Consider the following 72,089-nt stretch of genomic DNA (forward strand, 5'->3'; position numbering starts at 1 on the left):
ATAGAATCAATTGTATTTTTGTTAGTCTGAAAGCCATACTGCTGTTTATGAATGACCTCGTGTTTGACTAAGTAACCAATTAATCTAGACTTGATTACTTTTTCCATTATTTTTGAGAAACCACTTAACAGGCTGATTGGGCGGTAATTGGTTGGGTCCTTAGGATCCCCCATCTTATGAAGCGGTATAATATTAGCTAACTTTAAACTAACAGGGAAGTGCCCTTCTAAAAAACAACGGTTTATTATTACTGTAATGGTTTAACAATGTGTGGAAGTATAATTTTCAATGTTCTATTGCTTATTTTGTCAATTCCCGGAGCAGAGTTATTGTTGAGAGAGTTAATAATAGCTGATATTTCACTTTCGTTTGTGGGTGATAGGAAAAAGGAGCCATGACCATTTACAGAAGAGTTCATGAACAGATTACCATCAGATGCATTGGGATTATTACTTATCAGCTTTTCAGCGAAAGTTTTACCTACTTCAACAAAATGACGATTTAAGATGTCTGCATCAATTTTAGGAACAACCTTTTTACGGCACTTACCCAATAATTCATTCAACGAGTCCCAAACTCTCCTAATATTGTTTTTATTCTGATCAATCTTGTTTTTATAATAGTCGCATTTACACTGTTTTAATAATTTATTAAGCATATTTCTGTAAGAGATGTATTCGGCTTTTAATATTACATTAGAAGGCTGTTTAGAGAGCTTTTTAAAAAGTTTATCGCGTTTAGCAATTGCCACAATAAGTCCCCTGGTGATCCAAGGCTTCAAAGGTTTTAATCTATGTGGAATATGTACTTTAACTGTAGCCCGTTCTACATGGGATGAAATCTTGTCAGTCAAAAAAAGCATTCGATCATCCAAGTGTAAATTAGGGCTTAACACCTCACTCCAATTTTCTTTTTGAATAGAAGACAATAATTTATCATAATCAACTTTATTGTAATAATTAATTGGTTTGTCAGGCCCATCAATATCAGCCGCAAGATCAACGTGAACACTAGTACAAAAATGATCAGTTATATTAGTTTTCATAATAGAGCTGATAACATTATCAGAATTGAACGAAGAGTTCTTGAAAAAAATGTGATCGATACATGATTCAGTATTGTTATAAATTCTTGTAGGTTTATTTATGTAGGATTTCAAACCATTTAACGATAATATTTCAAAATATTCACTGGCTAAATTAGTATTTCTATTCAAATGAATATTCATGTCACCAGCGAATATTACGTTAGATTTATTCCTTAGATTTAACAAACAGTCATTCAAGCTGTTCAGAAAAATATCAACATTGGATGAAGGCGATCTATAAACAGCGATAACAGTTATCTTTTCGCTAATTCCTGGCACTTGTACATCCAAACAAATAGAGTTGGCTTCATTAATCTCACAATTCAGCTCATCTACAATCAAGTTACTTTTAAAAAATATACAGATTCCGTTACATTTATTGATTTTTCCTATTTTATTAATTACTGAATAACCATTTAGGTTAAAATTGAATTCATCATCATCGACCACCCAAGTTTCACTAAGAATTATAATATGAAAGTCAATTGAACAATTACTAATTACGTAAGAGAACTGATCGAAGTTTTTTTTCAAACTTCTAATATTTAAGTGGATGACATTAAAAAAAGAGTTGCATTCTCTATTACCAAACAACTCAGTTCGACACTGGAAAATATTCTCAATTTCAATAGAAATTTTGAAATTTATCTATTGAATATATAGATGGATTGATACATCATTATCCACGTAACATTAGCGATGACAGAAAGGTATTTCCACACTTTCATCGATTCCTGACATAATGACTATAAACCACTGAAGAAATTGAATTATCAGAGACCATACAATGATTTCTTCTTCTCGACAGAGCAGATTCATTGTTAAACGACAGATAATTTACGATATTCATTGAAAATCGAGCACAATGCCTGCTACCCTAGTTGGCGAGTGTAAATGGTGGCATTAGCTAATGGTTGTCTAGTAAATCAAGCAGACGAGACCATCGGTATTTCAGTCAAAACCAGTCTAGCGTATGAATCAATATGAGAGAAATCGAATAAAGATAGAGAGAGTGAATATGTGTGTAAGAGAGAGAGTGTGTTGTTGGGTGTATGTGTGGGGAGAGAGAGAGTGAATATGTGTGTAAGAGAGAGAGTGTGTGGTAGTGTGTATGTGTGGGGAGAGAGAGAGTGGATTAGAGGGAGAGAGAGTGCAATCCAGAAGGCCACAACGCTTCCCTCTAGCAATGAGGATTGGAAGAAGTATTCTATCTCTGCCTGCACAGATCTTGCTAGTATACAAAAGATGCCCTCACTTGATTCAGATGCACTCATTTGGAATAGTTTCCAGTTCTTGAAAACTTCACCACCGCTGAAAGACAGACGGTAGCTCTTCAAAGTGGGTTATCAGTAATTCAAGACGGACGTCTTTCTTTTCAAGCAGGGTTACAAAGTAGAGACCATTCACATAAATGACCTTCTTTTCAAAGTGAAGGTATGAACTTTTCTTCGGGTTCACTTTACGAGTGACGTGGATAGAGCTCATAAATCCCAGGGAAATTCGAAACTCTGCTGTGCGATTGGCCCAAGTAGTAGAAATTTCTCATTGAAATAAAACTAAACTGAGAGAATAAAATGAGAAGGTAAAAGCAGAATGAATGTGAGGCTGTCAACAAAATGAAACTCGCATCATTCGGTTTTATTCTGAGATGGGAAAGTCCAATTTTTTTCAAGAATAAAGTTTTCTCCCATAATTTTTAATTAAGCCTGCTGCATCTTTGATGAGTCTCATGCCCGGTTTCTCAGTCGTTCCATAAACTCTTTATCCATTCAATAACTTTATTGAATCGATAAACATGAGAACTGCGTTTCTAGAACGCTCCATAAACTTATTGAATCCTTAAATCTCTCGATAAACTGTTATTTAAAATGTTATCCTTTCATGATATTCTATCTATTCTATTCTATTCTATAATTTATATAAGTTTTCATTTATATAAGTGTATATAAGTATAGTAGTGTTTGCTCATCATAATTTGGGTTTGATAAAATTCCAATCAATTTCGTAAGAAAATGTCACTTTATATCACATACAACCCTTGTGGAAGATCAAAGATGGTGACTGGAATCACCGTGATATTTCTTGTTGATAGGCTATACAGTATTTTTTGAGTAATTCATTCTCTTGAAAAGGTATGGGAGCTATAAGAGATATTACCATTAGAAGCATAATTTCATTTTTGACGACTTTCCTCCTAGAATATAATTACAATGAATAATATTTGGTGCAATAATGAAGAACATTTTCTCAGACAATCTATGCAGATCTTTTTTCAGATATCATACACTTGAGCCAACTAGAATGTTTACTAAATTATGAACGTTTTTGCGCCCATCCACCAATATTGGGTGAAAAACGCTATTGGAAGGACTTTCTCATGCCAATGTGCGTATTAGAGGATTCTGATTCTAGGTAATTCTTCAAGATTTTCCAGCATATTTCAATTTTTTTTGTAATAACATCGGTAGATGAAATAATAAGGTAGTCCTTGCGCTAAAATTGAGAGAGAGGACTACTGTAACGACTTCTTAGTGAGGAGTGAGGTAGATTACGGTTGTTCTCCTCACTGATAAACCAAGCTGTATTTGGTAACCTCCTCTCAACAAAGAGGATTTAAAACAATAGATCATAATTACAGGAGAATAATTGAATAATTACAGTATTACTCGATATCAGGTTTTGTTGCAGTGGAAAGTAGAACTTAAGTGGAAGATTTGAAAATTATAACCGTTCAAAACATTTTTTATTAAACATCAAATTGTTGGGAATAGAATAGTTGTGATATTACCGCACCTATCTCATAAAAAATCCAGTCCTAAATGCTCAACTGAAAAACTAGGCCATCATTCAAACGTTTTTTCCATTGAGATAATTTTCCTAATTTCTGATGATCATTATTTCTTAGTCGTATCATTAGCAACCCCATCCAAATAACAGCAAACCTTGTGATTTATCTATGATGGTATGTTATATTTCTCGATAAGTAATTATCCATGAAGCTTTGAGGGGTAAATGGTAAGAGGAACTCAGAAGTGGGCCACTTATCCAGTCAAACAAAACTGAAAGCTCGTGAATAATGCGTCTGAAACAGTTCAGCATCCCTCTCCAGTGCCTTGGGGTGATCTTTCATCTGCGTTACCTTTTTGGGCAATCTTTCCCCCCATGGGATGCACAAAAAATATTTTTTCAGCCCTCTTTCTGACCTATACTTCAGATGGAAGTAAAGAGCTTCGTCTCCATCTGCTGGTTTCGAGTTTTTGCTATTTATTGTCTGCAAGAAAATTATGATTCTTATGAGATATGGACAAGTAAAAATGGTTATATTAGGCCCATGTTATTCATCATAGTAATGTTCCATACAGATAAATACTCTCAAAATAACAATCACTATGCTCCATGGTTTCACAACGCTATAAACAAGTCAAACGAACATGGTTCAAAATATTTTGTTTCTTATTGCCAAAATCACATGCAGATGCTTGAGTATTATCAGAAATATTGTTATTCGAATTCAATCGTATTTCATGTTATTTTGTATTCTTGATCAATCAATAGAATTCAATTGGCTCTATGTCAGGTTGATGAATTATCGCTCAAATAAGTTGAGATTCATTTGTCTGCTTCTATACACCCCTCGGAAGGACGACTACCTACTCACTTGTAAGCCGAATCGTCTGAAAATTATTTATGGGTTTGAAAATCGATTCTCGATGATTCGGAACTCACCTAAAGAGGTGGTAGGTTCACATATCATTCTCATTACCACACATATACCTCATAAGCATCAAAATTACTAACTTAAATAAAAAAATGTCATGTAAACATAGATAAATAGTCATATTTAATCTTTTCTTCCATCATCAAGGCGTATTATTCTCATAAATTAGAAGATATACTATACAATAGAAGCTGATAGAATAATTCCAATTTTTATTATTAGCGTATGGCTTTGAATGGTGGGGAGGCCCAAGGGTAGTTGCACCTCGCCGTATATAGTCCAAAGCTCCCTAATGGGAAACCGGACACTAAGGTTATAGTCAGCACAATACTTTAAATTCACACTTTTCACTTCGGAATAAAGTTCATTTTGATGTTAAAAAGTCCAAACATATACAAAACCGAAAAAAAACACAAAACCAATGAATTCACACAAACACAATAATTCCAATGAACAGCTCATATAAAACAAAATCATTTGGATTCTCACCAAATTCCACTACTCGGACCATAGGAAAGTGAAATATAATTTATATTCTCTTGTAAAACTTGTTCTCTATTCTATAACTTTTATTCTTTTAGCTTCAACTAACTACTCCAAGAGACATCTCGAATAAGATACATCTTCCAAATACCTTATAAAGATCACCTCTCCTATGAATATTTAACTCATCTCCTTTTGGTAGAGAGTTAGTGGGGAGAATATTTTTAATATTCTTTCCGAAGAATGGACATTGATATGTCCAAAGCTCCGCCAATTTATGTAGATGCATAACAATATAATTATTATCTATAGTTATATTACAAATTGCTTTTTCATATCATATACAGTTCAATAATTATTTTCTTAGTCTATATCATGTAAATTCATCTATAATTTTGCTGTATTGTAAGCTATTGTATATAAGTGTATAAGACAGTATATATTGTAATCTACATAAATAAAGTACTCAATCAATCAATCAATCTAAATACAATAAGCTTTTATAACATAATACCTCCGTAGAACCATATCTCATCTTCCTCTACATTACATTATGTACTATGGCTTGTATCTGTGATATACTATCTACTATATTACTGCCCTATCTACTATCTACTACTATTACTACTATATTATTATACATTGAGTATAGTGTGTACTGTGTTGTCTGTAGTGGACAGGACACAAGGCAGGTTTCTGTTTTGGGCAGTTTGGAGGGGTGAGTAAATAGTTTTCGGTGTGCGAGAGGGAGAAACGCGACCCGTGGTGCCCTCTAGCGACAGAAATCGAAACGAAGCCGAGTCGAGACCCAGACAAACGTAGGAATCGAGTTCAGTATTCAGTTGTTTACCGGCTCGATAGCTGGAAGGTTCCAATCGTTATTCGTTTCGTGGTCTCTCTCGTTGTCAAGTTCATTCATGAATCACTGCATGGCAAAAACGTGTTATCAGAACTTCATGACAGTCTTCACGAAAAATTAGCGGCTCTTCAGTCATCACTAGTTCATACTTTAGAATTCGCTTCATAAGTGATAGTGCATTTCCTAACATTCACAATATTTACAAACTAGGACTTGAAGTTTAATCAGTTAGTAGCCTATAAAAATTTTCCAATTTATCAATATTCTATCTGTGTTCTCAAAGAATCTTACATTCAAATCTTTGTCACTAGCTTCTTATAACATTTTGAGAGATTGTTGATGTACAAACAGCTCGAATCTTCCAAACTTGAACATTATCTAGTGTTATCAACTTGTGATTGATGAGCTCCTCTGTGTTAACATAAACAAATTTCTCTTGAACTTGAGAATCAAATTCTTTTAGTATTTGTTGACTATTCGAAAATGGGGCTCAGTGTTGATATCAGTGTGTCCATTTTGGGGGCTTTAATGTCAATGATGTTTTTGGGAACTCTGTCAGAAGAAATAGGATCACCATTGAAAGTGGCACAATGCAGAGCTGCTTGTATTTACTCTGTAAGTGTTTTTTGTATAATTTTCTCTTCAATTATCTTTGACAATATCAGAGTTTTTCCGATTTTAGATTGAAAACTGCATGGTTACTTGGGATTATAGAGTAGGATGTAAGTACTAGTAGCAATACCACTAATGCTGTAAGTTCTAGTAGCAGATGTGGAAATACTAGAAAATGTGAGGTTTTCCTCAATAATGAAACAAAGCATCTGATAGAACTGAGGAGGAAAATCTCAGTGCTCCAGACAGTGAGTGATAAGTGGCTAGTTAACTATCAAATATATGCAATACATTTGTGTTCTTGAACTAAGGAGGCTTATTAGTATCTATTCTTCATGCTATAAATTGTGGATACGAAAGTTGGACTTTGGGAACCAATGAATCTTGAGTAGCCGATATTATGCATTCGCTTGTAGTGCTGTTACTGATAACTTATTAGAACTTGAAGCAATATTGGAATTTCATATCAGTATGCAAAATAGAAGAAGCTCATGATTATGAAAGGATGGTCAATTATTGAGAAATATCATTAGAGGATTTGAGTTTCAAGTCTGTCATATTCATATCTCTGCTTTCTAGAAAAATACGAGGAGTCACATGATCAAATAAAGTGATTATTTGCTACAGTCATGGCCATTCTATAGTTCTATTCTTGTTACATTATAGATTGGCCATTCTGCAGTCTCGAATCTTGTAACCGAAACTATCAAACTATTAACAACTAATCCTCAACCTTTGGACAACATTAACATTTTATCTACATTTTTGGAGAGAAATAGTACAGGCTCAGCCTAATTTTTCCTTAATGTCATAATTATGATTGTGGTATTTTGTACAATAAATGAATAAATTAAATGAAATAAAATAAAATGAATTACTTGAACTTGATTAAACCTTTTAAGTTTTACAATAAATTTGAATTCAATAGTGTCAAAATACAAGACTTGTTTATGACTAGACTTATAATAATTGAACGGTGATTGATGAAACTGAATTACAATATGCCTACCCACCAAGAAATATCACCTTATATCCTGATAATAATTATCACATGTAGGCCTAAAATCAAAGTTTTGTTATAAAATAGAGGCATTCTGTGTACGATATGAAGAATAGTAATGAGAGAAATTTGGAATTTCAATTCTTGAGAAAACTTCCCAAGAACAAGAGATCATGAATATGAATCAGTCTACTATATTTGCATTAGCTTCATATATTAATAATAATGTTCCCGTTAATAGAAAAGTAGGCCTATACTGTTATCGCTTTATAATGAATTAAATGGAATTAGATTGAATATTTTAATATGAGCAAACGAATAATTGTAATTTAAACATTTTTTTTCAATTCGAAGATAGACTTATTGTAATAATTTAAATGAACTGTCATTATCATCATTGATAAAGCTGGAATTGCAAATGAGGATACATTAAAATATGCTAGATGACTGCATAAAAATCAACCAAAACAAATAACAAAATATATAGAAATATACTGTAAAAATAATAAAACTATAAACCTTTGTAGAATTTTATAAATAATTGATAAAAAACGTAATAAGAAAATGAGAAAATATTTGATAGTGCCTCACAATGACAGACATTCTTATCAAAATTGATCGAGTCAATGGGCCATATGAATAAAGTTTAGCATTTGCTTATACTTCTAAAATATGGAGCATTTGCTCCATTTTCTATGAATAAACGAGAGCAAAACCTTTTGCTCATGCTCATCAAAAAAATATTTTGAGCATTATAAAAAAAATATATCAAGCAAAAGTAAAAGCTTATACTCAAAATTTTATGAATAAACTGGAACATTTGCTCAACTTATGAAGCAAAGGCTTTATAAAGGTGAGTCTAGTCTAGAGCAGCTTATCACCTTTTGCTCATAGTAAAATGGCTCAACTAATTCGTATGAGGAAGAGGAAACTATAGACCTACCAGATTCCAGATACGATCACAACCAATAGTTGAGAACTATATAAAACTCTTTTTAGATTCAACCATGATATATATCACCGTTATTCCTACAAAAGAATAAATACAAAAGCTACCTGTTATAATGATAGCCATCACAAAATAGGAAATAGGCATTTAAGAAGATGAGAGTGTAGACGATTATAAGAAGGCTATTGATATTATAAGAATATGCTGAAGATTATTATAGAGATGACATTTTTGCTCGCTATTATTTTAAAATTCTAAACTCAACTAACCTAAAACTCTCTCCATTCATAAATAGAAAACAGAGTTGACGACGCAAACACAAGCGGTGCACCCAACTTGCATATTTAGCGCTTCCGTGAGCTATAAAAACAAAGTAAGGCTACAAAAGTGAATCAGCTGATGAAAAATCTTCAAAATACGTGAGCATTTGCTCGAGAGATCAGTAGCATAGGGTAAGAGTATAAGGTAAAGCTTATTCATATAAAAATGAGCAAATGCTTTTGCTTCTACCTTTTGCTCATGAGCAAAACCTTATGCTCAATGCTTTTGCTCATGAGCATTTGCTCTGGTTTTATTCATATGGGCCAATGATTTTGTACTGCAAAATTCATGAGTCAACTTCCGTCAATGAGCTGTCAGTTTGTCGTTATTTTTAACGGTTATTAAAATCTTGATAAGCTATCAAAATGAATCAACGGAAACAAGTGAAGCTTTTAGAATGTCAGTAATGACTCATAGAACATAGACTACTACCGCAGTCAATTTTCTGCTCTAATTGAAGCAAATAACAGTACTGTTTTCATTTCAAATCACTAATTCACTCCAACCAAATACAGTCTGTCCCATTAATGTCTCTTTGACGCATCAATGTTTGCTGTTTGATAGCAAGCTACTGCTACGCACCACTCAACATAATTTGCACTATTCCAGAAATTAGATGCGCGCGTTTATATTAGCATGCTTTGGTGACTCTGAAGTTTGGCATGTTGTAATACCATCAATTCTCATCAATTGCGCGCGCTGTTTCAACAGAGCACAACTTGTATGCACAAACGATTTTCATTTGCGTTTCAAAGAGAAGAGCTGTTTGTATTATTTATTCGTTCTGTGTTGCGTTGTGTGACTTGATGATTGTGGATTGTCGTTTATGACAACACTTTGCGTCGATAGACCAATCTACAACATAGATTGTATGTGTATCATGCATATTACCCCTAGATGAGGTAGCCTATTTGAAACGCTGCACCACTAACTAGCGGCGTTTGTTGACAAAGGATAGGGATTTAATGGCAACCGCCATATTGGAGAGACCCAAATTGATATGAGCCGTTATATAGCTTACCAGGTACACACCTTTCGAAATTGATTTGAATTGGATTGCTGCAGTTGAAGTGTTGATTCATGCTCATGTGCAAACAAATTAACTTCAATTATTGTTTTCCTATTCTGCACCTTCATTTGTCAATATTATATTCTGCAACAGCATGTTGAGTAAATTGCATAGTTTTCCTCATTAACGTAGAACCGTAATTTTATTAGATCCTGCTACAGAAATTAGTTCTGAATTCGTTGTTCATGATTTCATTTATAGTGTTAGATAAAAAAAAGTACAGAAAAATGAAAATAAATACTCTTCAATGTTTGTTTTCATTACGAACTGCTTGTTAATTTTTGACTACTACCCCTATGTTGTAATTTAATTGTTCAAAAGTGAAAATATTAAATTAAAGTGCATTGGCTAGAAACTAATTCTATTGCAGAGATTTGGCTTCTTCATTTACGTTTCCATTACGAACTGCTTGTTAATTTTTGACTACTATATCGTAATTCAATTGTTCAAAAGTGAAAATATTAAATTAAAGTGCATTGGCTAGAAACTAATTCTATTGCAGAGATTTATTAATAGGCTTCTATCATAGATAGTGTACAAGCAATACCTACTATTACTTAATAGTAATATATAGTAAGTAATAGTAGTAATAGTAATATTAAGTAATAGTAGGTATTGGTACTAGACTATCGTGCTTTGAAGTACGAAGATTTGATAAAGGAATTTCTCAAGGATGATCGTACTATGAGTCCATGGTAATCTATTTTAGTCTATAATACTTTTTTATAGTACTATGACCATTTAAATATGATAGTACGCATTATATATTTTTCTTATTTTATTTAATTCATTTCATTGAAATCATTATTATTATCATTACAATATGTAATATGATTGGGGGAAGACAACAGGCATAGCCCAAAACTGTCTTTTTCCCAAATTCTGATGAATAAAAGTTTCGAAAAAAGAATGAGGTTATGATTAATGGGTTTGTCCAAAGACCTTAAAGAGATATAGACCCACAATGCCTACGCCTTCCCAATAATAGCTCTTACTTGAAATTGAAGGCCGCCATTGGGGTATATTAGCACGAGATATTATATCAATATGTTTGTAATATTATAGACTATAAAGGCATTGGTATGTGATAATCTTATAGGTTGACCCCTCAATGGCCGATTTCAATTCTAAGTACGACACTAGCGCTGCATGTGAGTCTATGCATCTTTAAGGTTTTTGGGTTTTTCAAAATGTTATAGACGCTACGAAGATTTGAGAAAGGAATTTCTAATATTTCACGAGAAAGAGAAATATTCAAAAATCCTAGATCAGAATATTCATGATAAATAGCTCCTCGTTCCACGATGATGAACAACTTGAGACAATACAATTCTCATATAATTTGTGTAACAAGGAATGATAGGCCAGAAAAGGTAGCCTACAATTTATAGACTGTCAGGCTCCAGGCAAGATAAGGTGATGGGTGCCCAGGGCTAATGGTCTACTCGTCTACTAACTGGCGCCTTATTTCTGACAAAATTTCTTTTGAAAATGTTAGAAGGTGTTTTCAGGGAATTCACCCTGAACTGAATACTCAGAGGAACTCCCGTCAGAGAAGTCTACAATCTACGTTGGTAGTCAGTAGTCTACACCTATTGAGGTTCTGAGAATACTGGTTGAATTCTAGATTTCATTTGACGTGTTTTAATGAGATGAAAGTACAGAAATGATGATAAATGAGTTTGTGAGAAGCTTGAATAGAGTATCCAAAGGCTATTCAGAAAAGTGTTGCCTAGAGTATTGAAATCTCAGATGAAATGACAGTAATTGCCTGTCAATTAACAACTCTCCAAGACTGCATCAATTATAATATATTACATTCAATATTTATATTTTTCCATCATATTCAATTTACTTCACATTGTACGCCAGAATTTAAACTTTCAAATTTCATCTTTGTCCACTGAATTATCATAATAATAAATTAGCATTATGGAAGTGTATTACATCATTGCATCGGATCCTATTATCCAATCACAATTATCGTATCAAATAGATTTATTGTATTCTACTGTCTTGAATAGTTAGTTCCTCCCTACAAAAACAGCAATTACGAACCAAGCTTTCGCCTCTCCAATCAGAACAGGCATTAGTTGCCTAGTACTAGCCTACATTATAAAAGCTGTAGCCTACAACATCTTCATAATCACATTTTCCATACTATACTGATAGTCTATCTCTTTTCTGTTTAGGGCTACTTGTAATAAAAATAGAAAACAAAATAAAAATCTCAGTACCCTTTTCGAATTATGACTTGAAAATGACATCAATGTTGAAACATGTTGTGATTAAATAATTCAAAAAGGGTACTGAGATTTTTATACTGATAGTACTCAATTTATCAGATCCATTAAACTCCCAAATTCTCAAATTATCGTGTCAATTTATGAAACCCTCATTATCAAAACCTTATCATCAATTATTTATGAAGCACATCATTCAAACCATTAATCAACACATTTCTCAATACCTCAAACCTCATCATCAATTCTTTATGAAGCACATCATTCAAACCATTAATCAACACATTTCTCAATAACACTACCTCATTACCAAAATTCAAGAATCAGGAGTACCGGAACTCCAGAAGTATTCATTACTATACTCCTATTTCATGGTGAAATCAAGCAGAAACCCACAGGAAACTCACAGCAAAATATTTGCAGTATCATATTATTGTTGTAGCCTTATTCCACGTTCATTATTTCACCTCATTAACCCACGCAAGTGTCACGAGCACATAGGATTCACTCGCTGTTGAATATCAAATAGAATGGAAAATTCCAAAGCAAATTACATGTTGAATGCAAGCCGGCTGAATTGAATTGCCTATTCACCTGTACAAAAATGTCTGCTCGACGACAATTTTTTCCAGTAGAAATTAAATTGGGCACTTGACGCTGGCGTTAAATGGAGCGTGGGCACGTTTAAATAAGGCGAAAATAATGGTCGGAGATTTCGCGGGGATTTTGAATTTGAAGAAGTTGTTGAGCTGCATCGTTCGTCGGCCATTCTTCTGGCAATGTATGGCGGAATTTTATAATAGCGGGAGGATTACAGAGAATGGAAGAAGAGGGAACGGATGAATAGGCAACAAAGATTTGAGAAAGGAATTTCTAATAGTTCACGAGAAAGAGAAATATTCAAAAATCCTAGATCAGAATATTCATGATAAATAGCTCCTCGTTCCACGATGATGAACAACTTGAGACAATACAATTCTCATATAATTTGTGTAACAAGGAATGATAGGCCAGAAAAGGTAGCCTACAATTTATAGACTGTCAGGCTCCAGGCAAGATAAGGTGATGGGTGCCCAGGGCTAATGGTCTACTCGTCTACTAACTGGCGCCTTATTTCTGACAAAATTTCTTTTGAAAATGTTAGAAGGTGTTTTCAGGGAATTCACCCTGAACTGAATACTCAGAGGAACTCCCGTCAAAGAAGTCTACAAGCTACGTTGGTAGTCAGTAGTCTACATCTATTGAGGTTCTGAGAATACTGGTTGAATTCTAGATTTCATTTGACGTGTTTTAATGAGATGAAAGTACAGAAATGATGATAAATAAGTTTGTGAGCTGAGAAACTTGAATAGAGTATCCAAAGGCTATTTTGAAAAGTGTTGCCTAGAGTATTGAAATCTCAGATGAAATGACAGTAATTGCCTGTCAATTAACTATTATTCTAGACTGCACCAATAATAATACATTACATTCAATATTTATATTTTTCCATCATATTCAATTTACTTCTCATTGTACGCCACAATTCAAACTCTCAAATACTATCTTTGTCCACTGAATTATCATAATAATAAATTAGCATTATGGAAGTGTATTACATCATTGCATCTGATCCTATTATCCAATCACAATTATCGTATCAAATAGATTTATTGTATACTAGGCTCACTGTCTTGAATCGTTCGCTTCAAACAAAACAGCAATTATGAACCAAGCTTTCGCCTCTTCAATTAGAACAGGCATTAGTAGCCTAGTACTAGCCTACATTATAAAAGCTATAGTAGCCTACAAAATCTTCATAATCACATTTTCCATACTATACTGATAGTATGTATAGTAGTTAGACATTAGTATAGTAGTATACATTAGTATAGTATAGTATACATTAGTACAGTATAGTATAGTATACATTAGTATAGTATAGTAGTATAGATATTATAGAAGTTGTAGCCTACAACATCTTCATAATCACATTTTCCATAATATACTGATAGTCTATCTCCTTTCTGTATAAGGCCTCTTGTGATAAAAATAGAGAAAAAAATAAAAATCTCAGTATCCTTTTTGAATTATGACTTGAAAATGGCATCAATGTTGAAACATGTTGTGATTAAATAATTCAAAAAGGTTACTGAGATTTTTATTTTTCTTTCAATTTTTATACTGATAGTACTCAATTTATCAGATCCATTAAACTCCCAAATTCTCAAATTATCGTGTCAATTTATGAAACCATCATTATCAAAACCTCATCATCAATTATTTATGAAGCACATCATTCAAACCATTAATCAACACATTTCTCAATAACACCACCTCATTACCAAAATTCAAGAATCAGGAGTACCGGAACTCCAGAAGTATTCATTACTATACTCCTATTTCATGTTGAAATCAAGCAGAAACCCACAGGAAATTCACAGCAAAATATTTCAGTATCATATTATTGTTGTGGCCTCATTCCACGTTCATTATTTCACCTCATTAACCCACGCACAAGTGTCACGAGCACATAGGATTCACTCGCTGTTGAATATCAAATAGAATGGAAAATTCCAAAGCAAATTACATGTTGAATGCAAGCCGGCTGAATTGAATTGCCTATCCACCTGTACAAAAATGTCTGCTCGACGACAATTTTTTCCAGTAGAAATTAAATTGGGCACTTGACGCTGGCGTTAAATGGAGCGTGGGCACGTTTAAATAAGGCGAAAATAATGGTCGGAGATTTCGCGGGGATTTTGAATTTGAAGAAGTTGTTGAGTTTCATCGTTCGTCGGCCATTCTTCTGGCAATGTATGGCGGAATTTTATAATAGCGGGAGGATTACAGAGAATGGGAAGAAGAGGGAACGGATGAATAGGCAACAAAGAGAGAGAGTGAGTTTTGAGTTTCGAGCATTGGGTGCTCCTCGTTTCCAGCAGAATTACACATTTAAACGTTAGCTGGCTATTCAATTGAACCAGTGCTCGCTAACTGTTTTTCGGGTTTCATTTTGCAGACGAAATTATTATTCTCGTTTCAAAAAATACAAACACCTACACTTCTAATACCTCCCTCATCCCAGCTATAAAAACACCGATCACGTCCAATATTACTCGCTGATTTATAGCGCGTTTTCATCGATAAATTGTGGCTTTATCATTACAATTCGCACACATTAATCTTGGTATTGTATCGGATTCGTGTTTAAATCAGCAATGATTGCCGCAGGTGGCTTGTTTGAGGTTTATCTGGGGTAAACGCATGTTGTTTGTGTTCCACTGCCTCTGTTTGTACGTGTAGTAAAATCATAAAACGTCACAAACAGTCGAAAGCTTGGCGTGTGTTGGAAACATTGGCTTTTAGAGTGAGGTTTTAATCGAATGCGGATCAGGATTATTCTATTGAAATACATAGCAATTAACAATGAATTTGAAGTAAAATTTAAAACTTTCATTATAACAATATAATTCAAAATTACAGTTTTAAAAATCTCGTGAGAGAATTTTTTTCTTTACTTGACCTTTCTACTTGACAATTTACTAGTTGTTCTGTGAACAGTAGACCTCACGTTGTATTCTCATCCACAAGTACCTGATTGAAACTATGGACCTTATTAATAATTTATTATAGAATTATTGCATTTACAGCAATAGACTGGCTTCTCCACACATCTGTGTAAACACTTATGACTGTGTCAGCTGATTTATGATGAATAATTCTATAGTCTGATTTTTACTCTAAAATTGGCGTATGGAGGAGGCTCCTTTTTCCTTTTATATTATCATTGAAATGCAAAATTTCCAAAAACTTTGTATATACGTCGACGCGCAATTAAAAAAGGAACATACCTGTCAAATTTCATGAAAATCTATTACCGCGTTTCGCCGTAAATGCGCAAAATAAAAAATTTAAACATTTAAACATTAAAAAAATGTCAATATTTGGAGGTATTGTGGCTTCATGAATCGCTGTTCTCCACTGGTTACGAAAACGTAATTTGAAAGTGTACATTATATTGCCTGTAAATCAAAATCATAATAATTATCATAACCTACGTGCCTTCCTAATTTATTCCCATCTGTAGTATCAGATGCCTTGATATTGTCAAAACCACTCATCTTTCGACCAGACTAAAATGATCCTTCCCATGTTAAAAACTACCAAGTCGAATACGCTACCATATTTGGGATACTCGGGCGTGTCTAGTCTCGGCCAATCACAGTAAAGCTCAATCTTCATTGGTCGACAGGTAGTGGCCAATTGCAGGGCTTGATCCACACTACATATTACTCTCCTGTCAATGTTCAAGCGTTCAGTTGACTGCATATTGATATTGGTGTAAGAACTGGAACTAGTATCTCAATTTTTTTATAATTCATGGTTTTGATATATTTACGATATCAAGTTAAGTGACGAGACCAATGGTTTTCAATATCTACTTCATTTTTCAAAAACAATGATTCCTTCGATAAATCAGTGTTGTTGTCATCGTTAGTACAATATTATTATTAGTTGATATCAACAATATCCTATGTTTATTATAATAATTCGATTTTGATTGTATAATAATTATCAACAAATAACAATATTTGAAGGTATTGTGGCTTCATGAATAATTGCTGTTCTCCACTGGTTATGAAAACGTAATTGGAAAGTGTGCATTATATTGCCTGTAAATCAAAATCATAATAATTATCACAACCTACGTGCCTTCATATCATAGCCGTGATGCTAGATTTATTTTCAACAACCCACTCTCAACATATTAATTTAATACAGAACGAAAGTAGTTTTGAAAATAAATAGAACACTCCACAATTACTGCAACCTTGACAAAATATGGGTTTATTACCGTCCACTTACTTTCAATTTCCTGTAATCAGGTAATTACTCGTTCAATTTCAATTTATCCCCACACTGGAAATTCATAATAAATGCACCATGAAATTGGGCCTTTCATAATACCATAGACAGGGTGTGTATGTCCATGTTATTACCATGACCCTCTCATATAGATCATCAACATTAATGAGATATCTAATGAGTTACTCGAGTGTGCTAAACGTGCTTGAAGTCTCAATCTAAATCTTCAATTCTAGAGCAGTAATGTTGGGCTGGAAGCCGATTGGCAGAAAAACTCCAAATTGGATCAATTTCAAACAAAGCGAGACCCCTGATTGCATACGGTCGCGTGTTTATTACCGCGTATCTCTGGCTGAAATAATCTCTGAGAACGTTTTATGGAAATCACGCGCTCCTTAGAAGTATGTAGACTTCTTGCCGCCAACTCTATAGCATTAGCATGAAGGTTCATTAGAATTTGCAGGTGCATTATTTCGATCGTATATTGAAGTGAGCGAAATCGCTCAATTAATTCAAGTTAATTATGGATGACGGTCATTCAGGACAAGTTCGCCGACTAATTGAGACATTGAACAGCATGTAACATCGTAAGATCGAGGCTGAACGGGAAGTTAATTTAGTTATTATGGGGACTGCGAAATGTACTCTAATTGTTTGTTGATGATGTGGTACCAAATAATCGTGTATTGAAAGAATACAATGGGAAACACTCAGATAACTTGATTGCATCTCGGAATGGAAGATGATACCATGTTGAAGATTATAAGGTCTGATTTAATTTAATCAATATCCTGTGTTTCAAATCTTCAGTTAAGGATGATCAAGCTCATGAACGAATAACCACTGCTGGATCATCATTTTGATTCAACTTAGTAATAACTCGGTTATTAGATCATCATTTGGATTTCACAAATTAAGTTATAAGTAAAGTTTCAAGTGTCGAATTAAGTTATAAGCTATTTAGTTATACAAGTCACATCTTTTTTCATCTTCGGGAGAATTCATTTTCCCAAATCATATCCTCACTTATTTTAACACACAAAACTAATCAATTCTGTTTTTCACAAACATAAAATACTGTGATGAATTTTTTCATAAACATAGAACAGTGTTGATAATTTGAAATACAGTACAACCTTCCATCAATAGTATAACATTGTAACACCATAGATCCGTACTTATTAGTTCATGAAATTAAAAGCAAACATTCAATTATCCAATAAATCCGAAATACATCCGAAAGTGAGGTTAAAAACACACAAACTTGATTCAGTATTAATGCTCATGTTTCAACAATATTTGTTCATGAGCAATGGGAGTAAATCAACCAAAGTTAATTGAATTTTCGAAATGCTGAAATATTATATTGTTGTTCCAAACATGGAATGAGGGAGGGTGAATTTACTCATATTCAATGTATCAACAAGCTTGATAGAACATTCTATTATTATAACTAATCAAAACATGTGGAATAATTGAAGCTCATTCGTCACATATTCTTAGTTGACTTGGGAAGCAATAATATGCATGAAATTATAAATATGATATACACGGTGATTATATTCGGGAATTTCAGTAGGCTCTGCTAGTTTTCATTATTGATTCAAATACAATTAAACATTAAAAATCATCAAAACAACCAATATTCATTAAAACAATCTCTGGTAAACTCAGTAAATATGCATTTTCATATGCCACTAATCATTCTACTGATGAATACGATTACGATAGTATAGATTATATTGTAAACGTATTCATCAGTAGAAATGATTAGTGACACATGAAAATGAGCTATTACAAAATGTTATATACGTGAGCTATCATATATTATGTAATAGCTTGAAAAATGAAGAGAAAATCTAATCTCTTATTCTCATTCTTAACTTACAATGTCTATCACAAAAATGTTTACCTAGATTCTTTCACATCGACTTTTAACATCGTAGTCAAGTCGTTGACAGCACTCTAGAACGCTTGACCGAAAGGCATGCCCAATTATTTCCAGACATCAGTTTAGGCAACGGATTGATCGCTATTAAACTCTGAAACATTCTGAAAAACTCGGTGGCGAAGCGTTTTTGCCAGTTCTAGCCTTACCAGTAATACAGTAATACACAATAATAAACTCTTTACCGTGGACATGACAGCCGGGGCACTGCGTTTAAAAGTAGATAGCGATCAGAAACTAAACGCCTCACGCAATAGCGAGCGATTTTCAGTTCGGTGAAAAGAAAACACACTTCACAGACCCCAGTCCAAACCTTTTCAAACAGATGAATAAACACCTTTTCATCAGTCGCGCTTCCTCCATACATTCACAGCTCCGCAGCAATAAAATTGGTGAAAAACATTCGAGAACTTTCTAATTGTAGAGCAGCTCCACCGTACTTTGATGAATATCCGCGGCCGTGGGATACTCACTTGAGTTTATTTAATTGCTCTCCAAAATCCTTCCCAACAATTGCGGCCAACAAGAATAATAATTTTTCTACATTTCCAATTCAAATTAGTGCGGGAAATATCGTGGAAGTTGGAGAACTAGAAACAGAAACGAAGGAGTTTTGTGGAAATCGAGAAACGTTCCGTGTTACCGTTCTTAATTATCGCGTAATTCCTGATTTATTAATGATATGTGGACTATATTCACCAACTGCTTATTTTTATGTAAATAGCAGGTTTGAAGTGATATCATTTATGTACCAAAGATGGTCACAAAATATGCAGAACTGTAAAATCTACCGATAACAATCAACAGACATATTTTTCTCACCATTGATGGGATACTGATTATACTTAAAACTATGCTTCCAATGTTAATTAATAACTATCAGTACTTTTTTCTAATGTAACAAACTTCTTATGAATTGATGAATCGTTGTATAAATTATCACTGAACTCAACAAAGAGTTGAACTTTGACCTCGAAGAGTTGAAGAGTTGACCTCTTGAAATTCAAATTCTTGTTTCTATAAGCAAATTCACCACAAAAAGATCAATTTCAGTGATAGAAAGTATGTTGGTTGACTCATTGATTGCCAATTTTCAAGTTGGGCCCACTTTAAAGCCTAATTCTCTAATGAATTCACCTCACTTTGACCTCTTGAAATGGAATGTTTTTTGTCTTTATTCGAAATAATCATAAATTCTGATTATAATGTTTTTGTTAGTTGGATTATTTGCATGGACTGCACATTTTCAAGTTAGTATTTATTTATTTATCTATTTTATTCACAATCACAAATCATAATTAAAATATGATTGGGAGAAGACAACAGGCATAGCCCAAAACTGTTTTCTCCCAAATTTTTACAAATAAAAGTTTCAAAAAAGAATGAGGCTAGATTTCACTTTTCACTTCAAAAAGTCCAATTTACACTTCAAAACTGATGACTAAACTAAAACCTGTTATTCAAGACTCTTTTCTCCACAACAAAAGCATAAAACTACTGATAAAATCCAAAGCATTAGTGGATTAAACTACTGATAAAATCCAAAGCATTAGTGCATTAAACTTCTGATAACATCCGACCCAGGAGTGTGTTATGGAGTACATTTTGATAAGAGTTGAAAATTCAATTGTTTGTTTGGGAAGCCATCGTAGGCTCCACAACGCCAGACACTTTAACTACCCCTTGTGAGCCGCGCGGGAGGGTTGGAAAATTTATTGGGTGCCAGATCTGACATGGTGGTGGTTTCCTTTTTGCTCCTCGAAGTTCTCTCGTGTTTCAGATTTTATCAGACTGAACTCGCTCGAGGGTGGAAAGCCAGTATAAAGGGTGTGAAGCAAAATAGCATCAAGGTCCGCCTCCGATTTCCATTGTTTATCATCTTCATTATTATTATTACTACTGAACACTGTTTTTGTAGGATCTGTGTGTTTTGTTAGTCAGTGTTGTTGTTGTTGATGCTTCCATTGTTATTGTGTCTGGATGATATGCCTATCTTCCCAAATCGAGTGTGAGCATTAAATGCTGAAATTTATATAGACTTTCAAGAAACTTTATCAATAATATAACTGATTCAGTCCATGAGATTATGAAACTGAGTTCCTCCAATTACCTCTGTGAAGAGAGACAAGTATTTAAGAACGATCATATCAAATACAATATTTTCCATTATGTTTTTGAATAATATAGTTTGATAATATAATCAATTTTGAATAATATTACAAATAATATAGAACACACTATACAAAGACGTAACACAAACTTCATACAATTACACATCGCAACCCACTTTGCCCCATTATTCCATTGAATTTATCTCGGGCCACTCCCGTGTTTCAGATGGGCACGTTAAGGCTTCGATCCCGGCTGCCTAAAAAAACAGTCGTTAGGTCATGTCAGAGGCCCTGAAATTGATCAGTTGCAACCTGAAAACTCTGACACAAGACCTGAGCCAGCCAGGTCACTCGATATTATTATTATTATCAAATTGATGTGAGTTCAGTAGAAGTATTGTTACCAAAATGATATAATTGTGTTCAACAGTGTAGATATTCAATGGAAGTTAGAATAGGATAAAATAAAATAGAATAGAATAGCTTCTACATTTGAAGAAAATTTGACAGTTAGATATCAAAATCAAGTTGAAAATTATTATAGAGCATCAGAATATGTAATGAATCATCAAAATAACTACACATTGACTCAACATAAGAACATGTTATTCTGGCAGAAGAGTACATACTCGTTTCTACAGTTTAACAAGTGGGTGATTGAACAATATTGCTCCAACAATATTTTCACATGAATATTTTCCTGCCTGCATCCATCATTCACCCTCAGTCAGAATACACCTGAAATACATTGGGTCAGTGTTTTTGTAAAGTAAATACTGGCGTATTTTTGCTGCAATACCAGAGTTCTCTTTGGAAAACAAAGAAACGTTGCTCACCTTATAAAAAATATTTACTCTACTCGACATCTGAAAAAGTTTCTCAATTCTTCAATATTTCCCGGATAGTTCCAGTGTACAGGAAAAGGCAGTTCCACCTTCATTTTCATTTGAATGATCTCACTTCTACAGCAGTATAAGTAGGCTATATTATTCAACAGCAGTATTCATCTCTATCTGAAAGAAGTATCCAACGAAGTTTGATAAAAGAAGTACAGTATATGTGTATATCTTTATGAGATTTCATAACGTGTTCAATTCGAAAGTACTTTTTAGTGAATAGTGTAGTAATCAATTTGGATAACATTTAGTTGTAAAAGTATTTGTATCTCAACAGAAACGTAGAATGTTAACATTCCTAACAGTTTAGTCCATGTAGACAACTACAGTCCAAAATTTCTAAGATTCATCTAGAGTTTGTAGAGCTCTCCATCATTCCGATTCCTTTGTTTTTGTGATTTACCAAATATCTATCTTCTTATTTTCATGTAATTCATTCATAAGAAGCACAAATCAAACACTCTACTATGGTTAGGAGAAGACAATTTAAACTGAACCCAATATAGTATTCCAACAAAACCTTGATAAATTAAACCTCCCAAAAAACGAAAACTAAGGTTTCTGTTTCCACTTTGATTTTGTCAACTACTGGTATTTTCCAACTGCTATTCTACGATTAAATAACACGATATAATCTGAATTGATTCGAGCAGTGAGGGCAGTAAATCCAGAATTGAAATGAAGCGTAATTCAATTCAAACACAGTAATTGGACTGAATAATCAAGATTACAGGATAAAGGTGTCAGCATCAGACGAGAGGAAAGAATAAGAAAACTGAAAGATGATGATGATGAGGAGGAGAAGGAGGAGGAGGTAGAAGAGTGGAAGAAGAATGCAGGAGCGAGTGTGTGTGTATGTGTGTGGAAGACCACGAGTATCAGACTATAGGAATATCAATTGAGCTATGGTTGGATTCACTTAAATCTGTCAGCACTCATCGGGCCTAACATTAATGCTTCCCATTCAACAAATTCTGACAGAGTGAAGTAAATCTCACTTTACCACAACCTCATCCCGACCTTGTGTCTTGTCACATAAATCGCAATTTAGCTCTGGTCCGCCATAAAAGAACGATAACTGTCTTCTTCTTCTTCTTCTTCTTCTTCTTCTTCTTCTTCTTCTTCTTCTTCTTCTTCTTCTTCTTCTTCTTCTTCTTCTTCTTCTTCTTCTTCTCCTTCTTCACCATCTTCTCCACCTTCAGTCCATGCCTTTTCCCAATCGGTCTCTCCATTTGTGTGGAGCATTTTTACGATTATTAATGTCACAATTATTATTATTATTATCACAGTTGTGAGTATTATTGCCGAGGTGTCCTGCCCTGGTGAATGCCGGCATAATGAGCTGAAACTGTACTGTATTACAATCTTTATGCTGCAACTATTTAGAAGCTTTTCAATTCTCGAATTGTAAATTTTCGATTGTATCCAATTTTCAATCTTTGTGTCACCGCGATTTACAACTGTTGAAATTAATATCGGGTTTGTGTCTGTGTCCATAAATTGTAATGGCCTTATTTTGTCATGGAAGCAACAATGTTTGCCTCTCAGGATTACAAAAATGTTTTATTGTTGTGTTCTGTGGTTTGAACCTGTTCTCAGGCTCATATTCATTCACTGAGTCTTCTTTATGAATCGAGAAGATTTTCTCACATCAAGTAGAACTGACGAATGATCTATACATATTTCCTGGATAATTATCCACATTTTTTCATGAGAAGTCTCCCAAATTAAACAAACCTTCACCAACAAAAATGTTGATGATTCAAGTTCTTGTAATTTGTAGTTTATGGAAACTTTTTCTCACACTAACGTGAAAATTTCAGAGGAAATTTGAAACCATAGAGGAAACAATTTTGGGGGAACCTGAATATGAGGAAAATTCAATTAATTCAGAATAAATTTAGTAAAAAGTACAGTCGACTATTTGAAATATTTGCGTTTTATCAGTTCCATTGAAACTATTTTTGAATGCAAGAAGTTATTAATTCATTCCAAAGTTATGTACATTCAACTATTTTTTGGACTCGAGCATCAAATTTCTCCTGATGTACTATTCCGAATTTGTTTCACCACAGCCATTGTCGAATATACAAAAATGTAGATTTGCGAAAAAAGTAGAATGAGAATGAAAATTCGAAAATGTCTTAACTATTCCTATTCTTTAAAAATTCATTGAATATTTTCTAGTGAAAACATTGAGCAGTAATTGGAGAAGACAAGATTCTAAATGAATTTAAAACGTACAATTATTCAACTGTACGGAGTTGAATCAGCATAGAATAGTATTGGGAATTCCACAAATTCTTCCTCTCACATTACAACCCAGTAACAATTTCTTGATCAAATTTCAAAATTTGGAAGGCTGATTTGAGATTAACGACCTTTACGATTACTGATCAATACAATCCGCGTACGAGGATTAACAATAAATTCCATTGATTTGCCAATTCATCATTTGTTCAATTTGTTCGATTCACAATAAATTGACGAAAACGCGATATTTATTTTACATAGAGTACAGTTATTCTTTCTAAATTCTATCATTAATGAACAAATCATATTCATCAAATTTATATTTTATTGTCATAAATTAATGGTACTTTGTATAGCTTTCATATACTACTTCGTATATAATAGCTTAGAAATTATAATAATGTTGCAATAATCGATCAATGGAAGTTTTAGAAACTATTAAAGTCCCTGTATATAATAGCTTAGAAATTATAATAATGTTGCAATAATCGATCAATGGAAGTTTTAGAAACTATTAAAGTCCCTGTATATAATAGCTTAGAAATTATAATAATGTTGCAATAATCGATCAATGGAAGTTTGATTTTAGAAACTATTAAAGGTAAGGTAAGGCTAGTATTTATGAAAGGGTCTCTATACATACATCAACGGTATTGCAAAAGTCTGAATACGTTTTTTTAGTTCTAATAATGAGCAATATCTTCGATCCTGTGAGTCAATGCATTGACACATTCATCAATTATTATTATCCCATTATTTTAAGCCAGCAATTTCTGTATGTCTGTTTATATTTTTGTATATGGTTATCTGGTTATTTATGTTCAACGGATCTCGAAAACGGCTCTAACGATTTTCAAGAAATTTGGAACATAGTAGGTCTATGATATAAAATTTCGATTGCACTAGGTCTCATCCTTGGTAAAACTCGCTGAACTAGATGAAAAGGATAATTCATTCTTGGCTGAAACAGCTGAGACTTTCGTCGTCTGTGGATAGAAAAAAGTGAGCGAGTGATTTTGTGGAAAATCAAATTATCGCATCCCCGAAATTCATAAGCTGACGTATAGCCAGCTGTAAAATATAAACTTGATCATTTTAGAGAATTGTGTTCTGTTTTCAATAAATTTGATAAAAATAACGAGCAAAGCTCGGTGCCTCGATACATCCAAATATCACCATACAAAATTTATATCAATCCAGAGACTTTTTCTATAAATGCTGTATATCTCACCGCTTGCAATCCATCAGAGTGACTCTGTGGCAATACTGGAGCGGATATTTGGTTCTCCGCAGATGAGAGCAAACTGGCCAAATTATTTATGGACTATGAATTTTAAAAAGGAATCTCTGCAACTGGGCCGGACGTGTAATCCTCGAGTTTATTTAGGATTACAGGTAGCTCCTGCTATAACCATAGAGTTAGAAACGTTATTCGTCTATGCTGCAACCAACCCTGTGCACTTGAATAAGTAATGGAGATTAGTAGTCTACGCCGCTTGCATAATACACTATAGTCTGTCTATACTAGCGGCTCAATTGCATTCTAAATTGAAATTTACTATTCAATTTCTGAGGGTCTTTGTTAGTCGGGTAGTATTGTGCAGAGGTTCCAGAATAAGGGATACTTGTAAGTGGTTTCAGTGCACAAGATCGAAAAATAATTACATAGAACTACGAGTACCCGAGTTCAATATTCCTACTTGTACCCTTCAATATCCATATTGAAAAAAATGAAAGATCGAAGAAATTTATACGTTATTGAAATTAATTGCGATAACTCATTGCAAAATTCAATTCTCAATAATAATAATAATTGGTGAATGTGCATGAGAATAATTTGATTCAATGAGGAATGAGGCACGAATTAGATCTAGATCATAGGCTTTTTGATTTATCCTGTGAATCTGTGAATAAATTTTGCTCTATCCTATTTTTTTGTGAATGAATAGATGAATCTAGAATAATATGTCAGATTGATACCGGAGAAAAACAAATCAATATCAATTTTATATTTATTTATTCCTACAGACTGCTAAATAGTTTCATTACATAAAATAACTATTATATTATTTTCCTTGCCCTATTACCATAGGTAAGGAAAGTATTGCTTTCCGAAAAAAATTGAGGTACCCCAATTTCTGAATTTCTATACGTTTCAAGGTCTCCTGAGTCCAAAAAAAATGTTTTTTGGGTATTGGTCTGTATGTGTGTGTATGAGTATATGTGCGTCTGTGTATACGATATCTCATCTCCCAATTAACGGAATGACTTAAAATTTGGAACTCGAGGTCCTTACAACATAAGGATTCGGCACGAACAATTTCGATCTAATGCAATTCAAGATGGCGGATAAAATGGCGAAAATGTTGTCAAAAACAGGGTTTTTCGCGATTTTCTCGAAAACGGCTTCAACGATTTTGATCAGATTACCTAAAATAGTCATTGATAAGCTCTATCAACTGCCACAAGTCCCATATCTGTGAAAATTTCTGGAGTTCCGCCCCATCTATGCAAAGTTTGATTTTACATTCTTAATTATCAAGCTTCAGATACAATTTGAAAAAAAAATTTCGAGTGGAATAGATTGAGCATGGAAAACTCTACAATTAATGTTTAGTAACATTTTCACATAAAATTTGAAAATAAGCTCAAAATTCGAGAAAATTTGATTATTCAATTGCAAACTGTTGTTAACTGTTGATACTATCAAATCATTCACTATGATGAGAAAGCAGACCTCATGTGTCTCCAGCGTTATTGACCTGTCACCAGCTGGCTCAGATCTTTGAATAGTAGACTTGAGATGCGCGGGAACACTACCGTAGCGTCAGGTGATCAATTTTCATAACTGCAAGGAAAGTTGTGTGAGTGCGCTACACCAGAATTTTTTTTCATTTTTAAAATTAGTATTTCACCATTCAAACAGTTGTCCAAATTCATATTATTAGTTTGGTTTTTCACAGTTCCCAAAATCCTTCATGAAAAAACCTCTATTAGAATCCTCGATCCTTCAGAAATCAGCACGAAGATCCCACTTCAAAGAGTTTCATTTCATTTGCGCTGAGCAGCCCAAAAATCCAATCCAGTGACTTTTCCGCTCATAGATTGTAAGTCAGTGAGGCAAAAATAAAAACGTGTGCAAACATAGAAACCTATAAGATCAAATATTATTTTCCCACATAGCAGTGCGTTGAAGGGAGGGAGTCTTTGAGTGATGGTGAGAAGGGGGTTGGAAAAAGGGACAATAGATATCTCCGGATTCAATCTCATCTTTTCATCTCTCTCTGATCTCTCTTTACATCGGTTCTCAATCTCATCTTTCTCCAATTTTATGTTTTCTTCTATCCACTCTTCGTCCACTCTCCTTTCCTTCTCCTCAATTTCCATCTTCACATCTTTCACATCCTCCATATTTTTACTCTTCCTTCTTCTCTTTCTAATCACCCTCCTCCTCATTCATCATTTTCATACTGCTCCCTCTTCTCTTCCAACTTCCCTCTTCTCTCCAACATCACCATGATCAACCTCCTCACCTCTTCCTATCGCTTTTCCTCCCACTATACTTCTCCTTTTTTTCTTACTCATCTCTTCCTTCTCCTTCTCATCAATTTGCTTCTTCCTCTTTATTCTCACAAATTTCCTCATCTTCTTCTTCTTCTACTTTATCATCATCTTCTTCTTCGTCTCCTTCATATATTCTTTCTTTCCTCTTCTTCTTCTACTTCTTCCTCTTCTTCTTCTTCTTCATTACCAGCATCATCTCCTTATCCTTCTTTTTCTTCTTCTTCCTTTTCTTCTTATTTTTCTTCTTCTTCTCTTCTTCTTCTTCTTCTTCTTCTTCTTCTTCTTCTTCTTCTTCTTCTTCTTCTTCTTCTCTTCTTCTTCTTCTTCATCAACTTTGTTGGTTTGAGTAACTAATCCTCCCTCCACACCATTACTTCTCTTCCTTCTCCTACTCCTCCTCCTGGTACTCCTCTTACTCCTCCTACTCCTCTTAGTCCTCCTTCTCCTCTTCCTCCTCCTACTCCTCCTCCGCCTCCTCCTCCTCCTTCTCCCCCTCCTATTCCTCAATATCATCATCAGCATTTTCTACTTCTTTCCGCCTTCGCTTACACCTCCTCCTCCTTCTCCACCTCCTCATCCTCAATATCATCATCAGCATTCTCCTACTTCTCCTCTACCTCCTCTTCCTTCCCCACATCCTCCCTTTAATCCTTTTGCTTCTACTTACTCCCCTCTCCCCGTGAAACATATTCTCACGAGAGTAGCCCGATTGGGGGACCGGGAATGTTTTTCGAGAAGCCGCTTCATAATAAACGACTTTTATAACAGAAACCCAATCGCGGGTACAGGAGGAATCCGATGAAATATAGTGCAAGGGAGAAAGAGTGATGTGGACGAACATCGTTTGGCTTCAGAGAGAATTGGGAGAGAGAGAGAGAGTGTGTGAGAGATTTCGGAATTCAATCGAACGCGTGTGTCAGCAGTACCCCTTCAATTTGAGAGATTTATTCCCAACGGTTCCCGGGTTTGGAGTAGTAGTGTGATGGGAGGGGGAGTAAACCCCCCTGGAGAACCCTGGGAATAATAGCTCCCCCTCTGTCCCCTCAGAGAGAGACAATCTCTCCAATCCTCAACTTCGTGTGCTTATCGGCAGACGTGTGAATTTCTCTAGATCTCCTTTTGACTTTTTCCGACTGTACTCCGGTTTAAACGGAGTTGGAACAATTCTCGACTAAAAGAACGGATGAAGGTGACGACAGTGTGCTGAGAAATATGTGCGATTTGATGCAGAACATTCCAGACCGCATGCTTGATGATACCAGATGGTGTCTGAGCAGCCGGCTATCTGAAAACCACGTGCTTCAAGGTCTTGCTTTACCTCAACTCATATGTGATGAATGGCTCTCATTTTCAGTTGCAATTGAAGTCGTTAAAAGAACAGTATCATCAGAGACAACTGATACAAGTTACGCTATCTTTTCTCTATCTTCTTCTATCTATATATATAAAAGCGAAATGGCACTCACTCACTCACTGACTCACTCACTCGCAGAACTAAAAATCTACCGGACCAAAAACGTTCAAATTTGTTAGGTATGTTCAGTTGGCCCTTTAGAGGCGCACTAAGAAATCTTTTGGCGATAATTTGACTCTAAAGGTGGTTTTTAAGGGTTTAAAGTTCTTTTAGCATGTATATTCTTCTTATTCCAATATCTTAAAATTATAATTGAAATGTCCATACCATATGTTAATATAGAACTATAATCTAGAGAGAGTACCTCTTCGAAACAGTTGTTCTGGTAACTAAATTAAAAATTTTGTCAGGTTGGCATTAAGTTGAGTTGACTTTGTTAGGTTGGCACCAAGTTGAAGATTGAAATGCATTTATCCAATTAGCAAAAGTTAGCGTTTTCTCAGCTTTTCTGCGTTTCCTCACCTTTTTCAATAATTGATGGAAATATATAAAAAAAAATTCAGTATACAGGATCAGCTGAGGTGAAAGAATTTTGTTCGCCAAAGATACGCTGATATAGTAACAGGTGTTTTTCGAGATCAAATTGACATAATACGTTCAAATTCGGTACAGAGGTTCCGCTGAGGTCTACATGCTGCGAGCCCGCTGATCTAATTTTTGGACGATCCAGTCGGGGGTCCAGGGGGCGGAGCCCCCTGGCTACACGGATATGGCGAGCGAAGCGAGCCTAACAGCTAGTGGTATTATAGAGTAGAGATATTCGTTGTCCTAGATTATTTGTCTGTTTACAGTATCCAGACTACTCTTAACTACTCATATTCAACAATGAAATGCCTATATTGAATTGGGATTGGATAGAATTTTTACGCTGGTAATCCCATTAGCTATTAGTGTTAACAAGAATCTTAAATTAATTAAGTTTGTAGCGTGAATGTTGATGTTGTGGAACTTTTCCGTAATTGAAGAGACTTGAAATATTGTCAAAAATCCACTTTATTTGAATAAAAATTAATATTTTACAATATTTCAATTCTCTTCAATTCAAGAATCTTAAAGTGTAGTGCAAGGACTACCGTTTTATTTTATCTACCAATGTCATTTATCATCATTAAATGTGAATTTAACATCAGTGTCATTCGTATCGTAAATAAATACATGAGGTAAAATCACTTCAATTGATTAATAAAAATTATTCAAATTAATAAATACAATATAAAACTTGTAGCCTACCCTTTTATTGAAACATTTCAACTTGAAAATTGCCAAAGTAGGTCGAAACTAGTCGTTAAAATGTTTTAATAAAAGGGTACTACAAGTGAAGTAAATGAAGTAATAATAAAGTGAAGTTGATAGCTGTCTCAAAATGGGAAATTTTTTAATTATGTGAAGTACAGTTTAATAATTATTAGTACAGGGCAATGTAGTGAATTTTTTTGGAAGTAATTCTGATTTTTTTGTTTTCTCCTCCTTCTTCTTTCATTGAAGGTTATGGCTCGTTTTATGTTTCTATTCTTGAATTTGCTTTTCAGTTTTTATTTTTTATTGTCTGATTAATATTATAATTTCTCTTTTACAGTTTTCGAGAGAGAATGAGACATCACCATGCTTGAAGAACGAAGAGTGCTTATCGGTGAGTAAAATTCACCGACAATTCTATAAGTCAGAAATCTATTTTTAATAGAGAAACTTGTATTTTATTTTGTGTGATGTTCATTATATATTGGTTTACAGATGTTATTTCAAGTTTAATGAACAGCAATACAGAATCCCTCCAAAAGACTAGATTTCAATACAAGATAAAAACATAACGGCTCATAGATATGACAAGGATAAAGAAACAACAACGATTGTAATCTTTGAAAGCTTCCAATATTGTCTATCAATAATTTCAATGGAAGAAGACTGGTAATTATTATCAATAATAACAAAATAAACAATTTTGTTTGTAAACGTAAACACGTTAACATCAACTGTAGAGTCATATTGAGATATTACCAAGAAAAATATTAATTTAAATCAAGCTTTGATATAAACCGCTCTACAATGTTCAATGATATTCGTCTTTTAATTCCTACAGCTCATATTTGGCTCATGAATTCTGTCTATATTGTATAAATAGAACGAGGTTTTCCCTACAAGCCTGCAAGTAGAGTCATATCATGGGAATTTATCAATTACAAAAATAGAATTTCATGTTGTAGAATACATGTTGCTTATCAATGCATACAATCAGTATTTGTCCAAAATTGGTTTCATGCTTGGGGCTATTAAGAGGATATTATACTACAAATATAGAGTTTTAAACAATGAAATAACAGATGGAATATACATAGCATTAGACCTAGAAGCTCGTATACTGTTTCGATTAATCACTACGATCAATTTATTTCTATTCAATGAAATTCGTATTTCTGTTCAATTGAAGGTTTTGATTCATATTCCATGAGATTGGGAAGTATTGAAGATACCTCATTTTGTATGTCTCATGCATATGCAATAGATTTCATTGAAGGAGGGTTCATTTATGTAAATTTATTGTTGAAAATGATAATAATAATACTGAGATTTCCTATTATCTCTCTCCCAATGCTGTATAGATTGGTTGTTGATTCATTCCTCAGACTTTATACATTCTTTTTTTGTGTAGTTGAGAAGTTGATATTGTGGTAATTATTCATATTGAATGAAAAAGACTAAGAAATTGTCAAAAATCACAGATTTATTGATACTTAGAAAGACCGGTTTCGGTCTTAAGAGTTTAAACTCTATCAGAGATTGACAATGGTGTAATAACCGAATCCGGTCTAAGTATCAATAAATCTGTGGTTTTTGACAATTTCTTAGTCTTTTTTATTCTATTGTATTCGTTCTTTAGGGCTTCTTTTAATATAAATATAAATTTCCGAGATTTATTCTATTTGTTTCAAATTATTTATTATTTCATTTTATAATTTGAAAGGCTACTGAGATTTATATTCCTATTTATACATTCTACATGTGAATCTCTTGATCCATTTGAAATTACGATGATAACAATCATAATTTCAATATCCTCTCATCTCTGATAGTGTTTGCAACTATATTTATACTATGTACAGTATTTTTGTAATTGATGTTATGTATTACTTGTGATATCCATTAATTTAACACGCAGGATATCAGAAACTCACACACACATTTGCTTCCATAACTTGATATGAATATTAAAAAATAGCAGGTCATGTTACACCGAAACATGTTAGAAAGTAGCAAGTAGGTGATACGTTGAGATGTTCACAAAAAACGACCATAAAATTCCAATAAACTGCTACACCAGGTATCCTCACACCAAATTTCAGCCTGATATAAGTGGCAGTGATTTCCAAGGACGCTGCAACATGGAGATGATAATACAGCCACGTAAAAACTGTCCGAGAACCATTAAAAGCAAGGACCCCTCGGGGGCCGTGAAAAACAGGGTCATATCGTACATGCAATGCCGCATATGTCCAACAATTTATTCTCTCAAAATGAATAAATAAAGGGACCAACTGTTGGCCAGCTCTCAGCAAATAAATACATTAACCTGTTAGATGTTTACACGGTCAAATAGATGCGGGGCCCGCATAGTCTATTTTTTATAAACTTTTTCGGGATCGTTTGTTATATTTTTTCGCCGGTAGGAAGTATGGAACAGCTTTTATTCTCCAACAGGTTTGTCATATTTCTTTATCAAGGGAACCGCGATATGTGAGCGGTATGAGTTCAGGTAACGTAGAATTATAATGTTTATGTTACACTCTGCTTTTCTCACCTGTTTCTATATTGCTCCTCATTTTCTGAGAGAAAGGCGATAGGTTGATGCTATGAATGAATATGGGAAGCGTTTACTCTGGATGAAAATATGACAGCCAAATTAATTCATATATTCAATGGAAAATGGAAAGATGCTCTTCGTCTTTGTGTAGAACAGGATTCATAGGTTCATAGTATATCAACTCGTTCTTGTAGGATTCCCTGAAAAATAAAAATATGTTTCTCGTCTTTGTTTAGTACAGAATTCAAGGTTTCACAGGATATCAACTCGTTCTTGTAGGATTCTTGGAATACAATAATGTCGATTAGATGGATATTATATTCTTATTATCATTGATTTTAGTTGACAGTAATGATAATAATTATGATTGTGAATGAAATAGTACTTTAATATGATTAATTGACCGAGCGAAGTGAGGTCTGAGATTCAAGTCGACGGTTTGGCATTTCTCTTAATGTTTGAATGTTTAAATGTTTATATGTTTATATGTTGCGCATTTACGGCGAAACGCGGTAATAGATTTTCATGAAATTTGACAGGTATGATCATTTTTTAATTGCGCGTCGACGTCTATACAATTTTTTTGGAAATTTTGCATTTCAATGATAATAGAAAAGGAAAAAGGAGCCTCCTTCATACGCCAATATTAGAGTAAAAATCAGACTAAAGCATTATTCATCATAAATCAGCTGACAAGTGATTACACAGATGTGTGGAGAAGCCAGTCTATTGCTGTATTTCCATACGGTCTATAGTTTCAATCAGATACTTGTGTATGAGAATACTGCCACGTAAAAACTGTCCGAGAACCATTAAAAGCAAGGACCCCTCGGGGGCCGTGAAAAACAGGGTCATATCGTACATGCAATGCCGCATATGTCCAACAATTTATTCTCTCAAAATGAATAAATAAAGGGACCAACTGTTGGCCAGCTCTCAGCAAATAAATACATTAACCTGTTAGATGTTTACACGGTCAAATAGATGCGGGGCCCGCATAGTCTATTTTTTTTAAACTTTTTCGGGATCGTTTGTTATATTTTTTCGCCGGTAGGAAGTATGGAACAGCTTTTATTCTCCAACAGGTTTGTCATATTTCTTTATCAAGGGAACCGCGATATGTGAGCGGTATGAGTTCAGGTAACGTAGAATTATAATGTTTATGTTACACTCTGCTTTTCTCACCTGTTTCTATATTGCTCCTCATTTTCTGAGAGAAAGGCGATAGGTTGATGCTATGAATGAATATGGGAAGCGTTTACTCTGGATGAAAATATGACAGCCAAATTAATTCATATAATATATTCAATGGAAAATGGAAAGATGCTTTTCGTCTTTGTGTAGAACAGGATTCATAGGTTCATAGTATATCAACTCGTTCTTGTAGGATTCCCTGAAAAATAAAAATATGTTTCTCGTCTTTGTTTAGTACAGAATTCAAGGTTTCACAGGATATCAACTCGTTCTTGTAGGATTCTTGGAATACAATAATGTCGATTAGATGGATATTATATTCTTATTATCATTGATTTTAGTTGACAGTAATGATAATATGATTGTGAATGAAATAGTACTTTAATATGATTAATTGACCAAGCGAAGTGAGGTCTAAGATTCAAGTCGACGGTTTGGCATTTCTCTTAATGTTTGAATGTTCAAATGTTTATATGTTTATATGTTGCGCATTTACGGCGAAACGCGGTAATAGATTTTCATGAAATTTGACAGGTATGTTCATTTTTTAATTGCGCCTCGACGTCTATACAAGTTTTTTTGGAAATTTTGCATTTCAATGATAATAGAAAAGGAAAAAGGAGCCTCCTTCATACGCCAATATTAGAGTAAAAATCAGACTATAGAATTATTATTCATCATAAATCAGCTGACAAGTGATTACACAGATGTGTAGAGAAGCCAGTCTATTGCTGTATTTCCATACGGTCTATAGTTTCAATCAAGTACTTGTGTATGAGAATACTGCGTGAGGTCTACTGTTCACAGAACTACTAGTTATATTCGATGAGTGTTCTGATATCGATCAACAATATCATAGGATTACAACGAATCGAATTATCAAATCTTAAAATAAAATACTTCAACAGCTAGTCAGATACAGGTAGTATAGAAATATAGAATTCAATCTGTGATGTAATGTTATTCACATTCGATAACTCCCTGGTCAGATCTTGTCATGAAATATGACACATTTGAATTCCAATGTTTCAATGAACGGGAATTCTGTACGAATAATGATTTTTGATAGCTTTATTCCCCTGCCAATTTTGTTCAGAATACAATTTGAAACTCATGTTTACAAACTACTGAGTTGAATCCAGAATTACTATGTATGGCTGGAGTCACCATCAATCTAATCTTTCAGCCTGAATCATTCTCCAAATTTCTTTTGGAATTCATCCAGCAAACCTTATTTACAGCTTCTGCCCAATCAAGAATCTATATGTAAACAACTCTGATCAACTTTGTATTCCCTGGAGAAATAAACTATTGCATTCTAATTCAACGCTTGTAGCTGGGATAGGTGAACGGCATGAATACAAATGCTCTCCACCTTAACAGTGTAACAAAATTAACAATGATTTTTCTCATCTACTGTATGAATATGTGAGTGTTACGCTGTTAAACGTAGGCGGTAGCCTGATACCGTGACCGGCCTATCAACCCTAGAACAACGCACAGCTGAGCTTTTTCATCTCTATTTTTTTATTTTAGAATCTCTCGCCAGCCCAACTCTCGTACTTGTACTAATGAAGGTGGATAAAACGATTCTGTACTCTTTTGTTTTTCCTTTTGTTTTATTACATCCATCCGTCCGTAAGCAAGACAACCCCTTATTTTTAAGATCGTCGCTACTATAATCTTCCTCTCTCCCCCAACCTAAAATCCTCAGCTACTAGTGCCACCTAGATTGTATACAGTCCGTCTTTTTCGTCTCTTTATCCAGATTTTTATTTATCTGCCGCCTCCCATCTACTGTGGAAGCCTAAGGTCGCTTCTGCATCATCACTCTCTCACTCCCTCACCCTCTCTCACATAATTGTAGAGTCCCACTCTCCCTGGTTACGTGATACTCCTTGATACGGAACATCATCTCATGGCAGAAGCAAGTTTATAGACGGTAGGCCGAGTGTATGATATGTATAATTGGACACCATTATAGACGAAATCTCGAATGAAGGGAGAGGCTCTCGTGTCTATTAAGACTGTACGTCGCCAAGTCAGACATTATAATTTTGAGTTTCCCTGAAAAAAATTGACCGTTAACCGATAGTTGTTGTTCACCACGTTTGAACGTTTTTCTATTATCAAATCCAGGAGTAGACTGGGCCTACTGATCCTCAATAAAGCTGGTTCCATTTACAATCCATCAACAATTTCTCCAATTTCATGAAGGTTCTAGTTTTGGAGTAATAGTTTATCAAGTTGAAGAAATGAGAATTGGGAGAAGGGAGAAGATTAAATGAATTATTGATTCACTGTGGAAATTCTCCCAATATTGTCTCTTCTGATTAGAACCTAAAATAAATTTTCATTTCATGAATCAGTTTCTTCTTTATTATCACGTTATTAATATCCTAATGGGAGAGAATTCAATGGTTGATTGTTTTACTGTAGAAAATTGTCTCAATAGTATTCTTCCTGATTAGTATTAGATCCCAATTTTAATTTAATAACTCACGTCTTTTATTGTCACGTGTTAAATATCCTCCTGAAAACGGAGAGGAATAGCCAATTTTACGAAATTTCATAACTCACGTTTTTTATCGTCACGTGTTAAATATCCTCCTACTAACAAAGAGAATTAGTCATATATTTTTGAAATGTATGAATTCATGGCTACTTCGTTGTATATATAAAAAAGAATTGTAGTACTTTTTGAAATTGATAAAATAATGGAATAAAAATACAAAAAAAAGATAGATATATCCAAACTTATTAGCATAATCAAGCAAATAGATATTAGCAAATAGATATATCCTGGTATTAGCATTCCAGTTTAGTAAATGCTTTCTCATAATCTCACCACTCAATAAAACGTCATTAATGACAAAAAATAAAGTGCTAATCGATGGGATACAGTGGTTGTTTTTGAAATTGATAAAATAATAGAATAAAAATACAAAAAAAAGATAGATATATTGTATTTATATTTTATTGTTTTATCAATTTCAAAAGGTACTATAATTCTTTTTTATATAGAAATTAGACAATATAAATTGTAGAATTTATGAAGCATTCCAGTTTAGTAAATGCTTTTTCATAATTTCACCACTCAATAAAACAGCATTAATGACAAAAATTAAAGTGCTAATCGATGGGATACAGCGGTTGTTTATGAGCTTGAAAAAACAACTGCAGCTGTAAATCGGATATTTTGGGGAAACCCCAGGCAACATTTTAAAAATACGACTGGTGTAAAATAACTTATTGCATTGCACTCACTGAACCGTGGATTCCCATCAGTTCTGTATTAAATTATAGCTGGTTTCGTGATAGTGCTCGAATTCGATGTGAGGGTGTCACCCCTTCGCAATGAACTCAACACCCCCTCTCTCCCATCATTCGAGGGGGTTTTATGAGCAATGCAATATCACAGGAAGCACTCACCTTATCTACACGCTTGCAGACCGGGAATTATGTCGATATCAACCTGCTAATAATAACAACTGCCGTTTGGGATCCGATTCCCCAAAGTCACTTTCATTTATCAGGAGTGCGAGTGGCTCGTAAAATGTTTTTCTACTGGGATTTCATGTTCGTATACTTCGAGACTCGATAAGTGAATGGTCAGTTCGATTGAATTTATCGACTAATTCAGGGATAGTCTGCTGTCAGCACGGGTACACCTCCAATAAAAATTCCTGATTTATTGTCATATACTTAGCACTATTTATTGGAAAAACGTAGATATAGTTCCAGCCAAAAACTTCCAGGTATTATCAATCATTATCAATGACAATTTTTAATGTCTGGTTAGATCTATGGTCGTCTTTTCAATAAATTTTTCAAAAAGCCAAGCAAATTTTCTCTTATTCTCTCCAATATTCATCTTGAGAAACAAAACTTAATTCGGTCTCCCTCTGCCTTCTCCCCTATCCTTTCTTACTCCCCTTTTCCTTCTTACTCTTTCTTCTTGGTTTTTGATTTATTTTTAAGTTTAGTAAGTTTCTTTTCAAATCTAGTGATTTTTCTTTCAGTTTTTTTATTGTTTCCTTTCACTGATCTAATTTATTTCATCTTTTTTTTCCTGTAAAATTAAAATATCTAGATATTCAAACACTCGGCCTCTGCGCACAGTTTTTTCAACCTTGCGGTGACATTCCTTTTTTTTATTGTATTATTTAGTTTAATACTGTGTATTATTATTATAATGTATTTCTAATTTCTAAGTTTTCATCTTTTGTTATTATTATTAAGGATAAATAAACTATTTTGATTTTTTTTATATAATTCAATTTCATTTATTGCCAATTAGAATATTCAAGACATTACAAACTCTTTATACTATAAAGGCCATTCCACACAGCACGTGGCGTGCGTGGCTGGACGTGCTGGACGCACGCCACGCCGGCCACGCTAGCCACATGCCAATTCACACCGCCACGACTGTTGCGATGCTATACCGGCCACGTTTCCCGTCAGTATGCAGGAAGATGTCAACTCCGACGGTCCCGTGGTGTGAATCTGGATTTTCTTGTGGCTTACCTTGGTTTGATGACTCCAGCAGCAGCAGTAGTAATGATAATGAGCTGGTTTTATTATATTCGGTGACAGCACGGGACCAGTGGGTACGTCCAATCAATAAATAAAGGAAGACCTATGGCGAATTCCATCATTTAATGCGCGACCTTGAGGCTGACAATGATAGTATACATTATATACGATAGTATACGTCTAGTATACGTTCTGCGCATGCTCGGACCAAACGTGGCCGGACACGTTGAAAAGATCGCTCAGAGAGCGAACGGTAGCCACGCGTGGCTAGTATAGCAAGCGTTGCCGCGTGGCCGTGGCTGCCATGTGAATTGCTTCATTTGATTAGCTGGGAAGCGATGTTTTGAAAAGTAGCTAGCGTGCGTCCAGCCACGCACGCCACGTGCTGTGTGGAATGGCCTTAAGGCATATGATTAAAAATATAATTAAATAAACATAACTATTCATACATATACTTGAACAAAATGAAATGAAATATAAAATCCAGCCATCACCAGTAAAAAGAGAAACTTTTCCCGCTGGTGAGAATTGCAAAACAGTAAAAGAAAAACGTAAAGAAATATTTTGAAATAATGCAGAACATTTATGTTAAATTTAACTAATAATTACAATAGAAGCCTTAGAACAGCAGAATCATAAAAAATCAACGAATATTGTGTAGAGAAAAGACTATAAAATGAAAATAAAACTATTTAAATTAAATTGCTGTATATAATGTAAAGAAATATTCCCTCTTAATCATTGACGTCTCATTGACGCACATTTTTACTAATTTTGAAATCCAAGTCGATGTGATACTCCAAAATGTTTCTATTCTCTAGGGATATCCTTCACATCTTAACGACTACACGGGAGGTAACATAGATATGAACCAAATACGAATATCAACTTTGAAAGATGAGTTTTTACCCACAACTTCAAATGTTCCTGGTTGATGAATAGAAGGGAAACTCTCATTGTAGACTTCACACACTCCAGATTCGAAATGAGGATAGGATAAATTGAAAATATCATCATGCTAGATCTAAAGAATGTTTCATTATTGAGGGCCTTAATTTTTTCCAACGTTTATAAACTAGAAATTTGACCAAAAATATGTATTCATTCGAATTTCTGTTTGTTTCAGTGCTGGAAAAGCTGTCAACGACTGCAATTCAGTTACAAGAAACTCTGTTTGAAAAATTCAGACTGCGTAAGTACTCTTTTTTATTCCACTTCTGAGTTTTGTGACTCCTGTTTTCCCTCTATGGTTTGTATTGTATGCTAGAATCGTTTCAAATGTGAAAGTCTTCAATTATATCCAAACATTGCCGTCATGCTATCTGTAGAAGATGAATTGTGTTTTCTGTACAACTTGAAAATTGGGAAAACTCGTTCAATACCTAATTCAGTCATGACAATATTTGTGATGAATGTTTCTGTGATTTTTCTGGCTTTCTCAAAAATTTATCAAGTTTTTCAACATTTTTCAATTTATTAATGCATTTCCAAGTGTAATAATCATTTGTTCAAGTTTTTCAACATTTTCCAATTTATTAATGCATTTCCAAGTGTAATAATCATTTGTTTAATCTTTCTAATCAACCCAGATACAAAATGTTTATAGTATTTATACAGTATTGTGATTTTGGACTGTAAATTATTGTGTTCTTTACGAAAGTGTTTACATAACCTCATTTGGACTATTTTTATCAAAATTAGGAAGAGAAACAGTTTTTGGTTTATCCTGTTGATTCTCTCCCAATCATTGAATGTTGTAATTGTAGAATTGAATAAATATTATGGAGAGTATACAGCAGGCTAAATCAAAACTCTCAACACATTTAAACAATTGATTATATGGTAACATACAGTATACAAAATATCACGGAAATGTCCAGAAAAACACTCTATTTAACTATAAATAGATTAGGAAAACTCTATTATGTGGCTATTATTCTCATATTCCACCTTACTTCCAACGAAAACCAGCTAAACAAGAAAATCCTCACCCACTCATTTCAATACACCTTATTTTCCTATGAGCATGGAACTGAATTTGCATAAGATAGGACACAATATATAGGCTACAAGTTTGCGAGGTGAATTTTGAGGTGAGACAAACAATCAGCGAGTAAAAGCAGAGAGAGAAGACGATAAAGAATAGAATGAAGACGAAGAAGTTGTGAACTTCAGATCACTGCTTCAATGTTAATGCGACCTCTCACACCTCTGTCCTTCACGCTCTTTATTCCAGATAAACTCTTTTTCCTTCTTCTCCCATCTCTGTCCTTTACGCTCTTTATTCCAGAAGAGCGCTCTTTCCTCCTTCCTCCATCCGTCCTCTGCTCTTTATGTTCGGTATCCCAGATAAACTCTCAGTTCCTCCCTGCTGCAATCCCCCACAAGCACCCTCATCAACCTCTCAATCGTTTTTTCAACCCCTGGCTGAGTTTTGTGTCGTCTTATCAGCCACGTGTTCGACCCTCAAAGCATCACACAACTCATCTCTCAAATCGGCACAGATTTACGCCACAAATCTTGTGATCGAGGGAAATTCTGACAAAGCTAATGTACTCCCATTGCAACCTTGAAAATATATAACTAATAGTGAGTAGGTTTTTGATTTTGTATTCAAATTTTTCAAATAAGTGCAATATTTTTAAAGTTTTTAATTTATTGTGATACATTCTGTGATTCATTTAGAGTATAAAATCAACCTTCAAGATTCTCAATTTTTCAATTGAATTTTTGAATTCCTGGACCGAAAATCAAGTGACGAAGCAGTGTGTGACTACATAACCTTAACTTTTGGACAACATTAACATTTTATCAAAATTTTTGGAGATAAATAGTACAGGCTCAGCCTAGTTTTTCCTCCAATGTCATAATTGTATTATGATTATAGTGTTTCATACAATAAAAGAATAAATGAAATAAATAAATGAAAAATATAAGTTATTCCATTAATGATAATTGGAAAAGTAGTGGAAAATTATGTTCAGTTTATAAATTATCAAATCTTAATAGATGATGCTCATGTAGAAGAATAAGCTATTATTTTAATGAGACTGATTACAATTACAATCTCGAACTCAAATCTTACAGATAAATTCATGTTTGAGTAAATTGGTGTATAATATAGATTGAACACTATATTTCATGATTTATTCCTCAGGCTATATAACATATTCAAACACTTGAAAATTATATACTGCAATAATGATTGGAAGAGAACAACAAACTTTTTCTCGACTAAACGTTGATATATTGTAACAAGGTCCAAAGAATGGGTTGATGTAACTTGAATGTGCTTATACTCAAAAAATTCAAGTAGAGACTAGATTTTAAAATATTTCACAATATTATGATGACTCATCAACAATGAGTCAGTGGGTGGTCTCCTATCAGGTCTATTTCAATTTGGCGCAACTATTGCCAAGTTCATAACTGACGCAACAAAAAATGTAGTCACGGAACAACCAATTGAAAAATCGTAGTCGCCAAACGGTAATGGTGATTTGGAATCACTTCAGTTCCGTTCATGTCAAGATGGCGTTTTGGCATCAGAAATTGAAACTCGGCCGAATCGTTTTTATCGCACTAAATCTGCGGAAGTCGTTCAATGAGTTGGCAATTTCCTTTTTGGAATTGTCTGTCGGAGTGCAGCCCAACTAAGTTGAATTATTTTGTTGACTACTTTTTTGTCTTTCAAGAATCAATCAACAAGAACACAATTTGTAGCTGGGCCAGGTTTCTTCAGGGAAATCCAGTATCATGTCCGGTTGAAGATTTTTAATGATTATCATGATTATAATTATTCCAATTCTGATAAATAAATGATGCTGGCTCTAAATATTTTTTCTTGAGATCAGTCCAACTGAGTCACAACTCGCTCCCAACTGAGCCACAGAGAGCGCCTCATGTACATTGAGAACGTCTGGAGTTACTTATTTTCACGGGTATCTGGATACTGGATATTACTTCCCGATTGTCAATTTTTAAAATTCGGTATGGCATAAAGCATACATTATTCTTAATGATATAGCAGTAGTACCATCATTAGTACCATCGATTATGGATTACAGTAATATATAATTATTATTGAACGAAAATCATAAATAAAAGCTTCAAATCACCCCGAAAAAACCTCTGCTACTGCAGACATTGACAACAGGGCTAACAGCTAGATGGAAATTCGATGAGAACTATTATCCAAAAAAAATTTTTGGATAAGTATTTTTGGATAATTTTTTTGGATAATAGCTCTCATCGAATTTCCATCTAGCTGTTAGCCCTGTTGTCAATGTCTGCAGTAGCAGAGGTCTTCGGGGTGATTTGCAGCATTTATTTAGGATTTTCGTTCAATAATAATTATATATTGATTAGCATTTGAATAAATGCATTCTCTATTTAATTCCATCTGTGATTACAGTAATACTTATATCATTTCCTAACATGTCTTTGAAGACAAAGTCTTTGACGTCGTCGTCTTCATGAATTATGCTGTGTTGGAATCTTGAGCTGATCCTATTCCGGCAGTTATCTTTAGGCCAATCTCGGCTTCCCTATGCATCTTCTTCCTTCTGGCTTACGTGATTTCCGAGCCTTTCGGTGAAGTGTTGTTCAAAATATGTCTGTTTTGTTGTAGGATGTCGGCTGCAAAGCGGCCTGTCACTTCGCGGAGGAAGCGAGCAACTACGTGCCACGAGCTCCCGTCCTCGTGCAACGTGGCGAGGAAGTGCTCATGAACGACGGCCATGAGACAAAATGGCCGAAACCAGCGCCCGAGCTGGAGGGACCCTGGGTCTATCTAGTTATGCGACGCCTAAAACACCCTGGTAGTTCCTGGCGACAGATCACTCAAACCCTCGACCGATCCGCAAGGATCCCGACTGGAGGGATGGTGAGGGTGTTAGTGGTGAACCGCAGCGGTTTAGCGACCATATACGGACCTGCAGAGGAGATTAGGAGACGGGATGACAAGGGGTGGCGACTGAGGGAGGTGTCCGTGATTCACCAGGAGGCGGTGGTGATCGCAGAGATTGCCTGGGAGGCGAGACATCCGGGAGCGCTGTACCTGGTCACCTGGGAGGTGGCTGGAGGTGGACTCCGGGGGAACCTGCTCTTGTCGTCTACATGTGTCGCGTTGTCTCTGTGGCCTGATACTCAGTTCCATGTACAGGTTGGTGAAAATCATTATCTCTTTTTAATTTTATTTAGTGTATTAACACTCTTCATGTAACTAATACCGTACAAAATCTATACTTGAATAATACCCACCTTGATATCCCTTGGGTATATTTTGCAACGCCTAATGCGATGAACAATTATTCTCTCCTCTATTGATTATAACTCTACTAGCCTCTTCAAGTTTTTCATGATCATGTTTACTACTTTCTTCTCTGTTATACTTCATCTTTTCATTCATCGTTCCTCACTTCCCCTTTTTTCCTTTCCACCTTCCACTCGCATATTACAAATACATTTCAGTCTAATTTTTCTCTTTAAAATATTTCAATCAGATTTCCTTCTCATTTATCACCTATTAATTTTTCATGATATTCTCTATGCCTATTCCAATGAACCTCTTCTATTATTCTTCTCGTCCTGCATTTTCTCTGAATTGATTTCTTTGAATCAATAATATTCTATGATCTTATGTAATATTCACTTCTATTCATTACTTCAGCTATGTATCATTCTCTCTTTTCATAAATACAAATCAGCTTTTGCAATTTTAACAGCAATCATATATTATATGAGTATATCTTCTCACGTAAGATTTTTTCGTTTCTATCTAAACCTCCATTCTGAAATTGGTTTTAACTTCCTGTACGTTAAGGTTGTCAGATAAATGACCGAGAAAATTTCTATTGTTCCTAAAGTAATACTCCGATATCCAATCACAAATATGCAATCATGATATCCAATCATGAATTATCTGGAACTCGGCTACTTAGCAGCCTCCCAATGAGCAAATTTACAATATTACAAAATATTCTCTCTGCTCCTCTCTTCCTGTGGTACAACACCCTCTCTTTCTCTACCTCTGTTCTCTATCTCTTCTCTACCTTCATTTTCTCTCATCTTTACACCCTTTCTCTCTTCCTCTCTCCGCAAGTCTGCCTCTTTCTTTCTCTTCAGTCTTCTTGCATGTCACGTGATTAAGATAAGATTTGACAGCCTTCGCTCCCCATTTTGTTTGGAATTAGTTGCAACAGCAAACACCATCAGTCATCGTACGCCGTCACTCCCAAATAAGATAACAACGTTGATAAAAAGAAAATTATGGTGAGATTGATTGATTGATTGAGTACTTTATTTATGTAGATTACAATATATACTGGCTTATACACTTATATACAATAGCTTACAATACAGCAAAATTATAGATGAATTCACATAATATAGACTAAGAAAATAATTATTGAACTGTATATGATATGAAAAAGCAGTTTGTAATATAATAACTCTAGATAATAATCATATTGTTATGCATCTACATAAATTGGCGGAGCTTTGGACATATCAATGTCCATTCTTCGGAAAGAATATTAAACATATCCTCCCCACTAACTCTCTACCAAAACGTAATTTCGTTATTTAAACTAAGATTTATTTATTAATGGAAATATTGTAAAAGTTTTAATCAATATGAATATAAAGAGAAAAAAAAACAGAAAATTGATAGAGTAAAATAATTATATAGGTAGATAAGATCAAATAAATAAAATGAAGTAGGCTGAAAGTAGATCAGGGTTATCAACTTTCAGTAATATACAGCATTATGCAGTGGATAATTGAAATAACATGAGTTTATATTATATATATATATATATATATATATATATATATATACAATTCGTTCTATAACATGGTTTAGAGGTTTGTATTGTGGGATGGGTGGGGGATGGATGTCATGTGATCGTTCTAGGGCCGGACAGTTTCAGTCATTTGTTCAAAAGATGTTTTTTTAAAGTTAGGATGAAGCTCGCTCGGCTCTCGATGGACCTGATAGAACAGGAAGTGCATTCCATGCACGACAGGCACTGACTAAGAAGGATTTTGTGAAAATAGTAGTTCGATGATTGGGTATCCTTAAAGTACTTTCTCCGGTTCTAGTATGTGAAGCATCTATCCTCCTACCTTCAGAGACAAATTTGAAATCATCTTTAAAATAGTTCGGATTACCGTATATCAATATATCTCTAACAAGCTTGACTATTCGAAAAAGCCTCTGATCGGGAAGCTTTAATGTTGAACTAGCAATGTGGGCTGGGGTGATATGATCATGGCGTTGGAGAGAGTAGACGAAACGTAGACAATAATTTTGGCAACGCTGTAGTTTATCATTCAGAGTGACTTGCATATCGTTAAGAACAGAATTACAATACATTAAATGTGGGAAGATGAGAGATTGAACCAATAATAATTTAATGTTTCTAGGGAGGATATCGTGCATTTTCTTCAATGCATGCATGGCTGAGAATACCTTTTTACAAGTTTTGTTCACTTGTTCTGACCAGTCAAGAGTATTATTCATAATAATGCCTAAATTTTTAACTGAGCTACAGTAAGGAATGTCATTACCTCAGCCTCCCATCTGAGAGGGAGAGAGAGTGAGTATGTGAGTAGGAGAAAAAGAGGGAGTGGAAGAGAGTGTGAGGAAGAAAGAGAGAGAGTAAAGATAGATATAGTGTGAGAGAAAAAGAGAAAGTGAGTGTGAGAGAGAGAGAAAGATAGAGTGAAAAGAGGATAAGGAAGAAAAACACAGCCTCCCATCTGCCATCATTGAAGCACACCAATATTAGTTCTTATCAATGCCCAGTAAAATGCTGGTAATGAATTTCTATTTCCAGTGTAAACTCTGGCTGGTTATCAGTAGGCCTAGGTTTGTGCCAGACAGTCAATCTGTAGGTTGAAAGTTCAGAGACAGGATCAATAAAGGGTAATAATAGACTCCTCAAGGGATTAGACACCTTTTTTTCTAAATCCTGACTAATGGAGAGGTTGTTGACGATGACTTTTATCTTCATTATCGGAATTCAACGGGAAATTTGAAATATTGAGGGTGTTGAGTTTTCCAAATTTGAGAGAGAAGTTTCACATTCGAACAATCATGAGCCGAACTTGGTTGAAGAATTAAAGGATCAATCAAATCAAATTTCATCTATTTTATCAGGTTTCATATGAGCAGTTGAACGAAACATAGCGAGTAATCGGAGAACAAACACTTGTTCATTTCGAATGATACAATAATTGAATTTTCGACGAAGAGGCCACATCAGACTCACAAATTTTTACATTTTATAATTAATCGAATGAAATGTTAATTGGTTGAAAAAAATACATAGAATAATGAAAGTTTAGATCATTCTAATCTTCATGGAATTGCAATGACTGCATATCTGTATTGAAACAATGTAATGTACAAAACGTGAATATTGAGTCAGTATCTTATTTATATCTAGCAATGAGAAAGCTGAAAAACTACAGCAAAATATCAATATGGTTTACTGAAATCTCTTCGATTTCTGCTCTCTATTCTTTCGCTCACGTAGTTCTCAGAGTTTTTTTATCTGGGATTGAGCAAACTAAAGCTTTCTACAGAGCTGGCCCAAGTTTCAGCATGTATTCCAGATAAGTTGAAATGGAAGTTTGTAGGCGCGAGGGATTTCGTATCAGAGATATGGAATGACAGAAGAGGGCGGATTTCACAATGGCGCCAAGATATTTCACTTCTCAGAAAATCTCCAAAATATTACATCGGCTTTGGTGGGAACAATAACAGGCAACGCAAGAAAAATGATAGTTTCTTATTTATTTGCAACTTTTTCTTGTTTCTTATCTGAGCTATTCCACACATCCTCTTTATATCCTGCAACATTTTCAGCCAGTTTCTCACATTTCGATTTTTTCTCTCTCCAGCATCTCATAGATTGTTATTCATATTTTCACTCAAGATTTTCTTTATTTACACTGTGTCATAAGTTTTATCAAATTTATCAAATCAGGTCAAATGTCCCCCCTAGTTGGTTTTCTACAATTTCTATATGTGGACTGCACCTGTAACGTCTACAATGTATATGAAATACATTACACAACCTTGACACATTTTATCAAAATTAAGAAATAAAGAAGTTTTTGGCAAATGTCTAATAAATCTTCTCGTATTGTATTCATCATGAATGAATTTATGTCAATTAGTGAATTGATAAATAAACTTCTCATGTATTTTTCACCTTGGAACTGTTAATTACATTATCAGTAATTGCAGAATTTCAGGCAAATGCATGTTGAATCTTCCGGTAACAATATCTATTGTAAATTATTTACTAATAAATTGAGTTCGTAGAGTGAATATTATGTTGTAGAACTTTTCCATAATAGACTTGAGATATTGTAATTGATCAATTACTAATTAATTCATAACAGATAAATTGATGACAAATAATGAATTTGTCATGTATCATTAACCTTAAACTGTTGTTTATTATAGCAGGAATTGGAGCGGTTTTAGACTTATTCCTGTTCCCGAATCCTCCCGTATTGTTTAGTTAGCCTATTGACAATGAACGATTTTTTCCCTTTTGATGGATGAGTTAATAAATTTAACCTATTGCTTATGAATGACTTTTTCACTTTTCATGAATGAATTAATAAATTTTTCACGTTTTGTTCCAGGTGGAACTCATGAACCCCAGTGCACTGGAACAACAAAAAAGTGAGGAACTAATCGTGGATACTCATAAGGGAATCGAGAACGTGATCCTACCTCAGAGTGACGATCCGTCCCTCCTCAATGCTTTCTCCTCATTCTCCTCCTCTTCCTCATCCTCCTCAGACTCGTCTTCCTCATCCTCAAACTCACTCCTCCTCAGAGTCCTCAACAGTTCGAGAGCAGACATAGAGCTGAGTGACCCTCAACTGCAGCCGATTACGACGCGGCAAATGACGGCGCAGTTTGTTGCCGCTGGGTTGGCTGCCCTGTTGGCTGTGCTAATAGTTGTCATGGTTGTAAGGGCGTGCAGGACGAGAGGGGAAACCAATCCTCATTCGAAGCTCGTTGAGGACGATTATCTAACGGCTGACCTGTATAAAGGTGAGTTTACTCATGCTTTTCTAGAACTTCCTCATATTATTGTCCGTCTTCATATCTTTTGTCGATTAAAAAAAAAAATATTCTTTATTCTATAAAGATTTGCAAACAATAGTCTTAGTAAAATATGCGTGTAAAACATTATGTACTTGAGATAATGCTGCTGGTGAGATGCTATGATATCTATCCATAATTCAAAATTAATTGTTTCAAGTGTTTGTGTTTTGTTCCAATGTGGAGATTAGTGAAGAATTGAAAAGTCGCACATAACCTTTATTTATTTATTTATTTCATTGACAATATTACAAATCATAATTATAATAAATATAATATGATTGGGAGAAGACAACAGGCATAGCCCAAAACTGTCTTCTCCCAAATTTTTACAAATATAAGTTTCAAAAAAGAATAAGGTTAAGATTTCACTTTCACTTCGAAAAGTTCAATTTCCACTTCAAAACTAATGACTAAACTAAAAATTTTGAATTTTGATATTTAAAAACTGATTAAAAACAAATGAACAATTTATTTTATGAAATTTGGATGAAAATAAGTTTTAGACTGTAGTCTGTTTCTTTGTTCTTAAGTTGATTGTAAATGATGAATGATAAAATGATAATGAAACCACTATTGTCAAAATTTTTTGACAATATCCCAGTGTTTTCATTATCATGTACTTGCTTGAGTTTGGAAATGTGCGTTAATAATATTCTCTAGCATGTTGTGATTTCTAACCCGTAGTATACAGTAACAATACAGTACTAATGATACTGAGTAGAATGTTCTTGTATACATTCAACTCATAAAACTTCTAGAGCCAAGCCACACGAGGAGTTTTTCAGGCGTTCTCAGACGAGTCGGTAGGGTAGAAGACTCTCTGATAGGGTGAAAGTTTGGAAATCAGCTGATAATCAGCCAATCAGAGACTTTCCTACCCTGTCGAATCGTCTGAAAACGCATGAAAAACGTTTCGTGTGGCTTGGTCCTTATTGATAGCTCAATCAGGAGGATTCAAAGAAATAGCAATTGCACGTTTCTCATTGATCATGAATTTTGAATTATTATTTCATTGCTATTATCGTGATAACCGATGAATCAATGAACTTGACTTTATCATTAGGCTTACGGCATTTTCATTTGAAGATGGAAGCAGTTATTTGAATCTTAAAGAGACGAACACTGGAAAAATGAATAGAAGAGAATGGAGAATGGATTCACATTATTTCAAAAAACATACTAATGGAGATTAAAAAACGTATGAACACTGTAGTAGTGAGTATGAGATCAGGTAGCAGTTCTTCGTAGGAAACGCCACGATTGAATTTTGGTTCACAGGAAACGCCACGCTTTATGGGTTCGTAGGAAACGCCACCGTAGGAAATGCCACGCTACCATCAAGAGTTGTCCAATCTTGAAAGCTTGTCTATGAGTCCCAGTCTTGAATTGAAGTTACGAATACAAAACTTTGTTTCTTCATATGGAATATCAATTATCATCTCATGATTTATCAACTAATTTTGCTTGTTTTTTGTTGCAGTTGTTTCACACAACGCAGGGACTGACAAGACAAAGACAAGCGTACCAACTTTCACGGCCAACCCACTAATCACGTGACATGCACTGGGCCAGCCTAGCTTCCTAGTACCTAGCCTCATGTACAACGTGACTGTTTAAGTTGGATTCCAAGACTGCATCATTGATAATATTGTGTATAAACTCAATTAAGCATTATTTATTAACTATGACTATGTTCCTAAGCACTACTATATTATAATGTATTGTACTCTTATTATCATTATTATTGTAAATATTTAGCCTACATCTCAGTGTATTTGAAAACTGTTAGAAATACAGCAAGAAGATTCTAGAATAATTTGATGAACTAGACTCATTCCAGAAAAAATAATATTCTCATGAGTATACATGGGAAATATAATCAACTAAAGATTTTCTAAATCGAATGTATTTTATGGTAAAATTATATAATATCGAACATACTGGACCTGGCTGGCTCAGGTCTGGTGTTAGAGCTTCCAGGTAACACCTGAGTAATTGCAGTCCTCTGACATGACTTATATATTCATTTATTGTAATTAGGGTGACCACGAATTATTGTAATACATCAATATTGTAAGATCCCTGGATTCAAGAAAGATATATAATCTATCTATGCTGCACTGGATTAGCATCATATTATCAAGTTGTTAACAAAATATTTTGATTCAATATAAATATGGGTGAATTTCTTTAATATTACAAACAAAAATTCAAGTCTAATAAATGGTCTAGTGTCTAGTAAATTCAAATATTGAATAAATAAATCTTGTATGATATGATTATGATTATTTACTTGCATAGATTTTATAAGATTGTGGATCTCAGCATTTATGAATGTGTAAATTATGGTCTGGAAAATTACATAAACTTTGATAGAATTATAATGACTAGGCAATCAATTTTATTTGGTTGTATACTGAATATCGAGAAGAGACAGTTGGATTAATTTGATATACTATTTATTGATATGTCCAGATTGTTTTGTGAGACATTACCAATATAACAATACTGTATATTTCAATAAAGACATTACCAAAGGTATTCAATATCCTTGTCAGATCAATTGATAAGTTTCATGAGTTATTACTGTATCTCTGCATGAATTCTATGGTTTTCCATCAATGTTTTTCAAATAATGTCAGTATTCCAAGTGTACAGTTTCCGAATATTTTCGCGTGATTATTTGAAAATCCTCAACAGGATTGTCACTTCAATAATTCAATATAGGCCTACTTTATAATTATTTCTGCAGCTGTTTATATTCATATTCATTATAGAATATGTTCTGTCACATTTTTAATCCTTAAACTAATCTTGATCTGTAATCTTGAAATTCACGAACATCAGCTTACTTACAAAAATGTAATTGTAGTCCTGTGAGCTCAGAGTTATGCTTGAAAATCATGTTTTGGAAAATTATATTGGGAAACATGACTTACATCCCTCCTACTACCTCACTATTATTATATAAGCCACAAAAAAATGTTGAAAACTCAACCAATACTTTCAAAGAATGTATAATATAAGATAATAACAGGTTGTGTACTGGTATTGAACTATTGAGCAATATGTATGGACAATTATCCAAATGGAAGTCGAATATGTGTATCATATAAATTTAATATCCATGCTAACTTGCTCCATTCCTAGTTTAGGTTTGTAGATAATTGTAAAATATTGTAAGGATGAATGAGTAAATTTCGAGAATTATGTTAAATTATTAATTCTAGTCTATGTTTCTTGTAATATTATTGTATCACTGTGATATTGATTTGATTTTTAAGCTTGTCTATCGCAAGGATGAACTTTGTAATAAAAACCTACATAATCAAGTAATTGACTATTCATTTCTAGTATGAATTAATAACCCTCTATAATCTATAATCCTTTGAGAATATACATCTCACCTTTGGATTAATAATCCTCTATAATCTATAATCCTTTGAGAATATACATCTCACCTTTGGTGAGAAAATGTTAATATCTACTATTAATCAATTTGAACTGGAGTATTGTTGACATTTTCTTCTATATAAATGTCCATCTTAAAAGACTGGAATGAACTTCTTAAGTGACAGACGTTGAATTCGAATATAATTAATTATATATTATTCGAATGTTATCAGTGTCAATAAATTTCAAAAGTCATTCCAAAACCCGCTATGAAAGTTAGAATAAAAGCCAATAAAAAAGGCTACCTCTCCGTAACACAACCACCAAATTCGAAAGGATTGTTCTACAAAACCATGGGAAGATATATAATTTTAGTCTTGAAACACATCAGTGTTGAAAAACTCCACTGTTTGAAAACATTACAGTTTTGAGAAATATAGTTTAAAGGTTAAAACACCTCAGTTTGAAAAGCATCACAAAATGTATCAGAGAAAATATGGCAAAAGTTGATATCTCATGATATAGGTAGTTCATGTTTCAAATTTTAAGCGGTATTTGTTAAATCAATTCGATCACTGTCGACTACTGCCGATTATCAAAGTTCTGGCCGGGTGAGAGTGTAAGAACGGCACAGTATGTGAGACTACTAGCATCACAAAGCTTCACGAGAAAAGTACTATAGTGAGGTCCACGTTATAATGGCAGTTGATAAAGATAGAAGAATAGCGATGCCGATTATCTCCATTAATTATTATATTTCACACCGTCAAAAACATAATTGACATTGTCGTGGACCTAGAAAAGGATAGTACCACCGGCTTTGTCGATGATAGACAAGAATAGCAAAACCAAAGTTATCAAATACTATCATTATAACGTGGACCTCACTATAGTAGGACTATCACCTTGAGTCAACATTGAAAATCGGAACATAAGCAATATGGTTTAGTATGGTCACAATATGGTATATCCTATACCAATAATGGCTATGCAGATGACGTGACCATACTAGCAAGAAACAGGAGGGGACTGACAGAGTCTATGAAAAGCTGGAACATGAGGCAAGAGAAATAGGCCTGGAATAGTATATTTCGCACCTAGAGCAGAAAATGAGATTTTTCCGGCTCGAAATCGGGTTTCAAGTCCGAGGCCCTAGGCCGAGGACTAGAAAAGATTGAGAGCCGGAAAAACATTTTTGTCCGTGGTGCGAACGCTATTTTTCGCCACACACAAAAATAAACAATATATATGAGAATAGTTGTTTACTAAGCACTTCCGAAAGCAGAAGTGGAAGGTGATAGCTCTAGCAAATCTGAGGTAATCTGAATATCAGGAATTGTGCAAGTAATTTTATTTTCCATTTGATTTGTCTAAATAACCTAAAAGATTATTTCAGAGGCCCTGAAATTGATCAGTTGCGACCTGAAAACTCTGACACCAGACCTGAGCCAGCCAGGTCACTCGATAATATTATTATTATTATTATTACCTAAAAGATGACGTTCATTATGTGGGAGGTTGAGTTTATACTTTTTTATTCTTTCAAATGACAATAAGATGATATTATTATAAATGTTTTAATTATTGAATAATGAACACAAATAATGAAAAGTTTTTTGATCACCTTTCTTAGTTCCATGTTAGCGGCTGGAAAGGGTACTTTTTCCGGACTAGGCCGGAAAGAAACCCTGTTCTGACGTCAGACGAGAGTCGTCTGCAAAACAATGTCTTACAGATCTACGTAGGGACTGAAAACAGCTGCTTTCTGTGCAGTGTGGCGAAAATAAATATACAGAAAACTAAAGTGATGGTTATGTCCAGGAGGCCAGTGAATGATGGAACACAGATACAGTTATCAGGTAGAACCTTTGAGAAAGTGAAATCATTCAAGTATTTAGGCACCCTAATAACGGAAGAGAATAATGTAGCGGAAGAAAAGGTGTATTTCGCCCTGCAGATATCCTGAAGTCCAAGAATATGTCAAAAAAAGCAAAATAAAAATTTACACAAGAGTTTTAAGACCAATAGTGACATATGGGGCCGAAGCTTGGACATTGACTACAAGAGAAAGGTCTGCTTCAGAGATGGGAAAGAAGTATTTTAAGAAGAATTTTTGGAGCAATCAAGGAAAATGAAATATGGAGGATAAGAACAAACGAGGAACTAGGAAGATTGTTCGAGGAGACCAGTATTCTATCTGTTGTGAAAAGTATGAAGCTAAGATGGGCTGGTCATGTGTGCAGGATGCCGGAAGGGAGGGTGCCAAGATGGTGCTGGAAGGCAAACCCGGAGGAAGAAGATTACAAGGAAGACCAAGAAAGCGGTGGTTGACGATGTGGAGGAGGATTTGCAAAGACTGGGTGTAAGAAGATGGAGAAGAACAGCAGAGTGTAGAGAGTGATGGAAGGATGTGGTTGTGAAGGCTAAGGCTCTACATGGGCTGTAGTGCCAATAATGATAATGATGATGATATAATGGGATATCGTCTCATGCTATCTTTTTTCTATGATTGTATGCAGGTTGCCGATTTAAGAACTCTCACAGGTGGCTCTCTTCAAGAACACTCAAGAATATCATAACAGGTAACCCTCTCGATGAATGATGATACACTCCCCAAAAGTTTTCAGCTCTTTTATAACTCAATATTGCAATTTTTCAACGTTTTCCCATAAAATCAATGAAGAAGAATAACGGTACTAGATTCCTTTCTAATTTCAGATAAAGGAAGATACTTCTTCACCCCAAATAACATTGTATCTATTACGAGACACACAATAGACCCCACTTCTCAAAGAAAAATCATCTCATGGCAAAAACCCACCAGCGATAGCTCTAATAAGTAGTCCTTAATAAGCTGATCTTCATTGTGTGCGGACAAATTGATCAGTGAAACCCTGAAACATGAGAGCTTGGAATTGGCACAAACTGAGAGAGGATGAGAGATGTTGGCTGGGAATCGGAACAGGGAGAAAGGGAATAAGTGAATGGGAGAGAGAGAGAGTGTGAGATGTGAGGTGGGAATCGGCACAGTGAGAGGGAAAGAGTGAGAGAGATGAGTGATATGAGCTGGGAATCAGCACTGAGTGAGAGGTAGTGGGTAAGGTATTTGTCTGGATCAGTTCTCCCCTCTCACTCCAACACAAGTGTCGGTATTCATCAATGCCCTTATTGCCCTCATTGTAGGGTTGTAGGGCCAATTAAGAAACCCGATACAGACCTCGGATCAGAACGGGGTAAGACCTCAGTCCAACAAAGCCTTACCTACATAAAAGGGCTACCGCGCTCTGTTGGTAGGCCTACATACAACTTGGCCCATTTCGTCCACAAATACGACGAACAAGAATCATTACAAAGCATTGTAATGCCCCCATTGTACTGCCCTCCCCGCTTTTGATAAAAGAAGACCAATTATTGTCGGACCATTGTCGTGTGACCCCTCCCTTGTTCGAAAACAAACAAGCCGATCGTATCTTTCAAATTACGCTAACTTGCATTATAAGATAAGCCGTATTTGTACAAGCTATATAAGATTGCTGTTAAGGTCTTGAGAGTCATCTACAGTACATTGCGGCTCCTGAAAGTGGAATAGGACGGCGAATTCAATACCGATTGTCTGCGATTTGATTACTGAGGTTTGGAGTGCAGTTGCAGTTGAAATTGTAGGTCAGTCTTGTACTCGAAGAAATTCAAGGCAGATAACAATTTATAATCACTCGAATTATCACGATCGTAGAGCTATGTGATCGAAATTATTTAATCAATATGAAATCTAAATGATCCACATGCTATAGATTCCATAATGTTGTGATTGGTGAACGGATAACAGTTTTGTATTTGATTCAATAAAATGGAGCTTGGGCAATTAAGGGTAAAACATGAATTGGAGGCAACTAAGAATAAATGGTTGGATGAAATAGTATCATGAGATTTTCAGTTTGAAGTGACAAAAATGATTTACTTACAAAATTCTACTCTATAATTATGTTGATTATTAAAGTTACATACAAACACTCGACATACTTTACTAATAATCAACAGAGAAAATCAAGAGTATACACTTTCAACTAACCAAGAAGTTATAATTATTATCTCAACATCGATAGCTTGATAACTCAGCTGTGATATCCCATTGTTTTTTTTTAAACATATTAAGATTTACACATCATAGAAATAATAGGGTCCATTTTGGAAAGAAAAAAGGAAGACTGTAGTTCTTCAGAATGGCCTAACCAGGATCAGAGAAATAGCTGATTGGAAAATTTATAAATTCGAACTTTAATATAAGAATATTGACTTATTCAATCATTTGGAATGATACAACTTCTGGAAAAGTACCACAGGCTAGAGCCGAAAACAGTTCCAATTCGAATTCATACAATAATCCAAATGTTGTCGGTTATATTTCACTTTGTTTCACATTTTCTAGTTTACACTCTAATTTACAATCCAAAGCGTACAACAAACACATATTCAATTTCACTGGAATTCATAGAGGATTTTTAAAAATGAGGATTGATATTGATAGATGAATGGTAAAAAAATACATGCAATCAAGTTATTTGTATTGAAAATTGCGGTACAATATCTCTAATGGAATAATAACTCAAATGGTTGAATTTTAATTTGTAATCCTTCACTATTAAACGAGTATTTATGTTTATATTTTTATAATTATGTTTAGGTGTTTAGATTTTCAGATGTTTGGATGTTTAGATGTTTATAGTTTGTATTTCACCGGATCCCGAAAACGGCTCTAACGATTCTCACAAAATTCAGAACATAGTGGATTCATAATATAAAAATTCTATTCCACTAGGTCTCATCCCTGGGAAAACTCGCTGAAGGACATTAAAAGGATAATTATTATTCATCTTTGGGAAAACAACTGATAATAATTATTTCGTCGTCTGTTGGCGATGGAAGTGAGTGAGCGAGTTCATGTGTGTGGGACTGTGTCAAAATTATGACTCAGCTGTTGAAGTTTTGTAATCATTCAATCAGGTACTTAGTGCCGGTTGCAAAAAAGTCAGGTTATTTTCAATTCCAGTAGATCCATCTTTTTGAAATAATGGTCTTCTCTGATTTGGTTCACGTGAAATTAATCATGATTAAAATTTAACCGGCTTTTGTGCAACCTGGCGTTTGTGAGGGAAATTTTTGCATTCCTCTAGGAATTAATCTTAATTCACTGTGATTAGATAGAACATTTCTGTATTAACTAAGAATGTTATTATAATTTCTTCTTTCGTGATAAATTTTTTATGCTTTTGTACTCAAGAGCGAAGCTCGGTCCCCGATATTTTCCATTAAATGAAACACAGTTTGTAGAATATCGGAATTCCCCTGGTTCACAACGAACAATGAATCCAAATTCGTAATGCAATTCAGTCGTAATTTCTATAATAATCATTGAAGGGGAATAAACGCGAAACATTATTGAGATTAAATTCATGAATGCATTACAATCGTTGCCAACCAGAAAGCAGCTCCATGGCAGTATTAAATCAAAAAGCCATCAATTTCCATCAGAATCATTTCAGGTATAAACGCAATAGCTAATATCATTCTCTCCCTCTCGACAATTTCCACCTCCACGAATTGATTTATCGATTTTCAATCATGATGAATAGAGTTTGAATTTCATTTCACAGCTTGTCCTAATGCTGCCAACATGCCCTTTCTGAAGCAATCAATATTAAACAATTATTAACTCATAATTAATATTTAGAGATATTTTACGCTCCGATGGCCGATAATAATTGTGACGCAAATAAGCAATTTGCAGTGCAATTCTAGCGGAAAGTGCATTGAAAAGCTTGATTGGAACACTGGAATCAATTACCGACTAATTCCTCGCTCACAGCGCACAGGTATCAACATGGTGACAGGTGAATCGCTAATTACTTTTCCAGATTATAAAATAATAAACTTGGTGCTCTGATGGCTGAGATAATAATTATGCACTGTAGCTCCTGCACTACATTGTAGTTCATCCAAAGAGATGAAGTGTCTCTAGATCCTAGTTTTTTGAATCTAAAGATTCAGATGATTTGAGAAACTTTAATTATTTATAGGTACATTAGCAACCTGAGTACAATTTGATTATAGCTGATTGACAATCAACATGTTCTATACAAAGATTGTTTGGTTCTACAAGTTGTAGAGTGAATTCTACAAGCTCTAACAAAGATTATTTTGTTCTATGAGATTAGCAGAGAAAACTTATGAAATTGTTTTATGCTATGATATTAATAATTAATGTACTATATAATTGGGTACTAGATTCATGAAACCTGTTGATTGTTGATCAACTATAATTGATTGATTATAATATAGTTTCACTTCTGTTACCTAGCTGATTCAGTTTCCAGGAAGAATGAGTCCTGTAAATCGTTTTGAGTTTAATTGGCTAGAAAATGGATAACCTATTACCTTCTATGAATACAGGAACTATGGTTATTGGAAATTGGTTCAATACCTCTGAAAGCTAGGACGAAGATATCAATAGTTTAGTTTGTTGATGTAAACTAAGGTCTAAAATCTACTCAATAATGAAATGAAATTCATGTAATAACTTTTATTATGCAGATAAAAAATTATTTGAGTGAAATCACAATATAGAGTGGAATATTATGCAAACCAGAAGACTGTTTATCATCACACCTTTCAATTTCCTTGAGACCTAAAATAATAATTTGTTTTGATGCAAGGTACAAGATGAGCATTCTTTGTCAACATTCCTATCAATTATATAACTCATTTCAATTTGGGAAAAATCATCTAACAAACAATGATTTTGTGTGAACTTGTTTCTTGTAATGACAAGAAATAGTTGAGCTTGAACCACTATTCTTTCCAAATCTTTCTGTGGTGATTTTCACAAATTCTTCTCTTGGAAGAAAAATTCACACTTTAGTCTCTAGCAAATCACTGCTGTGGAATGTGGGCTGCCCAGAATTATTAGAATTATCAAACCGAGGAACATCAATAAGTTAGTACCAATCAGAACCATGAATTTCCAAGATACCTTCACATTCCCACATCACACTCCTAGATTTAAATTAAATGATTGATCATAATCGATACTCCTGTGATGTGTCATTAAATATTTTCTAGACTACTCAGATCATCTCATAAAGAACGTAATATGTGTGATTTTGTAATCTTATTCCCAGAAAAACATATTTAGTAGGTTGTGGACTTTAAACGTTTCTGTATACGCCTAATCTTCTTATGTCTGTCATTTATTAAATTAGTAAATATAGTCTTCACAGCAGATAGCCCATCAGTGAGTATTCGAGATCATATTCCACGAAAACCACACCGATATTAATAGGAAATATGAAACATACCAATTTGAAAAGAATTCAAAATCATTTAGTAGACTTCCGATTCCAATTCATTCCTCTATGATTCGAAACCTCACGAGTCTCAGAAATCAAACCGTTTACTTGTCAAATAAAATGGAAAACTTGACTGGCACGATTATCTTCGGCTATGCTGAACTTTTCAAAAGCAGGATTCACAGATCGTTAGCTGGTGATTTTGGCGAGCTGAAGAATTCTGAGAAGGCTCTCTTATTCACGCTTCTATCTCTCTCACTCCCTTTCAATAGCCTACTTCCCTCTCTCTCTATGTCCTGGGAATTCCTGAATGACCGCTTACTATTATTATTTAAGGTTACCTGTCGTACACTATGTATGTATATACTATGATTGTACAGCAAAACGGTAATATATAGGTTACTAACAGCCAAAGCTCTATGAATAGAAGGCAACGTTTAGATGGTCTCCATAATAGTAATCGTCTACTAACTCACTAATAGCTGATTCACTGGAGGCCTACATCCGGGCAGGATTACGCCCATTTCAAAGCTCTCAATTGAATAGCATTCTACTATTTTTTTCTCCAAACCAAACTTATAATTCACAGCAACAGGAAGCCAAACCACACCGATGAAAGGCATTCCTATTCATGTAATGATAAAAGCTAAATGGTAGGTAGATTGGTAATTAATGGGTGACTGGTAGCTTCCAAATGGGAAATAAGCTGGAGCATTACGGGTTAGATTTACCTGTGTGCTATCGTGGACAATGCCATAATCACAATGGAAAAAGGCCGGAAAAGGTTAGCGGCAGACTGAAAATGAGCTTGTGTCATCCAGATACATGATAGGGGTTCAGTCTGAAGGAAGAGGATAAGACGTTTTTATATATTTTCTTTTTCTAGATTATTTCCCTATTCAGAATAATTGATATACATTTTCTTCTATGGTCTGAACTAGAATGTTCATACATTCATATTTCCTTATCTTGATTGATTTCTCTTTGAATAGAATAGAATATTTATCTGTAATATATTATCAACATCTATATAATTAGGGGTATTCACAATGTTGGAGATAGCTGGCTAAGTCGAGCTATTCGCTATCTCCAGCTATTTGCTAAGTCTGTGTTAACTCAATGCTATAGTGGTACGTTAGAAAAAAATTAACAGACGAGGTGGCAGATAGCGCAGGTTTGAGTCAGCTAACTCTAGCTATCTCTGCGGCAACCATATGTTTATGATCCTACTTTTTAAGTTACACAAATTATTCACTTGGATCGCTACTGCAGTTAGCTAATAGCAGATGGTTTTTTAGATGGGGCGTTCACAATCCAAATAGTTATCAAAAAGCACTTTAGCTGGCTAAAAAACATTGTGAATACCCCTATTATCTATAATATTAATATAGATAATATTATATAGATGTTGATAATATATTACAGATAAATAATATTTATAATAGAATATTTATTTATTTATTTATACATTAATAGATACAATATCATTTTAAACTATGAATGATTGAGAAAGGAACATTATCATAGCCACCTCTAATACAAGGCCCTGGTCTACGAGATTGCAACGTCGCAGTGTATGTAGGCCTAGAATATAATACATGATTGGTGAAAAATGAGCTGGTATTTTTTTTTAATCTTTTTCACCAATCATGTATTAGATTCTAGGCCTACACTGCGACGTTGCAAAATCGTAGGCCAGGGCCTTGTATTAGAGGTGGCTATGACATAAAGCTTGAAGTCCAAAACTGTCTCTTTCCCAAATTTGGATAGGAATTGTCTAAAAATTTCTTTAGTTCAACAACAATACAGATCACAACAAATATCATTTCTTTGTATGAATTGACTCAAAAACAATATCTCATTCTATTGAATCTTCATCTATCCAATTTTAAAAACTTCCTTCTATATTATAAACCTATTAAGTGGAATTTATCAATAACAATATGAAAATGTTTCATTCCATTCCAATTTCTTTTTTTCCACAATAATATCAACTACTATGTTAAGATTATATCGATTATTTTTGATAATTGAAAATAAAATTTAAAAACAGAAATTTCTAATGCATTCTTATTTTTCATTGGGTTTACTAATCAATCAAATAAAATCAATTCATGTATATAGTAAAACAATCAATCACTTGCAACATGAGAAACAATATTATAGTAATTATATTTTATTATTGATATACAAACTGTTTATATTCTGAAATACTAATGACATTTTATGTCTCTTCACATTTTATACATTAGTTGAAGGTTTATGGAGCTTAATCCATGAAATGTTCATAGAACAATGGATGATTCTTCAACTTTTGAGTACCTTTGAAATGGATCACGACTCTTAGGAATTTGGTCTCACGAAACTATTTTGTTCCCACAGTTGTATTTCAACCACAACTATTCAAGAGATGAAGTCTCCTGCAGTAAAACGTTACAGCTCGTAGTAAATTGAACGGAAATATTTTCAGTAATGATAATCAAGTGTGAAACTTGTATCAGCTCGTTGAAAAGAGCTGAATAAATTATTCTCGAATGTAGAAAAACTTATTCTTCGATCCTCTATCTCTGAGGTTTTTCAAAAATGCTGAAGACCGCTCTGAGATACTCATGAATGAAAGAAACCCTTACTACGAGAAATACTCTAGAATAGCGTAAAAGAAGCCCATTGAATGAGTCACACAGGTGTATAACCTACTCGTAGGCATCTTTTGTCAAGCATCGATTCCATTCATGGTTTGCAACAAAAGTCACTCAAATTGCTATTTCCGACAAATGACTCGGCCCATTCATTCACTCTAGACCACCACCACTTTCAACAATGAGCTGATTTCTCCTGCTCACTATCTCTGTGGAATTTCTGTGAATGAATCTGTGACAATTCAACCTTGAACCATTCCACGTCAAAGTTACAACCAAAGGTTTCAGATAATCATTTCTTCTAAAGTATCAGCCGATTCTTCCTGAGAAAGCTGAGAAAGCTCCTCCTTCTATGAGGGAGAAGAAACGTATATTCTGAATTCGATTCTGCTTGAAGATGAAGGACCAATGACTATTCTGAATTCGATTTTGATAGGAGTAGAAGAAGTAGAAACAATTTTCACTCTATGTTCGATTTTGCTGGATGTAGTAGCAGAAGTGTTCATTCTAAATACAATCTACGGTGATTGAGCATTATGTATCGTGAATAATAGTAAGTTCAAAAATAGAATAACCTATTCAATTGGAAATTGCATGGAATTCAACGTTCATGTTGTGAATCACAAATATTACTCTACAAAGATGACACACAAAGATAAATACTATAGAATAGAAATGCAGTATTATACACTACACAGATAGAATATGTGATAACAAAATATAAAATGATTTGCATATTGAATGATAAGGATTGAAAATATTATTAACTTGTGATGAGATCTTACACGTCTGCTCATTTTATTATTATTATCAATATTATCAATATTATAATTTAAGTTCTAAATAGTGTGTTTGTCTTTTCGGTCTCCAAATTTTATAGTCTTTAAAGTTTGGAATTCTCTAATTAATTGTGAATGATTCAGTTTGATTTAGAAGAATTTTTTCAATTTAAAAAAATGATATTTGTGTGTCTTGAATTGTGAATTGAGTGTGTAATTGATGAATGTTGAATGACACAATTCATAACCTAGCTACATTTGGACTGTTGCATTAATTGGAATTGAAACCGTTTTGGGCTTATAAGCCTGTGGTACTCTTCTGTGAGTTGTGTAATTTATTCTGAATGATTTTAATATCATTCTATTTTTTTTTATTTAAGAAAATTCAATCCAATAGAAGAATATTGGACAGCATGTGGACTCATATCTATAAACTTGGATACATTCATTTCTTGAGAAGTTTGTTACTTATTCCGAGTGTTGAATAATTTAATGTAAATATATATACAGCACAAAGTTTCTCCCAATCCTTATTTTGTGAAATTCTTTGTAAAACAATACAAAACAAAAGAACACTCCAATTGATGAAGTGACAAAACTTGACCTACTTTTAATGGAACAATATCAACCAAACTTTGGGAAAGGTAAAGTTTTCAGCTGAGCATGTTGTTCCTCTTCCTTCAATTATTCTGATTTGTGTATCATCAAAAATATTTTGTACAAACTATAAAAAAATCAATTATCAGGTGGGAACATCAAGTTTCAAGCTAAGTCTGAATGAAATGCGCCTGATACACCAAATTGGGAGGGTGTCCGTTTGAGCCAACTCCTCTGAATTCGATTCATGAGTTGTAAAATCGCTTCCCGGTGGTTCGGAACACACCTAAAACTATAGGCCCATTCATCTCTTATTATCGTCCGCCTCATTACCCACGCACAAGCTTAGGTCTCACGTGAAAAAAATATTCAATTCCCACAGCAAACTCTTTTAGAAGTCTAGAACCTCCAACCCTCATTCCAGAAAGATCGATATGGAGTGGTCAACAACAATATTATGTCGTGTGGTGCAACTTGCCACATGTGACAGACTGGTGAGATGTTAACACACATTTCATGTTGGCACAGGCATGTGCATGTCGTTGGCTAAACGACACTGAGTAACTGAAGTAACATGAATGTGAATGTCGGTGGCTAAACTTCACTGAGGAATAGAACTGACATGAATGCCATTGGCAGACGTATACTAACCAGGAAAAGGTGTATATGTCACATGAGGACTGTAATAGCCGGAGAGTAACTGACGTTTCGCCTCACTTAATTTGCAAGTTTTAGGTGACATATCAGGATAGATAGCTGCAAAAGAGTAGAATAGATAGGGAAGAGAGTAGTATATAGAGGAGAGGTAGATAGAGTAGAGTAGATAATTTTCTTAGTCTATATTATGTAAATTCATCTATATTTTTCTGTATTGTAAGCTATTGTATATAAGTGTAAAAGCCAGTATATATTGTAATCTACATAAATAACGTACTCAAACAATCATTCAATCAATTAGACACAATTGATTGAATGATTGATTGAGTACTTTATTTATGTAGATTACAATATATACTGGCTTTTACACTTATATACAATAGCTTACAATACAGCAAAATTATAGATGAATTTACATAATATAGACTAAGAAAGCTATTTTCGAACTGCATATGATATGAAAAAAGCAATTGGTAATAGCTATAGATAATATTGTTATGCATCTACATAAATTGGCGGAGCTTTGGACATATCAATGTCCATTCTTCGGAAAGAATATTCAAAATAAACTCTCTACCAAATGAGATAGATAGAGATGGTAGAATAAATAGGAAATAGAGAAAGTAGGAAAGATAGGAGAGTGTATCATAACAGAGTAGATAGCATAGATAGAAGAACCCGACATAGCAGAGTAGATAGAGAAGACAAAATAGGTAGAAGAGTGTACCTCATAGTTCCATGCACAAATCTGTTCTGAATCCTCCAGACAGTTCGGTAGAATTCATATTAGGATTCATAACTATTTCGGAGAGTTGAATGATTCATCCAATCAACAAGTTCCCGAATTCTGTTGGGGAATTTGCAAAGACACGTTTGAAACTTGTAGATTCCAACCGCTGTCACAAACTTATGATGGAGTGGACTGTCGAAGCCAGAAATAGCCTGCGTGATGGAATATTACAGTTATTGAGGTCAGTTTGGAATATTATCGAGAATCGATCAGGGAGTTGATTACCGAATATAGTTTAGAGGGATTTCCAATGATTGAAATTATGTTTTTCAATATATCAATGCGATAAGTGTGAATTATGAATAGTTAATTGAATTACTCTGTTTGATCGAAACTTATTGATTGATTGACTTCTAACAACAAGAAAAGTAGTTCATTTATCTCTTTCCTGTATAGGGCTACTTTTATAGAAATAGAAATAAAAATCTTAGTACCCTTTTTGAAATATTTAATCATCAACATGCTTCGGACATTGATGCCATTTTCAAGTAGTTAATTTATTGGAAAATTGAAATATGTGAGAAGAATTTGGAGACCTCATTCTTGTGTTTGCAGAACAGAAAAATACAGTTGAGAATGAGATGATAATATGAAGTAGGTCAAACTTTGAAAACTCTGAATCTCCCTCATAAGCAAATAAGCAATTGAGGACAACAATGTGTTATGATAATATAAAACTAGAAATATACGACAAAGCTTGATTGATATTCTTTATTTTGCTGATTATCTAACTCAAGATCATGTTCTCATATCAATCTCAATAGTAATTCATACAATAAGAACATTATCAAAATGATAGGGAGTGGAAAAATAAGGGTTCATTTTCATTTTGTATCGAATAACGGAAAAGTGACTCTTGAGGCTTCTTGCATACCTCTCAAATTGAGCACAACAAAAAATAGATTTGAATAATATTGCCATCAACCACGAAAATTGAAATTGATAGTAATCCAATACAATATCAGATGATTTAAGACATAAGATTTTCCACCCCAATCAACTGAACAAAAATGAATACGTAATAAAGATTGGTTATCGGCCATTAATGAATAAGTCTATGTCGTTCTCAATCAGCAATTTAATCAGTAGCTCTGATTTATGTTTCCATCATATTTTACTATTTTATAAATATATTTGTACTTGTTCACTAATTTGCAATAATTTTTCTCAACAATTTTTCCAAATTCAACTCACTCAGTGAGAGTAAGTGGCTACTCTTGAAAGTTCCGTACTTCTACTGTGAAAGGTACTCGAAAGCAAAATATAAAATTGATTGATATTAATTTATTTATTGATTTTTCACTCAATAGACAGATTTTTCATTGATTCTCACTAATTACAAGATTCTCGTGGAAAACCACTACCACATATCCGTAGCTGACTTTATTGATTAACTTTTAAAAATGAATAGTGAAAATAAACTACATGAACTAAATGAGCTCTATCATTTGGAGAAGAAAATTTACTCCAATCACTCGAGACGTTGTAATAAGAATTCCACTCTGTTACCAATTGATTAGCAAATTAGTCATTCATCACATTATGCAACGCACTTCACTCTTAAACCTACCCTTAATTTCTCAACTCCATCAGAAAACCTTCAGTCAAAATCGAGTAGCACTCCACACATCATCTCCCAAAACCCTAGCCACTTATTCATCTTCTCGCAATTGGTTTGCAAAACAACGTCATCACCCCACTCACACTAATGGACCCACAGAAGGCATTATTGCAATGGGCTCATTCTAATGAGAGCAGCTGAATGAAGCCGACTTGTGATTGGCTGCCTGTACACATCCGGTAACTCCTCCCCAGAGCAAAGTCTCCTTTGTTTCAGTCGCAGACAAATTAGAAAGATGGCGGAAGACGGAAGTCTGCATGCACTTCCGGTTTGTATGACTTTGTTCTGCAGCCGTCCTTTTTTATCCGACGAAAATTATTATTCCGACCTAGCACAATGCTCTGTCTCGAAATCTCCCTCCCACATGGCTTTTGCCATCTTATCAAGGAGTAGATTCTCCCGTTTTACTTTCCATATTTTTTATACTTCTCTCACCTTTTCTACATTTTCAGCTTTCTCATTATTATGTATATTATGTATATCTCTCAATTTCTCTCTTCCAATCTCTCTAACTGCTTTGTGTTTGGGCGTATAAGAATGAATGAGGAAATGAATAGGAGAAGGAGAAAGGTAGATGGAGGATCCTTCCGTAGGGAAGACTATCCAGTATCCAGCACTGTTCCTTCTCTTCGTACTCTCAAATTTCATTCATTTAATATTTACTTTTGGATACAATTGAAATTTATAATAATATGATTACATTTAGAGTAGGATTACTTACCTTAGCTTTCTCAGAAAGCTTAAGCCTCCCATACTTCAGCTTTTTCTTCACTCCCCGTTTCCCTCATCTAATTACTTCCATCATTCTCATTGATTACCTCTCTTTTCAATAAATTCTGTCTTCATATTGTCTTGATTAATAAAATATAATTGATCATTTTCAACAAGAATAAACAGTATTACATCAGATGTACCGGTATCAGCTATCCTCTAGAGAAGGCAGTGGCAAGGCAGAGAATCGGCAACGCTGTTCTTCTATCTTTCTCTCAACTCCTCCATACTTCAAATTATGCAAATGAATTTTCTCTTTAGTATCTTCTAATTATTTTAACAGTAAGAGACCTTTCAATCTGCAATCTTATATGAGTTATCTTTTCTTCTCCTATCATCTCATTTTCGTTCTCTTTTAAACTATCTTCTGTGAAATATCGCGTACCTTTTCAAAACTATCAACACTTTTGTTTCCCTTTCTTTCTTTCTTCTTCTATTAGCACCATTCTTCTATTCCATCCCCTTACCAATTACTGGATGACCACATGACAACTAGGAAAACTATTAATTTTTCTCTCTCACCACTGACCGTTCTTCGCTCTTCACACATTTTAAAATATTTCTCCTCTGATTTTCTCATCTTTTTCGTATTTTCATTCTTCGTAATCTTAGTAAATGCCATGATATATTTCCTTCTCGTTCTTTTGATCTTCCACCACTTATTAATCTTCGCTTTTTTGATAATATTCACTCAAATTTCATTCTGTATCCATTCCCTTTCCAATTCTTTTCTCACTGTTCACCTCGTCTTCCCTGAATTCATTTCCTTGTTATCTCTTGTTTTGCCTCTCCTTCCCTTCATTTCATTATCATACTTTCATTTTCCACGTTTCTCTCAGCTATCTTCTTCACGTTTCTCTTCTCTTATACTTTATTTATCTGCAGTTCCTCCTCAAAAGCCATTCCTCTATAAATTCCTCCTCAATAAATTTTCATTTCACATCAACCTCTTCTCCAATATAATTCCATCTAACATACCTCTCCAACATGGAGTCGTATGAAATGGAACGTTCCACCTTTCTTTGTCTGGTAGTGATTATGCACATTCTATTGTTCTCACTGACGCGCCATTCTCAACGTTATCTTTCCGTCAGCACCGCTACGAAATTCGGGAATTCGCAAGCAAGAAGGAGAGGGAGGAACGTTCAATTGTTCTCTATGTTGCTCCAACTTTATTCAGGGAATGTGACCTCAAAATAGATACTTACTGTATTTCAGCTGAACTCTGCTCTGCCTAAACATACATGACTGTGCGTAAGGTAACACCCAATGAAAAGTACATGCATATTTCATACAAGGTGGTATGTTTGGCACTCAAAAATGTATACATGATCACATTTTCCAAGATGATATAAGAAAAAAATTGACTAGTAGTTCTGCGAACAGTAGACCTCGCTCATGAATACAACTTTCAAATTAATGTGAAGGGCCATTATGAAAGTACAGTATATTGTGAAGATTTAGCAATGTCATCTATTATTTTTTCCATTAAAAATGCTAGTGACAATGTTTCCAGGGACATCGGACTTATAACTTTCTTTCGAGGAAGTAGCTTCACATTGTCCCCATATTTACAATATTACAACTTTTTCAATAATTAATTATAAGATATTGGTCAACTGACGGAAAAATGGAATATGCAGTAGGCAATTTATAAAATAAATCGTCTCACAGACGATGGTGAGACAGAAAATGATTCTAAATAAGATATCTTTCTGATTCCTTCTGGAAGGAGGTTGATCTGCGGTTTTTCAAATTACAAAAAAACCGGAGGTCTTATCAAAAATCGTAACACATACGTTTCTGCGCCTTGTTTCAAAGAGCTTGTATACCAAATTTTATCCAAATCGGACAATAGATGCGACCGTAACTGCTGTACAAACAAACAAACAAACAGACAAAAGCTGATCGAGTCCAAACTAAGACCTCAGCTTCGATTCGGTCAATTATTCAGATGACGATATGAAAATACTGCCATATAGTTGATTATATTGGAAAATCACTATGAGCAGTTTAAATGCTGTAAACTTACTTTCTCATAAATTACTTACCCAATAGTATAATTATCATCAAAAATCAAGTTAAGAAAGATATTTTGACCTGTCATGCGATCGAAATAAGCTGAACTAGCTCTCGGCCTTGTGCATACTTTTCGGGGTATGGGGAATGAAACAAGAATGCAAATACAATACATTTCAAGAAGAAGTTTAGGAAGGAATGATGTAGTTGGATAGAGAAAGGATAGGAAGAAAGATTCATCCAGAAATGAGAATAGTGAAGTAAGTAAACATCGAGCTCCAATGAATTCCCAAGTTACTAACAAATAATGACTGTCCCTATTCGAATCCTTATATATTAAGCAAGCAATTTCTGTATATCTGTTCATATTTTTATATCTGGTTATTTTTATATCTTTATATCTGATTATTTTTATATCTGGTTATCTGGTTATTTATGTTCAACAGATCTCGAAAAGGGCTCAACCGATTTTCACGAAATTTGGAACATAGTAGGTTTATGATATAAAAATTCGATTGCACTAGGTCTCGTCCTTGGGGAAACTCACAGAACGACATCAAAAGGATAATTCATCCTTGGCTGAAACATTTGAGACTTTCGTCGTCTGTAGATAGTAAAAAGTGAGCGAGTAATTGTGTGGAAAATCAAAAAATCGCATCCCCGAAATTCATAAGCTGACGTATAGACAGCTGTAAAATATAAGCAAGATCATTTTAGAGAATTGTGTTCTGTTTATCAATAATAAAAATCTGGTGTGGCGCACTCACACAACTTTCCTTGCCGTTATGAAAATTGATCAACTGACGCTAATGTTCCCGCGCAACTCAAGTCTACTATTTAAAGATCTAAGCCAGCTGGAGTTGTCAACAGTTTACAATTTAATAATCTTATTTTCTCGAACATCGAGCTTATTTTCAATTTTACGTGAACATGTTACGAAACATTAATTGTAGAGATTTTCATGATCAATCTTTTCCACTTGAAATTTTTCGTTTATACTGTATCTGAAGCCTGATAATTGGTAATCTAAAATCAAACTTTGCATAGATGGGGCGCAGCTCCTGAAATTTTTACAGATATAGGACTTGTGGTAGTTGATAGAGCTTATTAATGACTATTTTAGGTATGAATTTGATCAAAATCGTTGGAGCCGTTCTTGAGAAAATCGCGAAAAACCCTGTTTTCGACAACATTTTCGCCATTTTAGCCGTCATCTTGAATTGCATTTGATCGAAATTGATCGTGTCGGATCCTTATAGTGTAAGGACCTTGAGTTCCAAATTTCAAGTTATTCCGTTAATTGGGAGATGAGATATCGTGTACACAGACGCACCTACACTCATACACACACACACCACACACACACACACCACACACACACACACCACACACACCACACACACACACACACACACCACACACACACACACCACACACACCACACCACCACACAGACCAATACCCAAAAACCACTTTTTTGGACTCAGGGGACCTTGAAACGTATAGAAATTCGGGTACCTTAGTAATTTTTTCGGAAAGCAATACTTTCCTTACCTATGGTAATAGGGCAAGGAAAGTAAAAATAACGAGCGAAGCTCGATGCCCCGATATTTATGTTTATTCCAACTCCTGTTGAAAAAAATAAACAAATCTTGTCCAAGTATTCTCAATATCACATATCATTATATTTTCCGGTTCAATCATATACTCGAAGAATCAAATCATTCTTAGAATATTGCTTGACATACGAGTAGATACTAGATGAATCAACAAAGAATGAATGTTCTATGCGAATTAACATTATTCCTACTCCTGTTGAAGAAAAGCAATTCTAGTCTGAAAATTCTTAATATATCATATCATTATATATTCTGGTTTGATCATATACCCAAAGAGTCAGTCAAATCATTAGTAGAATATTGGTTGACATACGAGTAGAAACTAGATGAATCGACAATATTTCTGATAGTAAGAGGTTAACAAGTTTGATTTTTTCTAAAAAAAATCTAATACTAGATAAATTTTTGACCAGGTTCGGGAGTTCTCAGGTTACAGTAGACGTGAGGAGCTAAAAAACCCTGACGTATTATGATCAAAAGCCTGGAGCTTTTTCCACCGAATATGAAGCTTATCTTTCAGTAGCCTATCCGCCGTTGAATATATTCTCCACTTTTGTGGTGCGTGATAAATCCAAGGGGTTGGCATCATGTATTTACGAATTCAGCCCCCGGAACACGTCACGTTTCAATCTTACCCACTGCAGTCGCCTCAATCTGCCGGCAGATAAGGTGTGAAGTCTACGTCTTATTTCACGGGTGACGCCTTTGAGCCACCCGACAAAGGGGACCTTGCTATCATACCCGGCTGCCTTCGTCCGGTGCACAAAAGGAGAGCGACACAGAGAGAGACAGAGATGGTGAGAGAGTGATAGAGAGAGT

General features: G+C 34.3%; 1 protein-coding gene across 1 annotated transcript; it reads left to right on the forward strand.

The window, feature by feature from the left end:
• The first annotated feature begins 6,126 nt into the window (after positions 1-6,126).
• LOC111056779 lies at positions 6,127-52,374 on the forward strand. Its single transcript, XM_039437585.1, has 6 exons — positions 6,127-6,762; positions 30,952-31,005; positions 40,031-40,096; positions 43,535-44,068; positions 48,571-48,988; positions 50,523-52,374. Exons 1-6 carry the CDS (start codon positions 6,631-6,633, stop codon positions 50,597-50,599), a joined length of 1,281 nt encoding a protein of 426 aa, XP_039293519.1. The 5' UTR covers positions 6,127-6,630; the 3' UTR covers positions 50,600-52,374.
• Positions 52,375-72,089: the final 19,715 nt, after the last annotated feature.

Source organism: Nilaparvata lugens, chromosome 11, assembly GCF_014356525.2.
Source record: "Nilaparvata lugens isolate BPH chromosome 11, ASM1435652v1, whole genome shotgun sequence".
Lineage (NCBI taxonomy): Eukaryota > Metazoa > Arthropoda > Insecta > Hemiptera > Delphacidae > Nilaparvata > Nilaparvata lugens.

Bases quoted from the DNA above. Each gene is read 5' to 3' on its own strand.
- LOC111056779 (XM_039437585.1), top strand. From the start codon at position 6,631: ATGGGGCTCAGTGTTGATATCAGTGTGTCCATTTTGGGGGCTTTAATG. The intron at 44,069-48,570 runs GTTGGTGAAAAT...GTTTTGTTCCAG, and splicing joins ATACTCAGTTCCATGTACAG to GTGGAACTCATGAACCCCAG. The intron at 48,989-50,522 runs GTGAGTTTACTC...TTTTTGTTGCAG, and splicing joins AACGGCTGACCTGTATAAAG to TTGTTTCACACAACGCAGGG.